Source organism: Amblyomma maculatum, chromosome 11, assembly GCF_055883805.1.
Source record: "Amblyomma maculatum isolate TAMU_Amacu chromosome 11, ASM5588380v1, whole genome shotgun sequence".
Classification (NCBI taxonomy): domain Eukaryota; kingdom Metazoa; phylum Arthropoda; class Arachnida; order Ixodida; family Ixodidae; genus Amblyomma; species Amblyomma maculatum.
Genome location: NC_139354.1, coordinates 1,517,459 through 1,589,547, shown reverse-complemented (window position 1 = coordinate 1,589,547; position 72,089 = coordinate 1,517,459). Strand labels below are relative to the sequence as shown.

Sequence of the window (72,089 nt, the reverse complement as noted above, 5' to 3'; positions counted from 1 at the left end):
TGGGTGGTACAGGAAAAAGCCATTCTAAAGCCATGCTGAACTGGCGTAAAGAGGTCATGAGAGTCAAGGTGTTTCATGACTGCACGGTAAATTATATGTTACAATGTTTTACAACACACGCTAGTCAGAGAAATGGGTCGGTAATTAACAACAGACATTTTCGAACCGCTTTTATGCACTAGGGCAACATTAGCATTTTTCCAGTCATTTGGCAAACATACCGAGTTAAGCGATGTTTGGAACAAGGTGACTAAATAATGAGCAATTTCATTCGCACATGATTTTAAAACAAAGGTATGTACACCATCAGGGCTGCTGGCGGAGGCGGCCCTGATGTTACTAAGCAGTTTTTAAACACCCTGGTAACTAAAAACAATTTTAGGCATGGTTTCGGTAATAGATTCACGAGTGTTCGGAAGTTCTCCGATGTACGCTGGCGCAAAGGCAGACTGAAAATATGCATTAAAGCGGCAAGCTTTATCACCATTAGTAGTAACAAGGTCGCCATCGACGTCTAAGTTTGGGATTCCGACTGGTTCGCGTCCGTTGTGTTTCAGAAACGTCCACAATCCCTTGGCGTTACTACGCAGTTTAGAACCTAGATTATTAAAGAAGTTATTCTTATGAGCTTTAATTTTAGTTTTTAGTGTACTGCCAAGGGCCCGAATTGACTGCAATACAGCAGGGCAACGATTCTTTTTATACGATTCAAGAAGGCGATGTTTTTTCCTGACAAGCCGTCTGATTTGTCGCGTGATCCATGATTTGTCGCGGAGCCGCTTACCAGAAAGAAGTTTTGTTGGGATGTATTTATCACTTAAGCTGCCCAATTTATTTTTGAATACCTCCCAGAGTGAACTGCAGTCTAAACTCTGGCTTAGAGTAATAAAATTGGGAAGGAAGGAAGCAAGTTCGTTATTCATTGATGTATAATCGCCCCTGGTAAAAACAAAGACTTTCCTAGGGAGACCTTTTGGAATTAAAAAAGGAAAATGCCTAACATTAGCAACAACACAACTGTGATCACTTATTTAACAGTGCCGCGCACTACCGATGGCCGGTTACAGAAGAGTAAATCTAACACTGAAGATGAGTGCTGAGTTTCCCGAGTAGGCTCAGTGACGTACTGATATAGATCATTAGTAGTAATTAATTCACAAAAAGCCAAAGACAATGAAGATTGATTCGTACGAAGAGGTTTGTAGTCAACCCATTTGAAATCAGGCATAATGAAATCCCCGCCAAACAGAAAGTCATTTTTTAAGCCAAGCAAGAAATTAGACAGTGACCTGAAAATGTCAGGGTTGGTAGCGGAAGGGGGACGGTAGACGGAACCAATAGTCAGGTCCCTTCCATTGCTTAGGCGTAGGTGACACCACACTGATTCGCAGCCAACTAGGGGCGCTGTTAATGCTGAAGAGCGAAAGCATTCCTCAACAAGTAGAAATACCCCTCCACCATGCAAGTGTCGGTCGTGACGATACACGTTATAACCAGTTGGGAAAACTTCCGGGCTCAGAATGGAATCATCCAACCACGATTCAGTGCCAATTATAACATGAGGCTTAACGGAGGAAACATGGGCAGCAAATGCATCAGCTTTATTTTTTATACTCCGGTAATTCACGATGAGAATTGTCAATTCAAAATTTGATGATGCCGAAGGCGTAGAATGAAGATCACGCCCATGCTGCTGATCGGGCAGTTGCCTCCCTTTTTGCTATTCCCTAAGCTCAACAACTCGTTCATGTTCACAATCATAGACAAAGCACTTTTTATTTACGAAAAGCTCATCGAACCGCAACTTCGAAGAAAAAGCCTGGTCACGAGCGTATTGTGAAAGCTTGAAAAGTGTCTTTCTAACCACAGGCGTGAAGTCTTCGCGCAAGGCAAACTTAGTATCCTTGAGCCTAAAACAACATGATAAGATATTGTCCTTGACCTTATAACTGCAAAATGTAACGACAATAGGTCGGTTTTCGCCTTCAACAAAGCGACCTATTCGGTGAGTCCTTTCGATACTTTCAGATGGAACATCTTCGAGAAGGAAAGAGGAAAAGAAAGCGCGCACATTTTTTTTTTTTTCAGATTCAGACCAACTCTCTGTTGCGGAATCTTTTAGACCTAGAATAAGCAGGTTATTTCTGCGGGACCTATTGGATACATCTTCAAAACAGGCCTTAAGATGGGCAATATCACTGGATAAGGTGTCAACGCAGGGTAATGCATTCGGAGTACGAGCATTTGCAGTCTGCCGTAAGGAATGCAAGTCGGTCTCTAGTGCAGAGATACTGCCCAGGAAGCCTTGCAAAGACGTACTTGTAGCGCTCTGCTGTTGTTTGAGCATGTGGAGTTCCTGCAGAAACTTCGTCTGACGTAGTTCTAGACGTTTCAATACTGCGTAAATCCCAGCAATAGCTTCGCTATCTGAAATAAACTGAGGAGCATCGTAATCGGGACCGGGGTTGCTCTCAACATCACCAGATAATAACAGTATAATTTGACATAGGAGACCATGACCAGACTTCCACATAGCAGCACACTTTTTAATACCACAAAGCAGGCCGTCGGGGCACGACACCGCAATAATACATCGATTGGAACTGCAATAGCCTACAGCGGGATACCGGTAACCAACCTGAGCAAGAAACAGCGGTGAGCGCATGGCGGCTGCGACGTCGTGCCCCAGCTGGCTGGATTGAAACTGGCGAATAAATATCCGCCCCTCGAAGATAGTGCTGCTCGTGCATCCGTGTTGCCAGATCACCAGCGCAGTCGGAGCCAAACTGGGAGGCAGATGCAGAGGCGAGACGCAGCAACCTGCTATCGAAGCATCATCGGCAACAATCGAGCTGAGGTTGAAATGGATAGGCGCATGCTTGAATGCCTCATCCAGTGATGATGGATCCACGGGAGACCAAGAGAAGAGGACGCAGGACAGCACCTGAGCAAGAAACAGCGGTGAGCGCATGGCGGCTGCGACGTCGTGCCCCAGCTGGCTGGCTTGAAACTGGCGAATAAATGAGAAAGTGTATCGGCAAAAAGAAATGTAAACAGCAGCCACTTGTTGTTTGGTGTTCAGTTAGAGTAAAAATTACAGGAAGCGCTGACACCTGTAGATAATTATGTTACGCCGAAAGCCTTTGACCTCTTATGTATCAAGGTCACGTTGTGAGAAACAGAAAAACGGAGCGCGCCAGTAATAGAAACAGCATCACTGGAGAAGGGTTCTAAAAAGGGTGGCAGAGTGCAGTCGTAAAATTGAGCTGAGAAAAATGCCAGTGATGGCGCCGGACCTTTAAGAGAAAGGCCAACAGCTGCCCTGGAGAGGAGGAGGGAAATATCAGAGGTGGCATGGGAACCCCACCACCGCTGTAGTTATACGTCAACGGCGGCGCCCGTGCAACATTTTGCAAAGGAAGGCAGCGCGCTCGCAGCGCGATTTCCGAGTTTGCATACGTCGCAGCGTAGGATCAGAGATCAATTTATAGCCGCTGTGGGTGACGAGAAATCAGGCATTAGTCGCGGGCTCCGAAGACCAAGAAAGCACGCCAAGAAGGAAGACGCTAGAGCAGCTCGAAACACTGCTCGTCGTACCCGCCGTCGCGAGGAAGCGGCTGTGGATGAAGCTGCAGCTGCAGAACGACGAGAAAAAAAGGCGGCCCTTGATGCCACGCAGGTGTTCCAGGAATACAGAACCGGTGCAGAGAGTAATTACCGCAGCACATGCAAAGCAAGCTTCCTTTAGAGGTGAAGGCATCGGCAGGGGCCAACAGCAACAGATCAGCAGAAATTTCAATACAAAGTTCGAATTGAACAAGCGTCGAATTTCCTTCCCCCTCTTATCTTAATTGCGAAGCCAATGTAGAAAACTCTTTCTGTCGGCCTTGCGACAAACCTACGACCATAAGGTTCCGACTATATCAGCTACAACCTACTAGATTTGTCAATGATTTGTCAAAAACAATGCTGGCGCCGCAGTCCAACCGCCGTAATCTCTGAAGAATAGGGCTTTTAATTATATCGATTTAAAGATTAAGGGGAAACTTCAGCTCCGCCTTTAAGAGTATAACGCAACAGCTTTAAACTACTAAGCTACTAGCCTTAACATACCAGTATAGACTTGCCTTCGTTGCTTTGGGGTAGCGTAGCTGAATCGGCATCCAAGAGCACTTTAACGTTTGTTCTTATTCCACCTTCTCACCTCGAATAGAAAACTCGAGGTAGCAGCTTCTCTCAACATTCTGATATCACGTGGTCTCGTTAAGCCGCGCAAACCATCGAAGAATCAGGGATCGGATACATCAGTTGCCACCTACATCTTGCCACCGTCAAGCTCTTGAATTTGGGCGCACGAATCCGACACTGACGCTGGATTATCTGCGTAAGCGGTGCCCCTTTAACGCAATGGGATTAAAATGGAAGTTGGATTACTGAAAAAAGGATGATATCTCACGGTGACGGCAGCCAAGTATCAAGAAGAGATAAAACGGCTTAGATGGAAGAGGGAGGGTCGCAGAAGCTCGACCTTTAAGATGTAACACGACCGCATCATTGGCTCAGGCTCGCATTGCTGATCCTTGTTGGCATGCGGCGATTTTTCATTCCCCTAATTGGAATTTTTTTAATTGGGCCTCTATTACTCAGATTTACACATTAGTATGCAGTCTCAGGAAAGAATTTTGTGTAAGGCCACCCGGCATGTATATGAAACTACATAACCAAGACGTGTGAACGTGTCTGCATGGTCTGTCGTTAGCAAGGGCTGACTCGAAATAGAAGTACATTGGAGAGTTTGAGTCTTTTCTCCCTCCCAACTGATTTACGAAGCTCGAATTGGAGGCTCCTGCAAAATGAGCCACATCGTGTGGTCGACTGGCGTGGCACAACTCTACACGCAATCTGTGTCCATCCATGCCAGCTGTCAGCTACTGCTTACCAAAGCCATGCTCATGATATTTCACTTACAATGCCGAAGCAGCGGACAACACCGACATTTGTTTTCCTGTGAACGAAGCTATAATCCTATACGTATACGTTAAAACTGTTGTGGAACAGAAGCCGCACATGAAAAAGGAGGATAAGGTGAGAATCAAAGCTTCTGACCCTCGTTAGAACCCGAGTTACACACGCTTCCCCTAAACCACGCAGGCACATTAGTCGTCATAATCATCATCATCAGTCGAACTACTCACTGCATTCCTCTTTCATATTACTCCTGTTAACCCGGGTCTGTGCAAATTGCATTCCCTTGACCCCTGAAAACTTCTTAACCTTATCCACCCATCTAACTTTCTGCTGCCCACTGCTACGCTTTCTTTCTCGTGGAATCTACTTTGCTAAACTTAGCAACCAACGATTACCATTTGCTTTCATTACACCTCCCGCCCACATCCATTCCGTTCTGATTTCTTGTAGTATACCATTAGCTGAAGTCAATTTTCTCACCCACTATATGCACGCTTCATATCTCTTAATGTTGCACCTACCATGTTTCGTTCGTATACCGTTCCGAGTTGTCCTCAACTGAAGTAGAAACCTTCTCGCTACCCTCCGCCTTTCAGCCCCATAGATTAATACCGATAAGCCCCTGCCCCGTAAGGATGCTACCATCCACAAGGATTCAGGCGGTGCCAGCCATATGCTGTCAAAAATACATATTTTACCTTTCCATTCCATTCATAGCTATTCACCTTTTGTGGTCCATATCTATGGTTATTAACTCCAAAAGTTGACGTATTGGCCTTCCAATTCGAGAGATTCGCTAACTATTGTAAAGCGGCGCTCCTTATTCCCGACCCTGGTAAATATTACCTCAGTCGTCTGTATATTATTTGTGGGCATACCTTTTGCGTTTACTGTAGAGGTCATTAATTATCCTTTTTCAAATCTTGCAGTGAGATATTTAGCAAAGCAATGTCATCGTAGAATCTATTATTATTGAGCTACGTATCAAATCTTACCCTTAAATTCTCGCATTACATCTACACCTCTAAGCAAGCGGTGAATAGTAATAGGCAGATCATGTTGTCTTGTCTAACACATTTCCGTATGAGAATTTTGTTACTTTCGTAACGGAGAAATATGGTTGCTGTGCAGGACTATAGATATCTTCCAGTATTGTCTCATATAGCCAACCTAGACACTGATTTCGCAATGTCTGTCGTAATGTTGAACCTCAAAGCCGAAAGTTTGTACAGTTTCCTTAAAAAGGTTTATATCGGGCGTCCTTTAAAGAATGTGAATCCACTAGCATGTGCGTGTTAATAGAGACACAGATTATACATTTTGCAATTAAGTGTACATCATAGCGTATCCTTGTAAAGGACAACCTGCGAGTCCATTCGGCAAACGACAACCATTAACGCGTTCGCATCTTTCTGCTTAAGACAGAGATTGCATGCAAAATGAATTTTTTGCTGGTTTTGTATATGACATCAGAGTGTGCTACAAGGATTCAAATTCGGTCCCCTCATTTTTTTCTTATATCATTAAAGTTTATAGCTGTATTATTTTTTGTTACATTTACTTTTCTCTGGTACATATTCGCAGTGTAAAAGTTCATATTACGGAGAATTACGCCAATATAATTTGTCAAAACAAGACAGTCGAAATGTGACACGAAGTTGAATATTTTAAGAGTGTACGATGAGCACTTGTGCCAGCATTCTGCAGAAATTTCATTATGCTTGGTGTTCATATAATATATTCCTTAACACCACATTACCTATTACAACATACTTCTATTTGCATGTAAATAATGTTTTTTTGCCATAAAACAAGAATAGTTAACTTAATAAATTGTTACCCTGCACGTAACAGGCGGCAGGTATCCCAAAGATTATCTTGCGGCGTTTGAATGTGCAAGTATAACTGTATCGAGAACCTTGAAGTGTTCCAAATTAGAAAATAGTCCTGCAATATTCTAATCGAGTTTTCGCAAAGTTAACATTCAGTCTTTCGAGATTGATCAGAGTTAACCAGTTCGCTTAAATCAAGTGGAAAGGATTAAACAGCACCAACGTCTTACAGTAAATTATAGCTTATCATTCTGAATTGCAGAGCTGTGTCGGTAAAGAGCAGTCTGCTGAAAAAAAAAAAAAGTTTGGTTTGGTTTTGTGGGGTTTAACGTCCCAAAGCGACTCAGGCTATGAGAGACGCCGTAGTGGAGGACTTTGAAAAGGTCGACCACCTGGGGTTCTTTAACGTGCCAAAAAAAAGTATCATTGACCGTTGCATCATGCATTCATTTTGCGGCCATCTTATCACTCATTAGGCATTTCTTATCCATACAAAGTGCGCTTCATTACTGGTAGATGCAGATGCTTCTTATTCATCTTTTTCTAGTACTTCGAAAAAGTGGAGCCAACATACCTGTATAGTGGCACTAGATGTAACACGACTTCTTTTTTTTTTTTTGCATTTCGCAAGAAACCAATGCTGACATCTAACAGTTATTCGCCACACGCAGTTTCTCTGGTTGTTAGTCTCCCATGCTTTACATCAGCTAGCGGGCTTCTTAACATGCCTGGTAACGGAGTTTTGATCAGCCTTATTTCTGCCAGCGTCTTCTTGTGGGTTCTTTATGTATTTAGCTTTTGGGTTTGAGTTTGGTTTGAGTAAACGTAATGCCTATCTTTAGTTTAAGCAGAATTTCGTGTTTTTCTACGCGGTATATGCTGCGTACCTTTCTCCCTCAAAGTGTGTTCAGAAAATGTAATAAAAGGTATGCAAAACAGATTCTGTGCTTGCCTGGAAAATACTTGCTCGACTGTTGTGCAATTTTGTACCATTTAGTTCGCGACAAATCCACGACACTGCTGTGTTTAAGAGGGTGGATATGTAAATAGCGAACGTCGCTTGCCCGTTATCAGCGATAGCGCTGGCGAGAGGAAATGAACACAGCTACAATAGTCGCCACGACAATGTCAAGAAGAGAAGACCCATTCTACACTGTGGAAAGAGGCAGCATTGAGGCGAGTTTGCAGCGATCACAAGTTATTGACGATGCCTCCTGGAAGTACACAATACACACTGGTCGGGTTCTCCCCGGAACTCGACTGGAGGCTCCTTACATTCCTGAACCCATTCCGTCGAACCGGATATGCAGCGCCTGTGGCCTGATGAGCAGGAAGACTGCGCTCTTGCCCTGCATGCATGTGCTGTGCGAGTGCTGCTACAGGCAGTGCTTCGAAGAAAGCCTAAACATTTGTCCATTTGACGGCTTCGAGTGCCATGAAGAAGACGTTGAATGGAGGGACTTCCCCCCAGAACAGCTGCTCAAAAAAGAGGTTAGTTGCTAGACTTGCACCATTGCTTCTATTGGAGGGTTATTGTCAACATTTTACATTTTATTGTCAGCATTTTACGTTGTTGGCGAATGATATAAAGAATCTCATAGCTCTGAAGGTACTCTGGGGCTCTTTAAGTTCTCGAAGTTGTGTGAAAAAACATCCCGGGGCAGAAAGTGTGCTGATGTAGAAAGTATCATTCTGGGTATGATTTTACATTTCTTTGCAGTAAAATAACGCTTTTTTCTAACTATCCAGTTGAATGGGAAGAACGTACTGAATAGTTTCGTTCTGTTTCGTTGGCGCTACTTTCCCTTTCATTACCAGTCTGCTTCTCTTAATTTTTGTGCAGCATAATTAGGCAAACCGTAGTTTCGAAAACAAAGCGTCTGTTCCATGCCGGCGACCTGGGAGAAACGCCCCTTCGTTTCTGTCTATCTGCAGTAAAGATTAGCTCCCCTATTAATATTGCACTGCCGCGGCTATTTCATAGTACGATACTGAACAATAGGCTAGATTTCAAATCACCTGCGCATAAAAGTGTGCGAAACTACCAATGGACAAAAGCGTCTTTGAACAGGAAGTGCCGCTGTAGCTGAATAGTTGTGCTATGTTTTTACTTTTGTAGTTGATTCTGTTCCAAGCGACGGCATGTATAGTGAACACAATCGAGCGTAATATACGCTTAATATACGCTCGAGCTGCGTTTTCCATCTCGCACAGAACATTGGTATGCGCCAAATTTCGCAATTCTTACCGCTTTAAAGCTGAGCTGCAAATGTATTTTCGGTTTGTTATGGGCTTTACCCTTACAACAATTCAGGCTAGGGTGGACGCTCGTATCGTAGACGATTCCTGATAATTTCTTTGACTTATGTCTCATATCGCGCAGTGCCATTGCACAGAACACGAGTGTACTGCTTTTCACCTCCTATAAAGCACAGCCACCACGGCTCGGATTATCCGCAGGTCTTTCGGCTCAATCACCCCAAGTCATCGGAAAGGAATGATTGATAAGTTAGTAAATTGCATTCGGAACGCAATAGTTTAAAGGCTGAGCATCCATTATGATCGCAAAGTAGAAAAATTCATCTCATCAAAATTTGCGCGCAAACAGCCGGTCACACAAATGCTCAAATATTGCAGTTAGATCTCTCTGCACGTCGCAGAATATCAGCAAGTCAAATTTTCTTTTTTTTTCTATTCGGAAACTTATTTATTACAGTCACCGTTTACTGCTCATGTTTAAGCTAAATAAATATTAAGCGAACAAGGCATGGTCTAAATTAGCCCGCACCGCATTCAGACATAAGCATTGGTCTACTTATTTTTTCTAAAATCGTGGCAAAATAGAATGCTTTACAGGTCTGTTCCAGGGATTGACACGTAGTCGTTATTACTAAATAAGGTAATCAACATCATGTGAAGTGCATTTCTGCGCTCTTTGCCCCTTACTCATATTATTGCGTTTTATTGTACTCGCATTTTTTATCCTAATTTCTATTGCATGTTGCGGTGGAAAAGTATAAGGATGATATTTGCTTTTCATCTTGTAAAATCCTTTGCAGGCAGAAATAATTGGAAATACCTAATAGAAAATCGAACATTTCTATTTTTCTAAAACATAGCAGAGAATCCCGTGGCCTAAATCGATACCTCTACAGTTTGGCAAGGAATAAGGGTAATAAGGGGATATTGAATGAAATGAAGCCGAGTATTCCTTTGTGCAGTATACGGTGTGTCTTCGTTGCGACTCTTTTAACAAAAGTTTAAAGAGGCTTTTGTACTCTTGATGCTGTCACCGTTACCTACTTTGTGTTCCTTATCATCTTTCCAGCTTACCTCTGTAATTAGGTATTCATGTGTTTTTACAGTGCGACCATATATAGATCATTAGGCCTACAAGGCTACGCAAACAGTGTGACTTTGTACACACTACAGGTGGCCTCTTTTATCTAGAAAACTAGAAAACTAACGAATGAACTGTTTAAAGACAGAGTGTGCTTTCGGAGGTATTCGTGGTTCGTAATCAAGTCTGTTTTCTATGTTGAATGCATGAAACAGATAATATATGCTGACACGCACGAGTCTATTCCCTACATGATTAGTATAGAATGAAGGCACGTAAGGAAAGTCGTGCGAAAACATGGTACGCACCACGCTGCATTGGCGAAGCTTGGGAAAGCTGTATCGAAAAGCCATCTAGCGACAGCGACAGCAACGCATGTATTTCGATAAAATGGGACACCGCCACGACTGTCTCGAGCTCAGACCATAGAGAAAAATATTACGTAAAGAGCGGACACTCCCATAGTGCCCTGCGGCCAAGCTACCACACTATTGTCAGCGCCCCGAGCGGCTGGTCTGATCGATTATTTCGTCCTCCGAGATTTTAAGTGCGTATTTTAGCCCTGTTTCAGTTTCGGTTCCGATAGAAATGCTTTCTATTCTGATTTACCTTTGGCTATTAAACTATTCAACTAAACCGTCTTTAGGGGAGAGCAAGTGCTTTATTACTTCTAAGTATGCAATACATACAGATGTACTAAAGTGGCGGATCGAAGCCATCACTGTAGGGCGAAGGCCTCTCCCATATTTCTCCAATTAACCCGGTTCTGTGCTAGCTGCATCCACTTCACCCCTGAGAACTTCTTAACCTCATCCGCCCACCTAACTTTCTGCCACCCCTTGCTACGCTTTCCTTCCCTTAGAATCCAGTTTGTTACCCTAAGCGACCATCGGTTATCCTCTCTTCGCACTACGTGTCCTGCCCATGTCCATTTCTTCTTCTTAATTTCCACTAGAATATCGGTAACTTTAGTTATTTATCTAACCCACTCTGCACGCTTCCTATCTCCTAATGTTACCCCTACCATTTTTTCTTCCATAGCCCTCAGGGTTGTCCTCAGCTTAAGTAGAACTCTCTTGGTTAGCCTCCACGTTTCAGCCCCATAGGTGAGTGCAGGTAAGATGCAACTGTTGTATACTTTCCTCTTGAGCGATACCGGTAAGCTGCTAGTCATAATCTGCGAGTGCTTGCCAAATGCGCTCCATCCCAATCTTATTCTTCTTGATATTTCCTTTTCATGGTCCGGATCTGCGGTTACTATCTGTCCTAAGTAGACATATTCGCCTACTATTTCCAGTATTTCGCTACCTAATGTAAACTGCTGTTCCTTCCCGAGGCTGTTGAACATTACCTTAGTCTTCTGCATATTGATTTTCAAGCCTACTTTTCTACTTTTTCTGTCTAGGTCATCAATCATTATTTGCAGTTCATCCCCCGAGCTGCTTAGCAAGGCAATGTCATCAGCAAATCGCAGATTACTGAGGTATTCTCCATCTACCCTTATCCCTAACTGCTCCCATTCTGTCTCTGAATATTTCCTCTAAGCAAACTGTGAATAGTACTGGGTAGATTGTGTCTTCTTGCCTAACACCTTTCTTTATGGGAATTTTGTTACTTTCTTTATGCAGAACTATGGTCGCTGTGCAGCCACTATGTATATCTTCCAGCTCTTTCACATACGGCTCGTCTACCCCCTGATTTCGCAATGCCTGCATCACCGCCGATATTTCAACTGAGTCAAATGCTTTTTCGCAATAAATGAATTAATGCTATGTATAAGGGCTGGTTATATTCCGAGCATTTTTCTATCACCTGATTGGTTGTATGGATATGATCGATAGTAGAGTACCGAGGTTGCCCTGATTCTATTAGCGAATACATTAGTAAATACCTTATACATAACAGACAGTAGCTCACTTTTATTCACGAAATGAGACTGGCGATTTAGGTCAGCTTGAAATACGTTCACGCCATGGACAACGTATCATGTCGTTGTGCATGAAGTATGCTTAGTACATAGTCTCCTGTACACTGTAATCATATGAAAGAGGATATGCAGCTGTTGACTGGTCTGCGTTTCGTTGCTATCCAGGTTCCTACGCAGGTGCGTGGAAAAACATAACTTTACAATTAATCTTGTATAGTAAATCGATATCAGTACTTCGTGAAACTCAGCAAGTCGTTACTTCACAAAAAAGAGAGTTCAAGCACACTGATGTATACATTAGAAGCAATGCATGAATTAGTACAAACTCAATATATTTCGAAAACTGCTAATTGAAGATAGCTACTCTTTGACGAAATCATCTTTTTGCAGCGCTTTTCCATCTACACTTTGCAAGCTAAATCGAATATTACCAATATCCTATGATTTTATCCAAGCGACAATTAATGTATTATGACTACGAGCATGCTCACCCATATGCTGCTGACTTCCAATTGTTTTTTGCTTTTACTGTTCCCTACGTCCGTCTGCACAGACGGTCAAAAAAACAAAACAAACTTAAGCAAAGGTTTTACAGAGCTAAATCTAAGTAGACAAAGCGGAAGCTTAAGCTTAAACGCAGTTATGCATGACTAAGAGATCTAGTTCTTCTGGAAGGCTGTGTTACATTGTGGCAGGCAATATAATTTATTTGGGGAGATATGTGCTGGCACGAATAAAGTTTGCGAAGTCTGTGAAGAAGAAGCTGGTATGAGGAAGCAGAAGAAGAAACGAAGCAGCAGAAGAAGAGGAAGCGAGCACCGCCTGCTCGCTACGGAAGGACGAAGTAAAGCTTTTGCTTTGGGCACAAATTGCGAGAGCTAATATCGCGAGATCCAGAATTTGGCATATAAATTCAGCAAGGTCAATAATTCCTGGCGATTTATGTAAGAAATTAGATTGACCGAACTCGTAAAAAGTAATGGTAATTTGCACCTCTTGAATTAGAGCAATAGAAGTTTGAGCTGAGCGCCAAGCAAAAGCTGCTATTGACTAATATACCTCTGCTAACCTAAGCTTCTATGAAATTTCACGCCGAATTTTTTCACGCAATAAAAAAGCATCTCAGCGCTTGGAACATCATCATCATCAGCCTGACTATACCCACTGCAGGGTGAAGGCCTCTCCCATATTTCTCCACTTAACCCGGTTCTGTGCTAGCTGCATCCACTTGACCCCCGCGAACTTCCTAACCTCATCCGCCCACCTAACTTTCTGCCGCCCCCTGCCACGCTTTCCTTCTCTTGGAATCCAGTTTGTTACACTAAGCGACCATCGGTTATCCTCTCTTCGCACTACATGTCCCGCCCATGCCCATTTCTTCTTAATTTCCACTAGAATGTCGGTAACTTGAGTTATTTCTCTGACCTACTCTGCACGCTTCCTATCTCCTAATGTTACCCTACCATTTTGCGTTCCATAGCCCTCTGAGTTGTCCTCAACTTAAGTAGAACGTTCTTGGTTAGCCTCCACGTTTCAGCCCCATAGGTGAGTACAGGTAAGATGCAACTGTTGTGTGCTTTCCTCTTGAGGGATACTGGTAAGCTGCTAGTCATAATCTGCGAGTGCTTGCCAAATTCGCTCCATCCAAATCTTATTCTTCTAGTTATTTCCTTTTCATGATCCGGATCTGCAGTTACTACCTGTCCTAAGTAGACATAATCACCTACTACTTCCAGTACTTCGCTACCTACTGTAAACTGCTGTTCCTTCCCGAGGCTGTTGAACATTACCTTAGTCTTCTGCACATTGATTTTCAAGCCTATCTTTCTACTTTTCCTGTCTAGGTCATCAATCATTATTTGTAGTTCATCCCCCGAGTTGCTTAGCAAGGCAATGTCATCAGCAAATCGCAGATTACTGAGGTATTCGCCATCTACCCTTATCCCTGACTGCTCCGATTCCAAGTCTCTGAATACTTCCTCTAAGCAAGCTGTGAATTGTCATTTTTCTAGATTTATTTTCTCTTTTTCAGGTGAAGTGCTGGAATGCAGGAGGCGGTTGCCAGCATGTGGCGGCTGCTAGCGCGATCATCAAGCATTTCCACCGGGAATCAAGTACCACTCCACTCGCTGCCCAAAGTGTTCAACGCATGTCCTTTACAGCGAATTGTGCGCCCACCTCAAATCTCGATCTTGCGGGTGATTGAGTAGCCCACCTTCGGAATTCCGGGCGCAATCCGAGATGAGGAATGAAAATCTGTCGTTAGCTACTTTCAGGGAAGGTTTTGAAGTGCAGGCGAGAGAATTCAAGGCCTATCTCGAGTGAATCGCAGCGGACATTATACTGGACATGGTGACAGGCTGAATCATATCTATCATGAGATGAACACATTCAGAGAAGATATAAGGCAAGAACTTGCGACTCGACTACAGACTCCCGAGAGCTTGGAAAGAACCTTGCGTGAACTCTCAGCGTTTAACTTGAAAATGATAGAATGTATGAGACACGCAGGGATCAAGTAACCCCCTTTCCGCAGGTATAGACCGATTAGAAACAGTACTGAGAGAGGAGTTAGGTAATGTAAAAACTCTAAATGCAAACAGTATTTTGTAGATCTGTGCAGCTCTGGAAGAATTGAAGACCAAAGGAAGAAAGAATGGTGTGAAGACATTGGATCGCATCACAAAAGAGCTCCAACTCAATCGACTACAAACAATGCTGTGCACGTTTCATCTGCCAGGTGTAAAAAAACACCAAGAGCTCTGAAGGGAAACCCAGCTTCCTTTTACAGCGCCCGGGTGTACCTAGGCGGCTACTGCCTGTCACCTGGGCTAAGCTTTAGGAAAAAGGATGGCTCTATTACATTGCATGTATGCTTATAGCTGGACAGAGGCGAAATTGACGACTTTGTGCAGTGGCCATTCGCCTACAAAATCAAGCTCAGCGTTGTGCACCCCAAAACATGCACTCTCCGCTCGACCGAGAATAGCCCTCTGCGTTCACAGAAGGATTTCCAAAAGCCAGAAAATGCCAGCAATGAAACTCAATACTTTCACGAAAATTCGTTTGAGCTAGCAGATCTTCTGAATGACGGCTTTGTTGAGAATGACCAGCTTCGTGTGCTGTGGGAGCTATTGCCAAGAGTTTGACTCCCTCTACCGCTTGGAACACAATAGAACGCACTGCACGGTACAAATAGTGTTTTTGTAGTGCGTTCATTTGCAAAATTCGTATTATACCAACCTCATTATACCTCATGCGTTCTACAGATGGCGTTACGTGCTTGTGAGCCACATTTTGTTTTATCTCCTCTGCGCTGCATGCATTGTCGTCCTCCGTGGCGTACCCAGGCAGGAAATCCTTATGCTATCGTCGAAGGCGATCACGCCTCGCTTAAAACAGCAACAAACTCACGCTGTGTTGTAGCCACCGTCGTCTCCATCAAGTTCCAAATGCAAAAAGCTATTTCGCTGTGTATTCAACATCATCGTCTCCATGAAGTTCCATCTGCGTTGCACCTCCATTTCACCTACGGGGGATACGTCATACACATATGCCATCTCCATAAAGACAAATAGTAAGATGGAGTTCAAAGTCATATTTCTCACGCACCACTAATGTATCGCGGGTAGAGAGATATCAGTCAATTGACGATATAAATGAACAGGCCTTTTGGACAAATGGGTTGAATTAGAATTTACGAAATAAATGGGGGATTGCTACTGTAGCGACTCACAGCCGACCTTAGTGGGTTTGAGAAGACTCCACGTATATTCCCTGAGAAGTAGCGGAAGGGACAGAATTAGGTATGGGGAAGTAGGCATGAGGATAGGGTTATAGGAATTAGGTGGGGAATGTGGGCAGAATAGGATTTTGATTGATCCATTTTGAGTCGAGCTCCTTTGTAGGCCTTAGCCGAATGTGCGGCCCTCGGCCTCAAGATCATTCCACCACCACAAGGCATTTGCCGGGTTTCCGGCGTCTGAGACAGGTTTCTTTCATGAAGCCGCTTTTGAGGTTCCCCCTCACCCAAGATCGGTTCCCCACCCCGACTCTACTTGAGGTACTAGAGAGGTGGATTTCGCGATCGCGTTCCTCCCTATTCCAAGGCATTAAGCAAGTGGCCAGATTTTGGTCTTTGGCGCATACATTTGGATACTATTCCCCGGGTTTCACCCGACATTGCATGTTGGATGGTATATCATGCAGGGTGAACAATCCTGAAGTCCCCTTCATTGCTACACGCTTATGTCCGCTCATAGTGCTGTAGGGCCTTGCATCCTACAGAGGATGCTTCCCGCGTTAGCACTTGGAAATTGTTCGCCGGGCTACTAGCCGCTTCCGAGGTCAGTGGTTCCACGCCGTTCCCGCCCCCCTACTTGTGCCGGTCGGTTTCAGAACACTACTAAGTGCTTTAACATCATTCTGTGCCCCTACTCCCACCTGGCCCCCTTTCGGAGTGGTACTCAGTCATGAGACCTTTCCGTAATAGGCGTTTCCACACCTCCGTTCCACCAGTCTGTTCCAAAATTTTGGTTTTACTAGCTTTGAGCTACTCTCCACCATCTTTTTCTCTATTTCAAGCCAAAGGCACGTTCCCCAGAACCCAAGGTTGGTTCGCCCCAGCCGCCAGGCTTCCGTCGAGGCACTGTTTTCTTCTGCAACGGAAACCAACGCGTTTGCGGCTGGGTAATGCCTCTCGGCACGAGGGGAATTTTCAATCCAACATACAGAGTCAGCTAGCTGCGTTTCCTAACCGTACGCCACCGTTCCGTAGGCAGCGGCCAGGGCATTCCTTTGTCTACCGAACTATGGTGGTTTTTGTTCAGCATCCGAGGTTAGCTATCTGCATTTTCTAAACGTACTCCGCAGCTATGCCGCTGTTCTCTTGGCAGCGGGCGTTCCCTTTGCATGCCGACAGACTCGAATACTGGACTCAATTTTCAGGATTATAAAGACCCACTCTGGTCCTGCCACCGCAACCGGCAACGGGCTAACGTGTCCATGGCATACTCGCAATGCCAGGGGAGTACGCTGTCAACTCCCCGGGGATTTGCAACCCCGCAGTATGGACCCCGGCTGAACCCGCACCGACCACTGGCTGTCAGTCATTGAGTAAAGCTAGGAAGCCGTATAACCCCACTCAACGAGCAGGTCGCCAGGTCGAATTTACCCCTCCCCGCCTTCTTCCTAAAGACCGAGACCGCACCCGTGCCAGACAGGCTGCCGAGATCACCGAAAATAGAAAAGCCAGACTAGTCTGTTGGTGAAGAGCTTGTCAAGCGCCGCAGCAAGCCCAGATCGAAGCGGCCATAGTGACTGCAGCTGTCGCCGATGGCTAGCTCTCGTGAAACTTGGTACAGGGATACTGGAAACTCTACATTTTCTTGTTGGTTTGTTATTGAAGTTACTTGGGGATTTAAAAGAAAGCTTCCTGTACGTTATAACATATCTGCGTATTTCTCGTAATAGATATATAGCTTTTGCAGCAACTTCCATCCTATGCTTACAATGTCTTTTGAGTTTTGCATTAGAATCATGAATGGTGCTAAGCATTGTATGTTTCCACGACGCCCCAACCTTATTTTAGGGAATATGTGATATTATTTCAAATACATACAATCTGGCGGCACAAGGTGTATAATGTACTATATCCTTCAAATAAACTTCAATGCGCCCACAGTCAAACAACTGAAGTGCTCCTTTCCAGTACCACAAAATCTGATTGTGTTTGATTTCAAAAGTTTTTCAAACGCTGTTAACCATGTAGTTTAGCTCAGACAAATATAGCAGGATGCGTACTTGTAAAGCAAGGCAGAGAACACATTTACTTCACTTTGATAGGATTGGGAGTAACAACACAAATTAAAAATGTAAGGATCAGAAAGCTAGCTATAAAGAACAGAACTTGATGAATTGTTAATAAAAACAGCGCTCATGGATGCGCCGCGATCTGTCAGAATTTTGAACACTATTCGCAATGCAGCGTGACATGGCCAACAGAGCACACAAAAGAAGAATTACAGGGGAACCGTGCCCTATTACGTATATTGCCAAATGAGTGCCTCGAAAGACCTCAGCGTTATTTTCTCAGGATGTTTTCTGGGCAAATAAAGAAATGAAATGAAATGAAAATTCACTATTTTTTCTAAGAGCCAGTTTCAAGAAAGAGCGAAGGCTGCTGTTGAGAAGAATTTTAAATGGTGTCCCATGAAAACGACCATGGTAAAAGAGAGGGCTATGGCTCTACGTAGTGATATTGGTTTTGAAAGGGTGTGTGAACAGGTGAAAAAAAATGTAAGCAATTACATTTGGAAGTATTCTTCTCGGCAAAAACCCATAAACGAGATGTTCCGTTCCGAGTCAGTGTCTGAGAAGAGTACAAAGCAGCACCTGGTCTCCTAGTATTTGCAGAATCACTTTTCCTTATTGACTATATTAGATCCCCTAAGGCTACCCAACCCTGAAGCCCTGTTAGTTTCTTCAAAGGGTACAACCCAAGCAAGTGTGTTGGCTTCAACATGGACGTCGAGGATTTATATTATAGCCTCCTCGATTGCGCATCACTGAGGACAATGATGGACGTAATTTCATTGATGCCTCTGGAGTAAGTGCCGATTGTTTCGCCGAAATTTTGAGGTTCTGCCTGCAGTTCACCTTCATAGGCTGGAAGGACAAGTTGTACACTATTTATGACAACCGATTTATTGAATAGAAAGAGTCAAGGTATATATGTCTGTGTACAGATAGAATGGTAATTGAGGCCCCATGACCATTTTTTGTTTTCAATTATATTTTTATATGTGGTGGGCAAACGTCTCGGCACAAAAAAATGAGCTTTAGGTTTGCAAGTACATTTCCCGCGTAGGAAGGCTTGGTTTGAAAAATAAAAACAACTCTAACGAAAGCAAAGCCCTAGAGACGTTGCTTGGCAGCATCAGAACAGGCACCACTGGAAGTGAGTGAAGGCAAGGATAATAAAAAATGTCGCCATCCGTGACGTCATCACCAAGCTTCGCTGCAGACCTTGAGTGCTGTGAGAAGAAGCTCGAGGTTTAATCGCCGATTTCGCTATCAGTTTGAATGCTAGCGCAAAAACAGTTCACATGCATTACCTACAGCCTCTAAAAATTTGAAACCATGAATATCGCAGAATTCACGAAAAGTGATGCAGCTGCCTTTTAAGGATCCCATATTGCAGGTAGTGTCAGGCAGAAGTGAAATATTCTGATAGGGGAGTAGGTTATGACGCGTCACAGCCATAGCCGCTTAAGGTTGTATGCGAGTTACAACTATACTTCCCCTTTCACGTTAAAAGTGAAGCGCATGGACCGAGAGTGAAAATTTTCCGTGATCACAGCAGAATCTGCACTGGAGAAATGGTAAGCCTGATGTTTTATGAGTTGTCCTCAAGATGTATCAGCAGGATTCCGCGAGTGACAGATAGTGCGCCTTTCCTTTCCTGTAATACAATTACAGAACGCCGAGGAACTTTGATGCGTTTAACGGAAAGATATATTGATTGCGTTCGACAAGGGCCGCGCGATGTACCGTGTGCAGCAGCGACGCTTAGGCTTTCGGATTTCACCCCTGCAGATTCTGCAGGGCTCTCGAAATTTTGCAGACTGCAGTTGGTTGATTACCTCTTTTTACACACTTTCTAACCATTGCCACTCATTTGTGCACGGCTCTTCCCCGCTCGTTCACGTTCAAACACTAAATTTCGCCCCAGAAGTTAGACCTACATCACCAGAAGTCGAGTGCCATGTGACCCCCTTTGGGCGTCGACGATACCCCTCCCGACTATTTCGACGTCTGATTGACTTTACTGGCTCTAATTATTTACCTAATTAACCCATATCAACTATTTTGTCACTTACACACCTTTCATCAATGCTCTATCCGATGGTACCATTATGTTTGCGATATACCGAATTGTTCCTCTTTTTCAGCTCCGACAAGGTCACGCCCACACGAAACTCTCCTATATAGCCATACAATTCATCTGAAATAAATATTTTTCGAGATCACTGCAGATTCTGCGCTGGAGAAACGCGTAAGCTTAAGCGTTGCTGTGTTGTCCGCGAGATGTGTCAGTGGGATTCCGCGAGTGATAGGTACAGGGCCTTTCCTTTCCTGTAAACAAATTAATTACCAATAATTACCTTATCAATCCAGAACAACCATTTTGTCATATACACATCTTTCCTTCATTTATCTGATGGTACCATCCTGTTTTCGTTGTACCAACTAGTTTCTCTTCCGCGTGTGACAGAGGGCCTTTTCTTTCCTGTAAACAACTTAAGTGGCTGTAGGAAGAAGAAAAAGAAAATGCACGGGCCTGCTACTGGCTCTGTAGCTGAGCCACCTCCACTGCCGGACAGAAGAGAGAAAGAAGAGAAGAAAGAAAAAGAAGAGGAAGAGAAAGAGACGCGCAGCAACAGCCGTCGGTGGCGGATGCAATGACGGCCTACAACAGACAAACATTCGGTGGCTGGCTCGCCCCCGCCCCGAGCGGCGTTGACCTACCGTCCCAGCCTCGTAGGGCCAGGAACAGCCACCCTTCACCACCTTCCAGCCTAACCACCCGTGGTTCTAAGTTTTGATGGAGGCGTAACCCGAATTAACTCCGGCGATCACCACTACGGCATCCCTTTCACTCTTTCCGCTTTCCCACCCATCGTCTTCCTTTCCTTTGCGGTGCGGTTAAGGTGTCCACAAAACAGGTGGGACAGACATTGCGCCTTTCCCTTCCTGTGAAACATTTCCCGCATAGGGAAATGTTTGTATGACGTCAAGGTAGGAAAGGTGTGACGTCACATCTGTTTAAACCATTTCGTTCACAGCTTCCGTTCTAAGGTTGTGTCACAGCGCGATTGAGGCAAGAAAGCTTTCGCGTTAAAATACCAAACGCAAACGGAAAGCATTCCAGTCTTGGCGGCACCACGTGATTTTCAAAGCACGAGTCCCCTAGGCAAGAAGTCGGCATTTCTTCTTAGGTATATGTCTCCGATCGTCGAAAATAACAAATATCAGAAAACATTCTCGTTAATTGAATTTGTGCTTGGAAAGAGAATTTTTAACATACCAGCCCTGTGATAAATTCTGCAAAAGTGTTCATTTGGGAAACAGGATTACTGTGGGACACGTACCGATTCTTGAAGGCCCGCTACACGCCAGACATGGAAATAAGCCAACTCGACCACAGCAAGCAATTTATTCGGTATGACCATACAGAATAGGCTGCAGACACAAACAAACAAGTCTGTATGCGGCCACTGCAAACAGTATTCCTGGGGGTGTCCCTTAAAACCCACCAACAGAGAAAAATGGTGTTACACAATGCATGCACATATCTGAAAATCTCCATCCTTTGAACTTCTAGTAAGGCGAAATCCTTTATTGACTCATACTGTCTGCGTTCGTTCGTTCAGTCAACTCTAGCTGCCAATTAAATGACATCATGATAACGTCATCAAAAATAAAAATTTTGTCTCCACCAGGAAGCGAACCTTCATCTCTCTGATCTCCAGCCGAGCGTTTTAACCAACTGCGCCACGCCCGGGATCGTGAAACGCGTCATATTTCTCCTTGTCTACCGTGAGGATGATAGTAGCGATGGCCATGACGCTGCAGTTATGATTCACCGTATGCGTGTAGATTCCACAGTGCTCACGGATTTTTTTTGTGTGTGTGTGTGCAAGAATGAAGCAACAAACAGAAAAGTGTCATGAACTGCTATCAAGCCGTTAGACTGAGCCTCACTACGAACATCGCGCCCAAAAGGTAGGATGCATGTGACAATACATTCGCAGAAATGCGCAGGTGACCAATGGAATGACTAGCACAAGACATTCCTACAGAAATTAACGTATTTCCTATCCTATCCTATCCTCAAGCATCCTGTCAAGATGTCGCCCGATGCGGACGCATGTGCGCGCTGCTCCCAGCCCATTCGTGGTAGGCAGCAATTTTTGCCGTGCGCGTCTTGCAAGCAGCGTTTTCACTGCAAATGCATCAACATACAGGCCGAGGAATACAACATCCTAATGGAATCCGTGGCCAGCAAGTACAAATGTGTTCATTGTGTGAAGCGACGGGATCCTTCGGCGGAGGGGCTTATCTGCGGAACTAGCAACACGGAAACGCCCCCCGAAGCGCAACGCTCTTCCCTGGATTTTCAAGATTCAGATTCCGTCAGTGCTTCCTCGAGTGTTATTTTAATGCTACGGGAAATGGCTAGTCGAATGGATGCGTTGACGGATGAGGTGCGACGGCTTCGTGCTGAAAATGCGCTCCTGCGTGGATCTTTGAGTGCATCTGTTCGTACCGCCAGCCAGTGTGAGTGTTCGAATTCTGACTGCTCGGAATCTCGCAACTACGCTTCAGCTGTGGCGGTAAATCTTCCCGCTGGAATGTCGGCCCCCCCTTCGAAGCCTCCTGCTCAGGACCGGAGTACTCATCTGCCACGCCCGTTGAAAGCGGTGAGCCAACCCTCTCGGCCTCGAGCTACGTTTGGCACATCTAAGCAATCCATGCTTAAAGTAGCGCCCAAACTACCGGCGAAGAAAAGCTTATTTGTTTCTCGCCTGGACCCGACAACAACGGCGTCGGACATACAGGAACTTTTGGCGAATACAATAGGTGACAAAGTTGTTACTTGCACGAAACTCAAAACAAAGTACGATACATATTGCTCATTTCACGTTTCTCTGGATGAGCATTTATTTGAGCTTGTGAACAATCCGGAAGTGTGGCCTGATGGTTGTGTATTTCGCCCTTTCTATGGAAAGCTGTGGTCCTCACGGCGCTTCGATGACCCTAACGGAGCTCTAGCTACATCCGAAAATGGCACAGGAAATTAAGCTGTATTACCAAAACACGAGAGGGCTGCGAACTAAAACGGAAGCTCTCTTCGCGAATGCATACGAATGTGAGTATGACATTATATGCCTGACAGAAACTTGGCTAAACTCATCATGTTCAAGTGCGTCTTATTTCACAGATGAGTATGCTGTCTTCAGGGCCGACAGGGTCTATTCTGACAAGATTAAATACGGGGGCGGAGTTCTGATAGCCTGCCGTTCTTTGCTAAATGCGTTTAGGAGACCAGACCTGGAGACATACGAAGAATGTGTGTGGTTGGAAATTCCAACGTGTGACAAATCGCACTATCTAGTTGGCTGTTACTACTTTCCACCAAATTCTGCTCCTAACGTTTTTACCAATCATTTCTTAGATATTGGGGAAAAAGTTGATTTTTCGAAATACAAGGTTCACATTTACGGAGACTTTAATCTTCCTAAGGTCGATTGGTCCACTGGTTTGGTCACTAGTGACTGCACAGCAACTCGAGAAAAAGCCGAATGTTTAATTGATTTTAGTAATTTCCATGGTTTACATCAATGCAATGCAATGAAGAACTGTGCTGGAAACATTTTAGATCTAATTCTATCTAATGTGCCTCTTTTCGGCGTGCAAGCGGTGCGCGATCCTCTTGTTCTGATACACAAATATCATTACCCGTTTACCTTGTCGTTCTTTTTGTCTTTTCGTCCAGTGCGTGAGATGGTGCCAGAAAAATTTAGATACGCGTATGGCAATTACCTGAAGCTGTACAATGATCTTCAGGCCTACGACTGGTCTGAATTGCTTGAGATTGATGATGTAAACACAGGCGTCGAGCTACTTACATCAGTTGTACAGGGTATAATGAAAACGTGTATACCACGCCGTAAATCGAAGAAGTGTAGATTTCCTTGCTGGTTCTCGCTCGATTTGAGACATTACTTGAAGAAAAAACAGAAGTATCATAAACTCTACGTGAAATCAAAAAGTGAGTATTGGTACCAAAGATATTCATTGTGCAGAAAAATTGTGAAAAAACTGATTGCACGTGATGAAGCCGAGTACCACAAACTTCTTGAACAGAACTTCAAAAAGGAACCAAACAGTTTTTGGGATTTTGTGCGCAAACAACGAAACGATAAGGTTAGTGCTGCTGTGATAAAGACGCGCGATGGTATCTGTTTTAAACCTCAAGATGTGTGCCAAGCTTTTGCTGATCACTTCAGCTCTTGTTTTGTGCGCCATGATAACGCACCAGCTCTTATCACTTCTGAAGACAGCGCTGACTGTTTGGCTTATGATAATGTTACCGAGCATGAGGTTCTTTTGGCGATTCAGAAACTTAAGCCAAAACTTTCAACAGGAGTTGATGAAATTCCCAGCTTCATAATCAAAGGATGCGCTGACATTTTTGGCGCTGTTTTAGCACATTTGTTCAACTTATAATTGCGAACTGGTGTTTTTTCTTGTCATTGGAAATTGTCAGTAGTTGTTCCTGTATTCAAGTCTGGCGATGCTTGTGATGTGAACAACTTTCGACCTGTGTCACTGATTTGTTCTTTTGCGAAAGTTTTTGAAATGGTTATGTACGAACGCATGGGCTCATACTTCAAGCAGAAGATCTCAATTCTGCAGCACGGGTTTTTAAAAGGTCGATCTGTGGAAACGAATTTATGCAGCTTTCTTGATTATACTGGCCCACATGTATTTAATCGCGGTCAGGTAGACGCAGTCTACTTTGACATGACTAAAGCTTTCGATACGGTTTCCCATGAGGTACTTCTGATGAAGATGGAAAGATACGGACTTTGCCCCATGTACTGTAGGTGGCTCAAAAGCTACCTTGGCAGCCGCCGTAACATGGTCCGATTTTCCGGCTGTGTGTCCAACGAATTTCTATCATCTTCGGGGGTGCCTCAAGGTTCCAACTTAGGACCGTTGTTGTTTTTAGTGTTTGTTAATGATTTGCCGTTACATGTCAAGGACTCGAGAATTTTGCTCTTCGCAGATGATTTCAAATTATTCCGTAATATTGGAGATATTGAGGAGTGCCGCCAATTGCAAGCTGACATTAACAACATCGAAAAATGGTGCTTGTTGAATCGCTTAAACTTGAATATTAAGAAGACTTCCGTCTTGTCTTTAACTAGGAAACGCGATGCTGTTGTGTTTGATTATACACTTTTGGCGGGTCAGATTTCTCGTGTGGCCCATGTACGAGACCTTGGTGTTGTTGTTGATTCAAGGCTTGATTTTAGATTGCATGTAAATTCAATTGTGTTAAGCGCATTGAGACATATCGGTCTTATCTCTAGACTAACAAAAAAATTTCAACGGCACGAATGTCTACGCACTCTATACTGTGCCCTTGTGAGACCGCGTCTTGAGTTCGCGTCAGTGGCCTGGAATAACTTATCTGCCACCTATTGCGCAAAAATTGAAAATGCCCAGCGTAAGTTCATACGCATCTATTATGACAGATATATTGGACGCCGCCGTTTCTACGACTACGATTCTCTCTTGGCAGACCTCAAAATGTGTACTCTTGGCGACAGGCGACTCATACGTGACATGCAGTTTTTGCAAAAAATTGTGCGTGGTTTCATTAACTGTGAGACCTTACTGATGTCACTGAATTTTCGTGTGCCGCATGCAAAGGCTGCAAAATGTTCTGACACTTTTTATCCAGATTTGCACGCCAACTGTCCAATGACTCGTATACAAAACTTGTATAACAAAACGTTTATTGACACGGACATATTTGCCTAATTGTTGTTTTCATGCCTGGTTTTAAATGTTATTAAGTGTTCTGATGTATCTGACCTAGTGTGCGCTCCTTTAGGCCACTTGTCTGTTGAGGCACACTCAAATAAACATTATCTATCTATCTATCTATCAATCTATCAATCTATCTATCAATCTATCTATCAATCAATCTATCAATCTATCAATCAATCTATCAATCTATCAATCTATCAATCTATCAATCTATCAATCTATCAATCTATCTATCAATCTATCTATCAATCTATCAATCTATCAATCTATCAATCTATCAATCTATCAATCTATCAATCTATCAATCTATCAATCTATCTATCAATCTATCAATCTATCTATCTATCTATCTATCTATCTATCTATCTATCTATCTATCTATCTATCTATCTATCTATCTATCTATCTATCTATCTATCTATCTATCTATCTATCTATCTATCTATCTATCTATCTATCTATCTATCTATCTATCTATCTATCTATCTATCTATCTATCTATCTATCTATCTATCTATCTATCTATCTATCTATCTATCTATCTATCTATCTATCTATCTATCTATCTATCTATCTATCTATCTATCTATCTATCTATCTATCTATCTATCTATCTATCTATCTATCTATCTATCTATCTATCTATCTATCTATCTATCTATCTATCTATCTATCTATCTATCTATCTATCTATCTATCTATCTATCTATCTATCTATCTATCTATCTATCTATCTATCTATCTATCTATCTATCTATCTATCTATCTATCTATCTATCTATCTATCTATCTATCTATCTATCTATCTATCTATCTATCTATCTATCTATCTATCTATCTATCTATCTATCTATCTATCTATCTATCTATCTATCTATCTATCTATCTATCTATCTATCTATCTATCTATCTATCTATCTATCTATCTATCTATCTATCTATCTATCTATCTATCTATCTATCTATCTATCTTATCCTATCCTATCCTATCCTATCCTATCCTAATGGAATGAATGAGTGAGCGGTACTTTATTTTGGCATTCACGCAAATATGATCAGCACGGCAGACTAGCATCTATGCATCTCTAGCAAAGAGGCAGATCTCTCTAATTTCCGCTTTTTTTCGAAGCTAAATCCCGTCATTTTCCATTACTGTGTTAAATAATTTCAACGTATCAGCGGCCCGCTTAGCCTGGCACATTAAAGCGGAAGCATAACGGAAGTCTGTGCCCTAAGCTTGAAGATAAGCCCATTTAGGAAACATGCCTGAATTCCCAGTATTGTGCAGCGGACCACCGCGATCGCCCACCAGATAATGACAATGCCGCTATGTTTAGAACTGCTAAACATGATTTCACCATCCCTGCTTGAGAAGCGCAGGCAATCAGACTAAACGTATTGAATGTGAGGTTGTCGTAAGCTTCAACGTTTTTGCGCAGTAATAAAGTAAACGCTTTAAGACAGACCTCATAGTTGAGCCTCATATCCTCCTAGAAGGTTCACAACTGCACGCAGTATAAACGATAAAGGGAATGGGAAGAAGAATGTAAAATATAAGTTGTATATAATGTTATGCTGGAATGCATAACCAGACAGTGCTCCGATTTGGCAATTTTCGCATCTGAAGAGACATCAACTATCTGCAAGTTCTCATCCAAAGACATTCTTTTAGCATAACTAAAAGCGTTCAGACAAATCGTTCCCAGGAAACAGAAACTGTATTTACTCAACACACGTTCCAGTTTCCAAAATTTCGCATTCCTTAAAGTGTTGTGTTTTTCTGTCAGTCATACAAATATTTGCGTGTCTACTTGAAGCTGTACACCGGAAATATATACACAAGAAAAGCAAAGAGGTTAGGATAGAAAAATGAACGTGCTTTTTTTTACCATATATTTTCTTCGTGCGGCGAAATATTTAGGGCTAGAAACCAAATAACTATAATTTAGCGTTTCCTTCAATGACGGGAAGCATATTTACCTCACTGGCAACTAAGAAGCTAAAGCACTTCGCTTTGCCGACGACTGTTGAAATATATAGTACCTTTGAGAGTAGTACCACGGAAAGTGCTTATAGATTCCAGTGGCGACCAAATCGAACTTAAGTACAATGGAAGCAATACACTACAGTGTTGTATAAAGAAAATATTCTAGTCTAGTAAAATTCGTGCGTGAATGGCCCCCAACGAACACTGCGACAAGGAAAACGATGCACCCGATAAACGGAGGAGATAAATGTCATCTGAGAGAGATATCCACAGTACACTCTGGCGCGCTTTATCTTCGCATATGCACATCACAGAAAAACCATTTCACTTTAACAGCAATACTGAACAAGGCTTCAATTAGGTCAACGCGGTGCACAATACACCGGTACAGGCGGTCACAAGGTTTTGCATTGCACTACTGCAGAGAAGCCATGGTAGGGGTGACTGCTTTCTGCCAGGTAAAATTGGTCACCAGCCGATGGTGCGGCCGGCATCGGAAGGCATGCCTAAAGTCTTCAACAGACGGCATAGCCAGGTTGCAGATCGCCCTCTGGAAAGAAATGGTCGAAGATCTTTGGAAAGCCCTCGAGTCAGCAGATTATTTGCGCGGATTTAAAAGATAGTTCTAACCCCCCCCATATGCCATAGCCGTTGACCTCAGAAACACGAAGATGATGTGGAGAGTAGGAATTTGCTGAGCAAAGTTAAGCGGCGCCAGCATCTGTCTTCTAAAAGGCTAAAAGGAGTGTAACGTTTTGGAAACTGTAATAGTACTCGTGACCGCAGGTGTGAGCAAGCTTGCCTAGAGCATTTGAGCTTGGATCGGTGAAAAAGTGGAAGAATGTCTAAGCACGTTGCATGGTTTACAGGAAATGTTTTCATTCACGTATACTGCGCAGAGGCACATTTGCTATGCCTGCGAAGTAGCTGCGCTATGGTTTCATATTTTTGCAAGCTGCGGCAGAGGTCTAGAAGTCATGCATGCACTTCCTCGCTCCAGTCCGTAGTGCCGTTCGTGCACGACGCTAACCCTCTTTGAATTTCGCTCTTGCACTATTGCAGTTACTCTAGTGAGGTTTCTTCCTTCAGAATGACAGACTGGGATGACAGCAGCGAGCAAGGAAATAGCCCGGAATAAGGAAAAACAACTGGCGTTAAAACACGGCAAGTATTGTGTAATGTTCATACAACGTCCTGTCATATGTGGTTCTTTCGACATGACCTTAACCCAGATATCTCATATATTCTCTGGTAAGCCTATAGTTTCCGTAGTCAAGTAATTCAGCGTTGCGAGTATTTGTGTGGTTTCCTTTTCCATGCACTCTTCTTTATGTGGTGTGTGTCATCCTTAACTGGTGACACCGGTGCCATCATAATCGACTCCTGGCAAACTAGGAGTGTCATCACCAACCTTCACTTGGAGCTTGCGTCCCCTAGCCCCGCAATGTGTGAGGCAGGCGATAAGGAAATAGAGCTGATCCGGAGGAACGCCGTGGAAAGGACGACTCTCGGGTTCTCGCCCTCTGTCTGTGTCGGGTGTCGTAGGATTGGCTTCAGGCAGACGCGCAATCCCGCTGGCGATCCTCTCTGCCAACCCAGCAAGTAGCACATCTCGCATCTCTCGCCGTGTCTGGTCTGGCAGGAAATTACTCTCGTTGGCCATTGCCTCGTAGCGAGCCAGGTCGATGACGAGCAGTGCCAAATCGCGGTAGATGGATCTCGAGGGATCGTGCTGTTGTCAGAATAATCAATTGGAACCGGTGCATTTTAAGCCGAATTTTAAGTTTCAGAAATTTGAGGGGCGTCCAAGCTATATAGGATGAAAATTTCAGCGTCAGCTACCAAATGAGTGGCGTTTTGTTACGAGCCATCAGATAAACGTAATATATCACTGGTTTGCTTGCACGTGTGAGTACAAAGAGGATTTTGATAAATAACAAATATAGATGATAAGACACCCAGTGGCATATCATGTGTGACCGTATTATATACAACTACGCGGTAAGTGATGTGCCCAAGAATATGTGTAAATACGTGAAGGCCAGTTTGGCCGCCAGCATGACTGACATTGAGCTGTAATCATGGCGCCGCTTCGTTCGAACGACACTAATATTACGACGCATTCTCACACTATAATTGGCACACGAATCTCATTCTTTGATACCTAATTTCTCTCAATGGTTTGTACAGACATTTAGTTAGTGCAGTGTAATTACCAGCAATTTAGATGTAAGGCCGCATGTTATCAAATGGTAGAAACTTTGCCGCATTACGCGCGTGGCTGCTTTGTTTAGAATAATAACGCCAATTCCCTCACATTAAAATAAATGTTGCGCCCACATGGATTCTTGCTCAGCCTGTTTCGTTTTCTGACATCAAGCAACCACTTCGAGATGTCAGATGACCACCAGCATATCTAAGTTCAGAGACGGTCGTGTAATGTGGTGCGCAAATCGTACTTCCTGCAGCCCTATTTCTGCAATAAATTCCAAGTCTTCCTACAGATAGTGTAACCAGTTCATATGCACGCGTCTACCTGTCAAAGCAATTTTTACGTCTGTATTTACTTTTTGAGGCTTGGATTAAGAGATAGATGAAGAGCTATAGAGAGAGTTACCAGGGTAGTTGATTAAAAGACGAAAAAAGAATACTCGCGTGCTTACCATGCAAATCAGCCACAGCTAATCCAAAGATACAAGCCTAAATACCCAATTACCACCACTATAAAATTTCACGGTAGAGTAGTGAGAGTGGGGCAGGAAACCTGAAATATTGAACGACGAATAATTAATACGTAGGGTAACGAATCCACGTTCGAAGTGATCAGATGGTATGTCGACAGTCAGATTAATTAGGCGCCCGCCAATCGAAAGAGAAGAAATACACGATCTCTTCAAATTGATAGACGCTTTTGCAACAACAGAATAGTTTACACAATTCCCTAACTTAAACTACTCATACCGAAATCGGAAGCACCGACGTTATGATCAGACTGATTTAAAAATCAGATATAACACTCTCTAATTCGGCATAAAAAGAAGGCATACTCATAATTGGAGTACACAACACATTTGAGAGCTGAAGGAAGCACAAACGCCATTTAAATCTAGAGGCTATTCATTACCCGCACAGCAAAAGCCTCCTTGCATAAATATGACATCGAAGGTGAATCGATGATAGAGCCCTTGACCAGTACAAGCGAACGCCGGAAAACGGACAAGATCAGACCGCTACATAGCGAATGACGAACATGACCCGCGTAGGTTTGCTGCTTGCGGATTCACGCAATCCAAGACTGAAAGACCAACCAGACTAACTGTGTCTGAGTCCATCACATAATGCAACTCCCTAGCCGCGAATGAAACCACCAACCCGCCCAACGAGCGTCGGCATATGAGCCATATACAACTGCATAAGAGGAAAATATCTAGCGTCGCTAGGCACATACTTTAGAGCAGTGATCTCAAAAACAGTGAAAAGAAATTGTTGTAACATGTGCGTCAGCACATGAGGGGAGGTCAGGGAAATTCGCGGCTCGAACATACGCCCAGTTGTAATCCCGCCATTGTGAACGTTGCATCCTAATTCCTTTCTGACAGCTTTCCACCTCATACCAAGGCTACACCACACACAGTAGAATCTTGATTAGAACGTACCTATCACGATTCAGAGTGTACTGGGTGCAGGGAACATGACACCGACCCCTTTTGAAACCCAATTTTGAGACTCCTTAACAATTACATTAGTCTCACCTGCCCCTTCTGTGGCGAAAGATCCGCATAATAAATCGCATATTCTGTGATGTTTTTTGGAAGGGAGAAGGTAACGTATTAGGATATGTGACGGAACAGGTTGTCGACTTTTGATAGGCCGCTGTGTATAAAACGATATCCTTCATGAATAAACATTCAGTTGTCAGTTCAGCGCAATGTGTGTCTCTTTCTATCTGTTCGTGTTCTAGCGCTGTTTTAAACTAGTGTTCAACCAACTTTCCCAAAAAGCCACACTCCCTATAACAGCTTGGTAAGCTGGCTATGGCTTGGTGTGTCGTTCTTCCCGGTCACGGCTGTGGCCCGAGTTAGCGTGGCTTCTGGCTGTGAGAGCAGAGCAGGAACCAAATGACCACCCCTCTTACCCCCTCCTTAACATTTTACAGAACATTTGTCATTTCCCAATATATGTTCCATGGACCTTGACAGGCCGTTTTGATATGATGCACTAAATGCGGAGGTGTCATTTAACTTGCGGAACACTGCTCAGATCTTTAGTTCCGGTGGAAGTGCCAGTGCACGACGGCGCGACCGAATTAAACATGCAATATATTTTCAAAAACTATCACACTACGAAATAAACGGGGTCGCACTTCAACTATTCCGAAGCTATCTGTCAAACCGTTATCAGTTTGTCGTTAGAAATGATTTTGGCTCGGATCCTGAATTCATAAAATGTGGTGTTCCTCAAGATTTCATCCAAAACTCTTTACTATTTCTTATATATAATAATGATATCGTTGCTATCCCTGGAACTCCAATATCTTGCGCTATGCCTATAACACGAGGGCATTTTTCCTTGCAAAGCTTATTCTCTCTAGTGCCAGTAGCTAACAAATGGCTCCAAGATCTGTCGAGATGGCTTTGTGCTAACCGACTGATGTCAAAAAGTAATAAAACAAAATATATAATTTTTTTCAGCTGTCAATAACCCTATAAATAAAAATATCACACTTTAGTTCGAATCTAGCTCCTTAGAAGGTGTTTCAGTGCATTTCACGAAAATCCTGCAAAACTGACCGATACATAGGTATACTGAATAAATTTGACCCGCTTATCACAGCGCACTTAAGAAAACAACTGTATTTTTATACTGTCTAGTCTCGTGTTCAGTACTGCCCGTCAGTATGGAGAGCGGGTACAAAAACAAGCATGGAATATATTTATATTTTGCAAAAGAAAGGCTTTCGGTTCATTCACTGTCTGTCTAGATATAATTCTGCGTGTGCATATTTCAAAATAAATCATATAATAAGTATTGCAGCCCTTTATAATCAACCACTATCCGAATTAATATACCGACAATACAAAACTGCCAGTATTGCGTTTTAATCACATTTATTAGCACAGATCCACATTACGTCTTTAGAAATGTGAACTTCATAAAACCTTGCATAAAGACCGGGTGTGGAATGCAGTTAGTTCACTGGCACATCCCTAACCTTTTGAACTGTTATCCTGACATATTTGATCTACTTGAACAATCATCCTCCTTGTTAACCTTCAAAAAAAGTTAAGGTGTACTTTTTGGAACATACGTGACTATTTGTTTCCTCTTTTCGTTGTGTAATAGCAATTACCGTTCTTGGAACTGTTCTCTTGATGTATGCTCAAGCTTGAATTTCATATGTTTTGCTCCTGGTTTGTATTTGTATTACATCGCGACACCTGACTGACTATTTTGTGCTGCTCTGTGCCTGCTGCGTTGTGCTGCATGTGTCAACTATGAAGCCGAAGGCCCAGTCAGATGAATTTTACGTCGCCTTTAGCCTCGGTCCCACGGTAAAACTGTTTTGCTACAAATTTAAATACATCAAGATCAAATGTTCGCTCCTGCAGGAATTGAGCCCTTCTTGAAAGCTTCATCTCAAACCTTGGTACGCCGACTGCGTTTTGATGCAACAATGACAGCACGTATACGGGTAATATACAGTTGACTCAGGTAACGGTAAATCTTATTCAGGCTTGTAAAGGAAGCGCTCTTTGTAACAGGAACGCCACGGCACACTATCCCCTCCTCTGAGATCAGGGGCGTCTACTGGGGTCATACCCTTTTTGCATGCCAGATTTGGGCAGTTAGCTGCACCTCACGTTCAACTCATCTTGTGGTATCGTGAAGGCTACGCTCTTCCCATTTTACCAATGATCCTTTATTAGGTATTGTACATAAAACCCTACTTCAGTCTTCCTTCCCTGCTTCCAATGTCGCTGGGTCAAGATTCCTTCGCCACAGCTCTAAAGGGGGGAGGAGCGAAAGTCTCCTGTATTTTTCAAAGAAGGCAGCTGTTTCGCCCCGCACCAAGTCGATCACCTAGCTCTGGCAATAAGCAAGCATGATATACCTAACAAACCGGGGGTCACTCTTCGATAGTGTACCTCACTACTGCTTGTATAGTCTTCGCAGTGTCACTTTTTATACACTTCCCTACCTCTTTGCGTCCTCCTGGTATTTTTATTGTTCAACTTTTTATTTCAGTTAGGGGAAAGCAGCAACGAAGACAAATCAGTCTTTAAAAAGATCCGTTCTCTGGGCTAAAAATCAACTCACCTAATAATACTCTTTTTAACGAAACGTACATTCGGCTCTATACTCTTTTACACCATCAAATATGCCATGTTTTGGCAATTGCACCGATGTCGGGTCTATAACACTGACGACGCGTAGTGTACTCCCAGCACTAAACTCATTGTAAAGAAACACTAATAACTTTCTTCACGAATACCGCATAAAAACTGATGTTGAGGACCGTTAGACTATGCCGCATGTGCTTCCACCAAATGCAGCGCAAGAAAGCTATATATATATATATATATATATATATATATATATATATATATATATATATATACATACATACATACATACATAATCACATCACTCACCATAAAGCGTTCGTTGAGATAAAAAGCATAGCTTCCGAGAATGGCTATCTGGCTGGAGATCATAGTTCCAAGCACTGCAGCGTGCACGGCCGGTGGATGCCTCACATCGAAAAGCGGCGATGAAGCAAGGAAACTCGGTGCGACGACCTCTCTAGCCACCAGTATTCGGTACAGCCGAACGCTGGTAATGCCCGGAGCGTGAAGGGTAGTTGGCCCCGGCCTCCGCATAAACCTCTTCAAGAGTTCGGCACCTCTTCTCAGGGCGCTTAAGAAGACGTCGAAGAATCCTGCGCTGCTGTCGACACGCACGTAGGCATAAGCTCTGTCGAGCGTGCTCCAGGTAATGGTCATGTTGTAAGCGTTTACGGAAACACGACGCACAACGGAAGCAAAGACTTTCGTAAAGGCGGCGCCATAAACCAAATGCAGTCGGTTGAAGGAAATCACCGAGAGGCGCAGCATTCTCCACGTGTTAATTCTGTCACTCTGAGTGTCCTCCTCGATCCTCCACTTGGCCAGTGGCATCACAAACTCCAGCGCTTTCAGGCACTTTTGGTAACGGTGGCTCTGCTCTGTTTTTGCCCAGCCTATATCATCGAGCATTGATGCCGTGAGATAGCGGGAGACGAACGGTGACAGAACCCAAACCACGTACGCTCCGAGAAGAAGTTTGAAGCCCCCTGTAAAATTGCCGTGGCTAAGATGCGTGGTGTCCAGTGCATCGAACAGTGCTGGCTGCATGTTTAATAACTCCTCCTCAGGCCAAAGCTGCGAATCGTCCGGAAGATGAGAATTTATAGCTCTTCTGAGTTCGGGGTCAGTAAGTTTCTGGAAGGCGGGCACTTCGTGTAGGTCCCAAAGAACGTGGACCTGTTGGGCGAATTTAAAGTGGGTAGCCGTTACCTCCTCGATCATATTGGTGTATGACTGCCCAGTGCCCCCCACGATTTCTGCACATCGTCGCAAGTAGTCGTGATGTCTATCACGTGCTATGAGCAGCTCGAAGTCCCGGATCCACTCAACGCAGCGTTTGTCCAAGGATGTGTAAACGATGCTTTCGTACGGGCGTAATGGATGGGGACCGATGTAGAAGGCCCAAAACACGTGTAGGCCAAACTGGAGCGAAGCCTTCACCAAGATGTGGAGGAGTGCTTCACGAGTGGCAGGGGACTTCTCAGGCCAGGGAAGACCCAGTTCGAGCAGCACCTTGCGAAGACTCCAGGTGTTTTTGCGACCCGTCTGTGGTTGGAAAGATAAATGCGATGTATTTGAGGCTCAAGATCTGGCAAGCATCTTCCAAACAATCCAAACAACATATGAAAGGTTTGACGGGCCGAACATGCACACCCCCTCCCGGGGCCACAGCAGTCTTTGCTGTGTCGAACTTATCTTAATATCCCTCGCTAACAAGTAACGTTTATTCAAAGGAACTGTATTTCAGCAGCATGCATAAATTAAAAGCGGGGTAGAAAGTCTACAAACTGTGATCAACAGAGTCTGCAAAAAGGATTTTAGAAAATTGACGATCCGAAATTGAAATCTCGATTGCAACGCTGAAGTTTTCTCCTAGCTGAGAAGGAAGGAATTTTTATAGGGACGTTAAGAAGTTCATGACGCTTCTTTGCGAAATCTGCTCACAGTAAGCGAAGCAATAAAAATAAACTATAAAAGTTCAAGGTAGAAATATAACCTAATATAAAAAAGAGCACTTTTTTAGGCTATACGTCAAATGTCTCCACAGAAACTAATATCCACATGACATTTTTACGTTCTCAAAAACGACCCCTTTGAATGAACGTAGTCTCACTTCTCACATTTATTCTAGGTATGCTCCTCCCTAACATCGATGATGCCATATTGAATTGGTCACAGGCCACCACTTCGTCATTAAAGATATTCAGAAACATTTGAGATGAAATGTTGTAGAGTATGTTTAATTAGACGATGCTTCAATTTCCGTAGCTATGGCAGGCGAATAGTACTAAATCAAGTTGTACCCACACTGCTGAAAAACGAAAAGGTATTTCCGTACATAAACACATACTATGCGATGCACTGGCGGTTAACCTGCCAATCGTGGCATGCATTTGCATACAAGCGAACGCTCCGTACAGCAGCCTATCCATGTTAACCGGAAAGTAAAAAGGCAATAAAATTAGAAGGAGAGAAAAGGAGAACAACAAAGTAGGCACATTTGGGCACGTTTCATGTATTTCAACATGCCTAATATATTTCTGTTACGAAAGTAAATAAATCACAAAAAGGGGACGCATATGTGACGCAATGATTCGGTATTCACATTTCATGCATGCTCATTCAATGAAACTCACGTATCTTAGCGAGCTACCAATTACACTATTTCAGCACGATAAGCGGGAGCTCTCAAGTAAGAAGAATCTAGGTTTATATGCACTCCATTGATTAACGATGTTGGAAAAGAGTGCAGGCACTCCTCAAAAATATCTCTTTCCACAAACGTTGACAAGATGTTACATCTAGCTCCCCTTAAGCGCATTCGACACTACACAGAAAATATTAGTAAAAAAATTACGAGGGTCTTTAACGACTAATGTAGTGAAAGGCGAAAGCCTGAGTGCCGCATTCTGCTACGCAACTGACAATAATTAGTAATTATTATTCAGTCATTATTTAATTAGTCATTAAGTAGATAATTATTAAATTACCTAATTCGCCATTAATTAGTATTTCATTCATTCATCAATTAGTCAATAATTAGTAATTGGTGATTGACATATGGCCATATAAGGCACGCATTCACGCATGCTGTGGTGGTGCTCTGTGATTGGTCGAGACCTCTATGACGTCATCCCGCCTCGGCCAATCAGAGCCGCCGCAAAAGCGGGACACAAAGCGGGAGCATCCATTAAAGGCTTTCGCCTTAAAAGTTGTGATAAAGGTATTTCAGACGGGACGCCAGACCTTTGTAGATATATATGTTTGCGCTAACAACAGCACTTCTCCTTTAACATGCGGCAGCATATGCTCATCTGGTTTTACGAGTTAACCGCCGACATATTCCTTCAGAATTTCTCTACACGTTGTTCGGAGTGTATTTGTCTGCACGTGTTGCATATGTGCGCGTTGCCTGTTGCGTGTGTGCCTGCGTTCGTGCGCGCGTGCGAAGTGTGGTTTGGTTTGGTTTGCGGGGTTTAGCGTCCCAAAGCGATTCAGACTACGAAAGATGCAAACTCTAAGTGTGCGTGTGCGCGTGAAACCTGTGCACGCAGTGTGTTTGAAGTCATAGCAATAGTATGAGACGTCTACATCGTAGAAAGCGTGTAAGCTGCAATAGCGGGTGTTTTAGGGAATGCTTTGAGCAACCCTTAAACACGATTTATTGAAGATATAAAACAATTTCTCGGGAGCATGTTCTGAGTCGCAGTGGACGTAATGTACCGCTAGAACGCCTGATATGCCCATCTAAATAATAAATGATTATCAAAAAGCTTTTAAATTTATTTAGCCGGTCGGGCAACACCTTTGCTGAGTTGCATGCCATAAAAAAGGCTATGAAGTTGATGTTTTTGAAGCGAAGATAGGTTCATTCTCTGCAGCTTTGGAAGCACAATGAAATCTGCACCCCTTTTATTTTTCGGAAAACCGAACATATAGGCGCATAAAGCGTGCTGGAAACTCGGTATAAGTTCTGTAGTCTCCAATGGTGTATTGGAGCGTACGCAGCATCAAGTTTGAAATACATCCGCTATTGTAAACAGTAGCGCTCATTTTTCTGCTTCACCAATAATGCAGAAAAGGATAAAAAGAAAATGTCACTGTCAGCCGAGTGGTCGTTTTTTAGAGCGATGGAGGCAAACAGTGCATGACACATCACGTGAGAGCCGGGGGTCTTAATTTTAGTCAAGAAAGCGAACTATTACGAAAGCCGGGATTACAGCAAGTTCCGTGCCCGTCGCTTATTGGCAATGCGCCGCTGTCTTGAGAAGCAGCAGCCGAGCAAACAAACAGGGTGTCAGCAGGAGAAGCTTACGAATGATGGACATATCACAAGACGAGCCCCAAGGGGAGAAAACCATTGACCCAACCCCCAAGAAACGAGCGCGCACCTCATCACGACATCATAAGGACCTAACCCAATTGGAAACTCAGCTCGAAACCAAAATTGAAGCGCTCACCAACACCTACGCCGACACGGCTGCCGTCACTGACCAACGCCTTGCGCGGCTGGAAGAACTAATCACCACGTCCTACGGAACCATACAGGAGCGCTTCGACTTCATTTAAACAAACCCTCAAGCCTATAGTATGCAGCCCCATCTTTGCTGCGCAATTCGCAAACCACCCATATCTCCAAAAACAGACGCAAGCCTCAACTCCATCACAACCATGTCCCAGCCCCAAGCCACAATAGGATCGCTACCGGGCCTTACAGTCTGGCAGTGGAACTGCCACAGTTACAACAACAAGAGAGCAGTGCTGCAACAACACATCACTACGATAACCAAGAAACCTGACATCATTCTGCTGCAAGAAACGGTGACGGCGAACCCAACCCTCGCTGGGTATCGCGCTCACGTTAGCCCAGCGGAGGGACGAGGCGTCTGCACATTCGTCCGCAAAGGGCTCACGTTCATTGAACATCATCTCAGACACGGCCGCAGCAGGGTGGAATACACCTTCACCAAAATCATTCCAAGCAAACAACGGAAAGACAGCCTGTTCATAGCTAACATATACAGTAACCCCAAACACCAAACACAGAAATTCAAGACCCTGCTACACACAGCCAGCACCCAAGCCAAAGGCAACACTTTGCTGATTTGATGAGACTTCAACGCCTCCCATTGAGCGTGGGGTTACGTGAAAGACACGGCAAAGGGACGGGACCTATTACAGGATACCCTGGACCACGACTGTGCCCTGATCACGGATCCCAATCATCCTACCCGAAACGGCAATTCCGTAGCACGAGACACCACACCATACCATACATTCATCAAGAACGACCACACCGGCAAAGTAACATGGCGCAACACCGGCGTTGACCTGGGCAGTGACCACTACATCCTCGAAATTACGATTCCCAATCAATTCCGGGGCAACACCATTACACACAAATGGACGGACTGGGACGGTTTCCGTAAGGGACGACCAACCACACCGTGAGACATCACATACATTGAAACCTGGTCGGCAGAGCTCCGCGATGCAGTGCACTCGGCCACCAAGAACATTGAAACGGACGAGGACATCATAGCTATGAACAGTCGTCTGGCCCATCTCATCGAGGCCAAACGTTCGATACAGGCGCGCTGGAAGCGGCAACGGCTGAATCGCAAATTGAGAAAGAAGGTGGCCGACCTAAAAAGGGCCATTCAACATCACTGCAAGATCCTGTGCCGTCAGCAGTGGAACGAAGTCTGCAGCCGGGCTGACGGGCAACTACATCGTGGCTGCACATGGAATCTATTTCGGCACCTCCTAAACGAAACTAAGACCAAGCCACACCAGCGCGATCGCCTGGCCTGCCTCATACACACCGCCCCACAACAACAAGGAAAAGACGTCGTTATCAAGGCCCTGGAAGCCAAGTATCTGCCATACACGCCAACGGAAACCTACCCGCCATACGGGGGGCTGCCGAACGCGTGGCTCGACCGAGACATTACCGTGTCAGAGGTACGGGTAGCGCTGCACGAGCTCAACACCCGCTCAGCAGCCAGCCCCGATCTTATTACCAACAAGATGCTACGCAACCTCGACTATGCATCGATCGAGGCCCTAACCCGCTACTACAACGAATGCTGGCGTTCGGGCAAGCTCCCCCGACAGTGGAAAACGGCAAGAAAGATCCTAATCCCGAAACCGGGCAAGCCATCGGACATCGGAAACTTGCGTCCCATCTCGCCAACGTCCTGCGTGGGCAAGGTGCTAGAGCACGTGCTTGCCAACCGGGGGCAGGAGTACCTGGAAAAGGAAGACTTATATCCGGATACGATGATCGGTTTCAGGCGCAGACTCAACACACAAGACGCCATGCTACAACTCAAACAAGAAATAATCGACAAGGCACAAGATAGCAAAGTAATTCTGGGACTTGATTTACAAAGCGCATTCGACAAAGTCAAACACTCAGCCATATTAGCACAAGTATCGAGACTCAACATGGGGGTAGCGAGCTACAATTACATCCAAGACTTCTTGACCAACCGCACGGTGGAACTGCACGCCGGAGACCTTAAGTTCCCCGAACACAAGCTCGGAAGCACGTGTACCCCGCAAGGTTCAGTCATCTCGCCGTTGCTCTTCAACCTTGTCATGATCGGGGTAGCGAGGGCAGTAGAAGAGACCGACGTCTGGCATACGATCTACGCCGACGACATTACCCTGTGGGCGGCAGGCGGCACCGACGCCAGCATTGAGCAGCAGCTCCAAGAGGCTGTTACTGCAATCGAGTAACACTTTAACGGCACAGGCCTAGTGTGCTCGCCCGCCAAATCCGAGCTGTTCGTCCTCACACCATTACAACGGGGACGGAAACGCGCTCCCCCTCGGTAGTGCGATCACATAAAGATCGTAGCTGCATCGGGGCAGCGCATCCCCGAAGTTACCATGATCAGGGTTCTGGGCCTGCTACTAAACAAGAACGGCCGAAACGCGTCGAGACCATCAACAAGATTACCACCAAGGCAATGGACGCTATCCGGCTCATACACCGAGTCTCGACTCGACGGGCAGGCATGCGTGAAGACAGTCTTCTGCGCCTCGTCCAGTCGTTCGTGATCGGTCACATCGCCTACGTATCGGCCTACCTCAACTGGCAGGCCACTGACCGGACAAAGATAAACACGCTGATCAGACGGGTTTACAAGACGGCGCTGGGATTATTGGGGACCACGAGTACGGCTCGGCTCCTGTAGCTCGGCGTCCATAACACCTTAGAAGAAATAGCCGAGGCGCAGCTCACTGCGCAAATGGAGCGCATCTCTACCACCAAGACAGGCCGCAGTATACTGACGTCCCTGGGTTACAATCCCCGAGCTCCCAGTCGGCAATCATGCGAGATCAGCGATGAGGCGTGGGCCCACATCCACGTGGACCCCTTCCCGAAAAACATACCCAGTCGAAAAAAACTACAGAACTGTGCCAAAAATACGACAAAATATCCTGTAGTTCTGTCGTAACCATCAGATTTTTCTGTAGTTCTGTAGTACTTTTCTGTAGTTCTGTAGTTTTTCTGTAGTTCTCTGGCACATTTCTGTTGTAACTACAGAAATTTATGATGTTACTACAGCACGCTCTGTTGTCACAACAGGTTTACCGTCAAAAACCGCACAGAAATTCTGTCGTAACATCAGAAAATTTTCTGTAGTTTTTTCCGTCTGGGTATGCACCCCGAGTACAACCAAGAACGGCGGCAGGCGCGGGCCAAAGCCCTCGTCGAGCAACACGCCCAGGACCCACACGCCCGGTTCGTGGACGCTGCGGAATACAAGCGAGAAGGATTCGTGGCAGTGGCCGTTGCGGCGGCTACCGGCATCAAAACAATGGCAGCGAGCGTGCGCTGCACGGACGCCACAGACGCCGACGAGGTTGCCATCGCTCTGGCGATCTCGGAGGCCGAGTGTCGCACCGTGCTCAGCGACTCGAGGAACGCTGTGCGCAACTTTGCCAAGGGACGAGTGTGCGCGCCGGCGGCCGCAATTATCAGTAAGCTCCAGCTTCAAGACCGTGGCAACACTATCCGCATCAAGTGGTTCCCGGCGCACGCGGGAGATTGTGTATCCTCACCGAATCACAACGAGACGGCCCATTCGGCGGCGCGAGCGCTTACCTTCCGCGCCCCCGAGAGGGACCGTTCTGAATGGTGGTTTGAAACAAAAGACCGAATGACCAGTTACGAGGAAGTGACAAAATTTTACCGCCTAGCTCGACGGACAATGCCGCCACCTCACCCGGCACTTAGTCGGGAGGAGGCGGTCATCCTAAGGCAAATGCAAACCTGGTCACTCCTAGCCCCGGCAGTGCTACACGTCCTCCACCCAGACATCTACACGAGCGATATGTGCAGTGTATGTCAAGTGGGTCCGGCGGACCAATGGCGCATCATGTGGGACTGTGCCAGATTCCCGACCGAAGCTGCATCCAGGACATACCCGCCGGAACTTCAAAGTGCTGTGCAGAATACAGACAAGGATATGCAACTATGGGCCGTCCAGCAGGCCCGGGATGCGCTCGCAAAACGCAAGCCTCACAATCCACCACAAACGGGCCAAATGAGGTTGTGCAGAGTAGGGCTTAACCCCGGGTAGACGCTTGGCCAGCGTCACGACGCTTTAACCCGTCGTTTGCCGGCTTCCTAATAAAGTTATACATACATACACCAAGATTCGTGCTCTCGTAATGCGCTCCGTTCCAGTTTTGAGCAGGAAAATGCGCATAGGCGAAACGAAGAGGTGTCCGTGTGCTGTGCGATGTCAGCGCACGTTAAAGATTCCCAGGTAGTCGAAATTACTCCGCAGCCCTCAACCAATTATTATTATTATTATTATTATTATTATTATTATTATTATTATTATTATTATTATTATTATTATTATTATTATTATTATTATTATTATTATTATTATTATTATATTTCACACTGCATACGTTTATACACGTTTAAATCGTAGTTGCACCGCATGCTATTGTATTATTTTGTCAATGAGGCTCAGATGTTGTTGGTTGTTGGTTTGTGGGGTTTAACGCCCCAAACCACCTCAGGCTATGAGAGACGCCGTAGTGAAGGAGTCCGGAAATTTCGGCCAACTGGCGTTCTCTTACGTGCACTGACATCGCACAGTACACGAGTGTCTTGCTTTTCGCCTCCATCGAAAAGCGGTTTCTACATTAAGCATTCTGATTGATAGGAAGAGAAAGGCGCGGTAACCGTCCCACTTGTTTTCTGTGGACACCTCAACCGCGCCGTAAGGGAAGGGAGGAAGGTGGGTGTGAAAGTGGAAAGAAAGAGGACCCGCAGTGGAGGGCTACGGAGTAATGTGGACCACCTGGGGATCTTTAACGTGCGCGGACATCGCACAGTACATGGACGCCTCTTCGTTTCGCCTCCATCGAAACGCAGCCGCCGCGCTCGGGTGCATTAAGCATTCAATATCAAAATATGATTGAGTTCCACTTAATCATGCTCTGTATAAAAAAAAAGAGAACATTCACAGGCACATCTACTGCCGCGACTAAGAATATGGAAACTGAAAGTTTTAAAAAGCCTATTCTTATCACTGCTCCAAGTTTTTCGATGATATATTTGATATATAATGTCATGTTTGTGAGAAACGTACTGATTTTGACAGGTTTAACACTTGCGCTACGAAGGCTGTTCAATAATATCAGCATATGTTCCAATGCGTGAGTCTACAGAGCTCGGCGTCCTATAACTACGTTTTCTATAAACGACGCCGTAACAGAGGTTTCCGGACTACGTTTTCTATAAACGACGCCGTAACAGAGGTTTCCGGATAGTTGTGACCACTTGGAGATCTGTACGTGCACTGCCATCGCACAGTACACGTATGACTTGCGGGTTCGAACTCGTCTCCCGGCTTAATAGCCGGCGCTGTAACGCCTAGACCATTGCGGCGGGTAGTCCTAATGGATTGGGTTCACATTAAAAGGCAGCTGCGTCACTTTTCGAGAACTCCGCGATATTCACGGGATCAAATCTATATTGTGCGTAGATATAATGCACGAAAAGTGTTTTTACGCTAGCAATCAGACCAACGACATAGTCGACGATTAAAACTTGAACTTCTCCTCACAGCACTAAAGGACTGCGGAGAAGCTCAATAAAGAGGCCACGGACGGTAATACTTCTTATTTTCGTTGCCTTCACTCACATCTTGCGGTGCTTTTTCTGATGCCGCCAAACAAAGTTTCTAAGTATTTACTTATTGTATACCTTTATTGTTAGTCCTGAGAAGCGAACGTGTCTATGCGGGAAATATGCTGTACCCCCAAAGACCTCATTATGCACCGTCGGCCGTCGATGGGCAGTGCGGAGAAGCCTGATAGCCGTCGCGCATTTAATAGGTGATCGCGCCAATCTTTCAAATGCTAGCACTACAATATTTCACATGCTTTAACCGCAAGGTATAATCATTGGACCTCTTGTAACTCAACGAAATCTAAAACTAGTGCAGTTTTCCTTGAAAATTATTTCATTTTGCGTCAAGAAAACGTGTGCATATGCATTACATGGTGACCACTGATTTGCCGGCTGTTTCTGCGACGTCACGAAACCACATGTCATGGTCGATTTGGCAGGCGGTGCCAACTCGAGATTCGCCATTCAGATTTGAGGGTGATAATGACAGTTAGCGATCGTTACTGATATTGACAGCGGTAATAATGATTGGTGATCGTGATGATGATGATAGCTTGTAATGTCGGTGTTAGAGATTGCGGTAGTGGTAATGATGATGATAGTGATTGGTGGGGATAGCAATGAAGACAATAGTGGTAATAGTGATGTTGATGATGGTGATAGCTCGAGATAAGAACGTCATATGAGTTTTCTTAGTTATCCGGTGCTTTCGCATCTGCACTCTCAGACTTAAGCGCAAGCCAATAATTGATTGCATCTTTTTCTCTCGCCAAAATTGTACAGTTAATTCGCGTTGAAAAAGTGGCAGGGGAGCCAGAAACAGGGGTGGGAGTGTGGCAGAGGGGCCCACCTTCCTCTCCAAACATTCTTGTGTGAGGGCTTAGCTAATCACCCCGAATGCGGGACGGAACAAGCCGCTCTCCTGCCCTGTGTCATCGATGGGGTTAAGTCAAACATTACAATAAAACTAGCCTCAAACGATTTAGCTTTATCGCTCTTCATTATCTCTTCATTTATCGCTATTTAGGGTCTTCATTTCAATTATATTTTGTAGCTATAACCACCGGTTTCCCACCCAACTGGCTACTATTGCAAAAGCCAATCTGATGTTGATGACATCCATGAAACACTGATCAAGACATCGATTAGAGATGTTTGCCATAATTCTGGTTTCACAAAACAGCAATTCTAACAATAAAAGTCAGGCCAGCACAGGTGCCATTCAGAGCTCTACTTGCTCGCTTGTTTAGTCCCGTGCACAAATGCGAGAGAGGGCGTATAGTGAGCGCCCTCCCCCCGCCGCTTAAGAGGCACGCCTGGAGCTGCAAAGTGCCATGTCGAAACAAAACAAATTGTATTGTTTAATGGCAGAGCATATAGCCGCTTGGTCCAAAAATCATCACTATCACCATAGCTCAGAATTGCAGAAATGCTTTCGAAAAGCTTGTACGTGGTTTCATGTCAAATTTTGACGTAATCGTTTTTCGGGCAGCGTTCAAGGTGGTGTCGAACCATTTCGTTTCCAATTTAAAAACAAATACTAGCATGGCTCGAGGCTAACTTCCGATAGTGATTCAAACTACTACAGCATCTACTGCAGCACTTCTACACCCCACTACAGCACATCTTTCTCTCTCTTTTCGCTTCCCCCTTCTTCCCTTCTGTTATGACGCGATTCGTCAGCGAAGGTGGGTTTCTTTTCCTATAAACGAATTTATAATTTAGACCCACCGCGGTGGTTCATTGGTTACAGGAGTCGACTACTGTGCCCAAGGATGCGGGACCAAATCCCGGCTGCGGCGGCAGCTTTTCTATGGATGCGAAAAGCAAGGTCGCTGTGTGTCTGCGATGTCAGTGTGCGGTAAAGAACCCCAGGTCGTCGAAATTTGTGGAGCCCTCCGCTACTATGTCTCTCATAGGCTCAGTCGCTTTCGGACGTCAAGCCTCATAAGCGAAACGAAGGAAACGAGTTTATAACTTACAAAGACCCCAACTCTCTACGATTTTAAACACTGTGCCAGTCTCTCAATGCCTAAAGCTCACAGGATAAAAAGGACTTTGCTAAATGCGCTATCGTGTCTACACTTCAAAAGAAGCTTAAGCATCCCCCTAATTTTAATGCACAGTTGCAAAAGCAAAGGTTACTAAGGCAAACTCTGAAGCACAGAAAAAGAAGCAATCTTCTCACTCGACTGAGGCATTTTAGCAGCATCGCCGAGGCCTTGTCTCGAGCCTTGTCAGAGCTCTTGGGGACTGGGCGCAGCACGAGCTGCTTGAAGACACGACTAGAGAAGGCAGTCTTGTACTTGTCCAGCGGAGATCTGTAGGGCCGGTTCCGGTTTGCATCCCATCGCCCGCACACATGCCTGAGTAATAACGGTAGAAAATAAGAACATTTACTTGCTGAATTCCTTTCAGACGCGCGTCGAAGGAATTGCGGAGCGCAGATGTTCAGTGCCGTTTATGTAAGAACGGGGGCTACGCATTTACAGAAAGTATTTCAAACCTGCATTGCGACGCATATATGCACAGTGGTGTAGCAAAAAGTACGAGGACATTCAATCTTCGCCTGCACAGCAAACGTGATAACGCCTTTAACCACACCTTTTTAATCCTCAAATCTTTCACTTTATATTTTGTTGGTGTTTGGAAAAGGGAAGGTGCTCTATTGGTCTAACGTTTCGCTAGACACCTAAACTTATAACAGTTTTTTATTGCGAAAGCAATACTACGACTGTCAAAGCGAGACCTCGGGTGGCCACAGCTATGCTGTGAAGAGGCGTAGCTACGCCATGAAGAGGCGTAGCTACGGTCTGCTAATAAAAAAAATCAGCCTGCCATAACTTTTGAATTCACGTTACCCCTATGCCACGGGCAGGAGCTGCCAACTCGGATCGCTCCATTCATATAGGAGGGTGCTATCAGAATCAGCCTGCCAGAACCCTTTGCATTCTTGTTACACCTACGACACGCAGGCACGTCTATACGGCTTGGTTGAAGCGTGACTTCATATATGTGGGCTGGTAGCTTACACTCTCGCGTCATATCCTTAAAAGATGAGCTTCAGTGTTCCCAATAATGTTACACCTTACACTGATAAATCGTGGTACGGGAATAATGCAGCAGGCAAAAGAAGATTCCACCGTTACTTTTCCAATTCGACTAGGGTTAACCAGAGCTAAACCACAACTAATGTTTTTTTAAGGAAAAGCACCTTATCTTTCACAGTTCTCAGTGGGCATCTAAACAGCGCTGTAGAGAAGAGACATCTCAATTAAAAGCCTCGATGACGACAGCCACCGATGAGAAATAAGGACCATCCATCGCCATAGCCAAAATGTCAGTTTCTATCCTGGCAGGAAATTAATACTGGTTATAGACGTGAGGAGTATCAAGTTCGTTGTCCTGTGCAGTCAATCGTTTTTGGCCCTGGCCCTCAAAGCGGGTAAGGCGTTAAGCAATTGGCATTAGAGACGTGCCCTTACCACCCCCGTGCGGCACCACTTCGAAAGCCTTCTCCGCAGAACCTAGTTATGCTCTTTACCCGCAGCCCCCGCTTTACCGCGAAGCCTTGTGAGGATATTTCCAAATAATTATTTGCCTAGTTTTCTTAGTCTATCGTTTCAGGGCGAAACATCAGTACGTGTCTCACTGGTAAAAGTCGTCGCACGGGTGCACGCTGGGGTCTCGGGAAAACTCCAAGTCTTGATCAATAGAGAAGTGACGCCTTCTTACGTCATCCGCTCGCTTAAGCAGCAGGGCCGGTGCCCCCAGGAGGGTTGCTGATGTGATGAGGGCTCCGGCCAGCACGAAGGAACAATAGCGTACACCCGAGGCAGGAACGGAACTGTCGACGGGAGGCGCCGGTAGTCTGGTCCTGAGAGCCAACTTGTGGCAGACGGGATTTGTGTCCCGAACCTGGGGTCGCCAAGGCATTTTGACGGGACTGTCGCCTCGCAGCATATCAGGTCCGCGATATAATCTCTGGAAAATTATATCACGGTGCATTCGTGCCACCGATTCAAGTTGCACTTCTGCTTCGCTAGGCTTAGGCTAACGGGAAGATGCGTGAACAACCATTCATGCCGCCGGCTACTTCTTCGTCTGCTCTCGTGCCCTCGCGATGGCTTTGATAGCAGATCACGAGCTTATTCATACAAAACATGGAATTTTCAAGAGAGCAGCGTGTAAGAAAAAGGCGAGCGAAGAATTTGGTAGATAATAAAATGATTTATCCACCAAAACGACATTTACTCTTTAACTCATGGAATATTCAAATTATCGCCAAATAGTATCACTTTTTAACACCAGGCCATGTGTACAGGTGGACGCAACTATTACCGGTTCTCGCCCATGCATGATTGTGGCGAGTGCTCACCCGAATGAGCCTTCCGATGGATTCGGTCGCGTCCCAGAGGTAAATCTGGAAATGGACACTATTTCACCTATATCTAGTTGACTGCCTCAGTGGCCTTCTTTACTTGTCCATTTTGGGAATCTCAACACAGCATCGGCTCTGCATGTAAGCTAAATGAGCTAGAGATTATGGAGTCTGGTCATAGATATTACTGGGATTTGTTTCTAACTGAACAGAGAGAGAGAGGGAGAGCACGCATCCGGTCCGATTTTGTTTTACAAAAAGCCTTGAGATTTAATCGGTTCACCTGCATGATTATCATAAGCCAAAGTAGAAATTCTCCTCTAACATTTTAATTCATTATTAATTTACGAGAAAAATATATTTTGCGGCGATCCATCGGGACAAGCGTGAAAATATTTGTTCGCCGTTATTAAGATCTCTTCCTCATGCTAGAAACATGTGCAGCCGTCTTTTGGTAACCAATTGACACTGGAACTGAGTGAGGAAATATATTATATACAGAATATCGCGAAAAGCTAGAATTGCGAGGATACGAAACAGTAGGAAATAGACATTCCGCGTTTTATTTTATTTTAGACCTTCCTATTGTTTGGCCCAGACCAGTGGGAAAACATGAAATATTAGGAAGTCACAGTGGCATTTCAAGAATCCAAAACTAGATCATTTGATAATATCTGAGCCACAGGTGATTGGACAGCCACGCCTGTTCGATGGGGAAAAGAAACGCACGTTCAGAATTGACCAGTGGGACACTTCGATCACCTTGTCTAATTTACTTTTTTTTTTTTTTTTGCTGGAACGAAGTCAGAAAGGTCCAAATCAGTGACACAGGGTGCCTGCAATCAAAGAACACTATTTTTGACATCAGTATACCGAGGAGAAGCCCATGTTAAGTAATTTCAACAATTTCTTTCTTCATGAATGCAGCTGAAACCAGTGAATTGTTGTCCGAACAAAAACGCTTCAGCAAGCGAGAAGAAAAAATGAGACAGGCATAGGATTTGCAGAATCGTAAACTTTATTATACGTAGTTTTTTTCTTAATCATGTGTTCGAGAAGAGGCGCCTGACGAGGGTGCGGAGCATATCGATTGGAATCAATTACTAGCTGCACCCACAGTGCCCTGTTGATCAGTCTTCCTGTTCTGCAATCTGGGCTTCCCCTGCGCTTTGGCCAATGAAAGGGATATCTGTTCTAACGTATCCTCCCCCACAAAGGCGTTCTCGAGATCGAAGGCCTTTTGCAGCTGGACAAACTTGGAGAACAATTCGCTCTTCTTAATACGCTCCTTAGTTGGCAACATGGCACGTTCAGAAAAAAACAAGGATATTGGAAAGGAAATGCATGTTTATATTCTTGCAGCGAGTATCAGGGAAACCGTAGTTAAGTGTGAAGTGCAATGGCTCATCCTCTTGCATCTTTTAGCGCTATATTGGTTATGTAAGGAACGCTAGTACCTTTATCCCATGCTGCAATGATTCGGCGTTGCAATTGTTCGGGGCCACCTGTGAATCGGTTAGAAGGAACAAGCAGCACAAGACTAAAGAGCGGTTATTCTGGAGAATATAAGTATATAAATTTACAGGACTGGAATATAGAATGATGGCGTACAATTGAAAGGGAGGACCTCGATAAAATGCTCAGACGGTATTGTGCCGGTATTCCTGGTTTGCTCATGTTTTCCCTTTTTTTTATCTGTCAGTATCACGTTCTCTAACAATTTCGCTGCTGCATTTTCTGTTAAGTTTCCGTGTAATGTACAGCGGGATCCTTCATCGAATGTAAGGCAGAAGCCATGATGTTCGCGCCTGGAAACGGGCATGCATGCACTCGACAAACAGTTCTGCTCCGTGCCGTCTGTGCAAAGACAATTTACTTCGCTTTTTAGTTTGCTTGCTGACAAAAGCGCCGCGGGTCACAATGAGTTATATGCTTTGCGCGCTCCTGGGTGTTTGAGCCGGCGGCAAGCATCGGCACAAACAAGTCAGAGGAAGCGGGGGTGGCACGCAAGGGGCACGAGGAGTTCGTGTAAAAAAAAAAGAAAAAACTTCTTGCAAGAAAACCAGAGGGAAGCGTCTTCGGGCTGCGGACATTACGGTGAATACCGAAATCTGGGCAGGGGCTGCAGCATCCGGACCTCCGAAAGGGGGATAACCGAACACCAAGAGTCGGCGGGCATACCGCAGCAGTACGCTCCAACTCCGCGTCAAAAGGGGCGCTCTTCGAACTAAGCCGCGGCACAGCAAAAAGCCTGGACCTCACAATTTCGACCTCACACAATGACGACCTCACTCAACCTCAAACTCACGCGTAAGGTTGAGGTTCAATTTCGCGACCTCACTCAAAACATTTCGAGCTGCCGCCGACCCCACCTCACTCCTTGAGGTTGAGGTCATTTTGAGGTTGAGGTCGACCTCATGAGGTTGCCGACCTCTGATAATCACGCCAATTTTTCAGGCACTGATTCTGGACGAACTTCTTTCCGTGTCATTTCTTGTTTAAAGGGACCCTGAAATTGTATCTACTTCAGTATTCTAGTGGAATAAATTCATAGACGTGCTCGTTGTGAGTATTGGAGTCAAATTTTAAGTATTTACTTGGAGCTTACAAGTAATTTTTAAAATGTGGCCCTAGCGACTACTCGTAACCGATTATGGCGACACGTTCTCCCTAGGCAAACCTCACATATGATATGACGCTAACCTCCCATGTGACGTCATCGAGGCTTGCTGGGTGCGCCCACTTATTGGATGCTAGTAAGTGACGCGGGTGGAACGAAGCGCGGTAGGGCGCCGTCGCGCCTTGTTTTCTTAATTTCTTCATTATTGTTCTTTCAGAGCCGGCATTGTATTTAAATGAGGGGGCGGAGGGGGGGGGGGGGACATCATTTTTCTCCGATATTTTTGTTTTTAATGATGCTAGATTAAAATTTTGCGTTGTGGACAGGTCTGGTGGGATACTTATTACTCTTTTTTTTTATTAGGTATCCCATCCTATTACCTATTACTCATGTGCGTTTTCTAGTTTTAAAGCATTTTATGGGCCATTTAGGAACATTTTTTTCTTTCTCGCATGCGCAAACGAAAACGAAAAAGTGGTGTGCCACACGCACCGCGCGCAGCTTGTGCCTGTCATCCCCATTCACCTTGCCAACAGACGAGCGGTCTCGGCTGTGCTTCTCTTCGAACACCTAGAACCTTCTGTTGGCATCCTCCAAAATCGATGGCTGAACGTGAGTGCATTCAGTGCGGAGGACATTTCGTTTCAGCAGGCTGCGATTTACTTATGACGCTTCAAGAAGGCTATGTGACTCCGCAGCTGAAGGTTGTGGCCACTTTCGGCAGCATGGCAATTTTAACGCGCGCAACGGTTATTTCGGCACTTTGCTTCCTCCATAAGTGGCCATGGCCGCTATCATTCGAAGCCTCGCCTCTTGGCTGCCGCACCTGATTGCTTCAGCCGGTAAACCATTTCGCCGGCTTGATGCTTCTCTCGCTTGGTAGTGAGAAGTGCAGCGTTAAATATCTCCTGCTTTATGCTCGAAATAAGTCATTGTCTGCGCTCCACGTTTTAAGCTTATTCAACAATGATGCACTGCCTTAGCATCATTGTCATGCTGCAAGATATCATGCATTTGACAGATTACATTGTGATGAGCATAGTTTGCTTGTTTGTTACATCCCGTTCAATCAGCGCCTGTAGTGCACTAAAAAGCATTCCCATGCGTCTGTATTTAGCAAAACATAACTACGTTCCTAAATAAATGCATCAATGTTATCATTTTGTTGGCTATAATATTTATTGACGTCCTTTTCAGGTGGCATGGTTACTGACAACGTATTTCATGATTCGACTTATCAACAGAGTTTTTAAGAGTCGCAATATTTTGCCCGGGACGCGCTAATGAGCCGTAGCCCGTTTAATTTGCTTGACGTTTATTTGCTTTTCGATGTCGTTTGGAGAGTAGGGTAAGTATTCACAATTTTATCAGCTGCTCTTTTGGCGATGGGCTAATTTTGAACTAATTCAAAATGAAATTGATGCCGCGCTGGCCGATTCTCGACGGCTATAAGCAATGTCTTTACATTTGAAATAAAGCCAACTATTCGCATCCCCGATCCCATTTATGCTGTGTAAATTTTACTTAAGCCACCAATTGCATAAATTGGAACGATAAGCAATAATATTGTCTCGTGTTCTTTTTTTTTTCAGAGTCTCAATTCTCTACTTATGGTAAGAATGAATCGTTGCATTTTTTTTCCTTACTACCGCGAGCACATCATTGTAAAGGGTAGCTGCATGCAGCAATAGTTAGCCAAGTCATTTGATCGTGGAGGGAATACGGCCCTGATGCTATTAACCCATGAAACGAGTCACGTGTTCATGTCACACTTGTGAACCGCCGCCGAATTTCATGCATTACGGTGCATGGATCGAGGGACGTTCACTGTCACTAAAGCATTGTCCTTCAGACTAGTTCATAATCAACAAGTTTTCAAGGCGAAAAAAAAAATCTAACGCAATACATTCGAAATATATTTCTGCGTATTGTTATGACCATGCATGGTCAGCACTTGCGCGCTCTATTGTTCGCCTGTGGGCATGGATATGTGCTGTGGATATGTGCTGTTGGTGCAAGGGCTCTAAGTGAGCCTGTTTCCATGAATCTTTTTGTGTGAGCCTGCTTTGCTTTGTCGAGACCCTGCAAATGCCAAATTGGCCCTGTCAAGGGAATGTCAAGAAAAATACAAAGAAACGTCACCCTGTGAGAAATAGCCGGATGTGCTTTTGTTCAATTGTTCACCCTTCCCGTCGAGAAGCGCTATTGTCAAGTGAGGAATGCCTTTTGTCCAAAGGAGACGACAGAGTGACACGTCCGCTGACGTACAGGACAAGAAAGGAGCATGACCAATACGGCCATTAGAGGAATTCCCGGGAATGCAGGAAAGATTTGCAATTGTCGGAAAGGGACAATGCTGGGAGCAGTATGTGGCGCGCACGTGCACTTGGGTTTCTGAGAAGGAAATCCACTTGCCGGAACCACCATATCGGATCTTTGCTGAAGAATAGAAATGTACCTCCTCACCGTTTCCAAGCTCTACCTCCTCACTGTTTCCAAGCTCTACCCGCCAACAAGTGACCACGCCCAACGAAACAAAACCGGACCAGTCAGTGCATCAGACCATCAGTGCAGTGATGTGTTCGATTGGATGCCGATATCTGAGGGGCGTTCCCTGGAACTGGTTGGTCAGCATCTTCAGAGAGGGGCTGGACATAGGGGGTTTTAAGGACGTTGCAGAGCACGAAATGAGGCTCTGAGCCCTGGGTAAACGGCTCATCCAGACGCTTCTCGCTATGAACTCTTAACGCTTGCCATTTTGCTGATATACCCTTCTTTTTCATGTAAAAAGTTTTTCTCAAAGTGCCATTAAACCTGCTTGTATATATTTTACCAACTTCGAAGATTCAATCCTTCATCAACCCGGAGTCTCTGCACGCTACCAAGTGGAGGCCGGGTCGACTTAGCCCCAGCGTCACGACAGTATGCAGATAAATGAAGCCAGTTTGTCATTTTCTCCTTAAGCAGAAGGCATTCTTTATATTTGCCACTAAAGTACATTTCTAACTCTACTCGCAAGGTAAGCACTGAAAAGCAAGGGAAATGTTTTCTTTATTGTGGCGAGTTTACTAGTCCTATTTAGTTAACAAATGCTTTCACAGTTTCACCAAGTGTCTCGGCGAAAGTAGTGCAGATACCAGGCGAAGTGCAAGCGCCCAGACGGCCCGCCACTACGTCGTACAGCCAAAATATTCTACATAGTGGCATGGTACCGGACGCTCCGCTGCACTAGCATTCTTCTGTAGGCGAGAGCTCTCGTATTATCGGCTGCAGCAAGGTACAGCTAACGGCGGCTTCACAGCCAGATATGGCGTGCCTGTAATTGGTTTCTTTCATGGTCACCACATGTTACTTTCGTCACGATGAAACTGTGACCGCATGCCATGGGAAGAAACTGAATCACTGCAATATGCACTGGCTTCGTTTACGGGGTTTAATGATCCAATCTAACACCGGCTGTAAGACACCACAGTGGATGGCTTCGGGTAAGTTCGAACATCTGGGGAACCCTCACGTACACTAATATCGTACAGTACAAAACGTCTCAAGTATTGACCACATAGAAAAGTGGCCGCTGCAGCAGGGTTCGAGTACATGTCCATCGAATTAGCCGTCGGGTGCCCTTAACCAATGCACTGATCCACTGCAGCAGGTGGTACAAGATACTCTTGCAGCTAGGTTTACTTCTGCAAATATTCCCAACGTCGAGCGACCAAGGATTTAAATTGAATCAAAGGCACCAATCGGATCCGCCCGCTCATAGATGCGACTTTCCTCTATTACTATTATGCAATGCTATTTGCTGCTTGTGTCCATTGTATAGTGTGTGTCGCCGTTTACTAAAGGGCTATACATGACTTGATAGGTGTGTGAGTCAGAAGGCAATGAAACTGCGGGGGCCAGAAACGTTCAGAAGAGGGACCCGAATAAAGCGAGCTGTGTGAGAAACTGGAATCGATCTTTTCCACTTAAATTAAGAAGCTTCTATCCTCTCTTCGAATTCTCACAGTGAGTCAGCTGAAATTTATTAAGACAAAAATGTAATCATCGACGCTTGTCATATCTTCTCAGGGTCATAAAAATAAGCTTATGTGGCAGTTTTGCAGTGCTCAGCTAGATAGATGTACGACCAGACTGATGTGAACGTATTAGCTCCTTCAACTTTTAGCTCTTACGATGCAAAAAAGAAGGTTCTAAAACTGTTTGATCTTGTCATAAATCCTGCTTTCTTTAGAAGTTTAGTTACATACAGTATTTGCGGCTGGAAACATATTTTGGCATTCGTAGAATATGATGAGTGACTGAAAGCGGCCACGGCTACTGTGAGTTTAGCTGTTCTAACTGAGCTCAGAATTTTCAGTCATTCAATGGCCGCTCTTAGAACGAGGTTATTAAAGGGATACCATGGATGATTGCGTTCAGTTTGGTGTTTAAAGGGACACACAAGAGAAAAATGAACTGGGCTTGCATCGATAGAATGCCAGTTCCTGGTTACAAAAAAGCCACTCTTACTGAAAACAGAGCTATTATAAGGTAGTAAATAGGAAGAACAGGAATACAGGTATCGCCGCCACAACCAAAACGGCCGCGACTCGCAACTACAAATCACGTGACACGCAAGGGATCCCGGAGGCTGACAAATGCGAATTATGTTGCCCGTTTGAATCCGGTAGTAAGTATAGTCTCGAATATGATAACCTGCTTTTATCACATGTGCAAGGCAAATATAAAAATATACTTGGCCGCGCCACAGGCGTCCACTTCAGTTTCGATTATGTTCCGGCTCGGCACTTCGTGCGTGCTCGGATAATTTCGTTTTGGACCGGCAGCGCCTGAAATACGAGCTCGGAGCAGCCGATGCACCTACCCCAAGTGCGCATCGAATGAAGATCATGACTCGGCACGCGCCTGCGAAGTATTTTCCGCTCTTCGCGCGCCAGCAATCACAGAGTCTTCCCTTGCGTCATAGTATGCGTCATCCTACCCTACTACGTACTAGGAGAAAACAGTTTGAATTATACCAGTGGCGGGAAAAAAAAACATCACCTTCTTATCGCAATATCTCAGCAATAATTCTATTTTTTGCTGCCGGATATGCGGCGACAGTGTCACCAAGTGCCGCTTATTATATTTTGATAGTATATTTGGGTGTCTTCAGTGTCCCTTTAAATAACAATCAACACTTAATCACTTTCGAGACTCTTTTCTCCTGTTTGGCGTAAGGCTCAAGGATTTGTTAAATAATTGTGACTGATCAAAGCGGCTCTTCTCTTACTGGACACGCGTCCCTCTAATTGTCGCGTGGACGTCGGTTATGTAGTCTTGCTTCCGCTATCTGCGAAAAAAAATGTGACGTAGCCACACTATTCCCACTTTCAATAATAAGTAAGTCCGCATTCAATAGCTGCATTGTATTTGTCATGAAAACGCTGTGGTATACCGATGCTAGCCATGCCAGGGTGGTTGTGAACAACTTTATCGAGGCTTTGAACGTGACTTCTTCATGGATGGAAATTATACAATTGCACTCTGTGGTCGGGAGCCATTTTTTTGTTTCATTTGTTATCTACGCTTAACGTTGATAAATAATACGCCCTCATGATTTTTTCTTTCCAGGAGCATCTGGGATCTCCGAATTTTATCCATCTAGCGGTGAGAGTTTGTTTACCTTCTCGGTGCGCAAGTAGCACGCAAGCATAACTCAAATCACTAAAAAATTGGATGACCTGGAACCTAGAAGCCGTAGAAATAATATTGTGACCTATGGATTGAAAGAGGAAAATAACGAGAGTGCCTTTGAGCTTCAAGAAAAAGTAGAAAACGATCTCTTGGGAAGCAAATTGGAAGTCCAGGTCAGATCCATAGAACGCATCCATCGTGTTGGCAGGAAAGATGCTGGCAAAGAACGCCCTGTCATCTTGCGCTTTTATGATTTCACTGAAAAGATTAAGGTTTTTCAAAGTTGTCATAAGCTAAAGAACAGTGGAATATCAATATCTGATGATTTCTCGGTTCCTGTTCGCGAAATACGCAAAACATTATGGCAGTCCTCCAAATTAAATCGTGACAATGGGGATATAGTAAGTTTAGTTTTTGACAAGCTCAAAATAAACTATAATATGTACGCATGTGATCCCACAGATAATAAAAGGGTACCAGTGAGGTAAACGAAAAACACATTTTTGAAATCTCAAGGTGATCCCGCTGAATGACGTTTTCACAATAATTCATTAATCATTCTGAGTTTCAATGCTAGGAGCATTGTTAATAAGGTTGATAACTTAGAATAATTAATCCTGCTTTACAGTCCAGACGTACTAATAATTACAGAAACGTGGTTGCACTCTTCCGTATATGACTCGGAAATCGTCCCTGCATCTTACACACTTCTTAGATCTGATAGGGACAGCCGTGGTGGTGGTGTTGCTATTGCCATTAAGCAGAACCTCTACTTCAAGGAAGAGGAAGGCATAGACGGCCATGAAAGTGTTTGGTGCACGATAACAACGGGTAATGCTAAAGTACTAATCGGTGGTATTTATAGGTGCCCGAACGCCACAGATGACTATCTTTTGAAATTGCATGACTATTTGAATTCTAAAATGAAAGAACGAACTAAAATCATATCTGGAGATTTCAATTTACCCGGAATTGATTGGACTACCTTAACTCTTGGAAGAAAGGAAGTGACCAATTGCGAACTGCTTTCAAACATAATGTTCAGTTTTTCTTTACAACAGCTGGTTACAATTCCGACACGCATTCAGGGCGAGACTAACTCAGTGCTCGATCTTGGTTTTGTATCGAGCATGTTAACCCGGGAACTTGTCATTGCGGAAGGTTTATCAGACCATAAGTTACTCGCATTAACATTTCCACAGATGGGACAGCAGCACACCGCAGTCAACCGTGAGCAGACACGTATTGTAACGAAAGATTATAGTCGAGCTGATGACGTGAGCATCATCGACTTTATAGATTTAAAGTGGGATAGTTATTTTTTTTGGAAAACCGGCCAACTGTTATTGACTTATGGCTAAAGTTCAAGGAAATGATAAAATACTGTGAAGAAAACTTCATTCCATCCAAGACGAAAAGAATACAACATAAAACGCCATATATTACCCGCAATATTATTCACCAGAAGCGAAAACTCCAGAGAATGCGTAGAAGAAATCACCTGCGGAAATATGTGAACTTTCCTATGTTCTTAAAAAGGAAATTAAAGATGCGAGAGTAAGGTTTTTTTCAAGCACTTTATCAAACTTTATGTCTACACAACCACAGAAATTTTGGCGCTATTTATCAAAATCTGATGATGTGGTCTCAAAAACAGAAGTTGACGGATGTATTGTTGAAGATCAGCGAGCGATTGCAAACTATTTAAATTCATACTTCCAATCTGCCTTCACACCTGCAACACCGGTGAATGCAACCCCTGCGCAGCAAAATAGCCACATGCCCGAAGTGTTGACAACACAAACAGGCGTCCTTAACTTGCTCTTGGAAATAGATACGAAAAAGAGTCCTGGTCCTGGTGGCATCTCAAACGTATTCATTAGACGCTATGCTGAGCAGATAGCTCCTTTTCTGTGCGCAATATTTACCGAGTCGCTTAAAACAGGTACTGTTCCACAAGATTGGCTCCATTCGAAGGTGAAACTTATTCACAAGGGCGGCAGCAAATTGCTGGTGAACACTTACCGACCTATATCATTAATCAGTTCTTGTTGTATGGTAATGGAGCATATAATTCATAAGGCTATCATAACATTCTTAGAAGAAAACAACCTTCTATTCCCCAGACAACATGGCTTTCGAAAAAAAATGTCAACAGTTACTCAACTGGTTGAAATCACACATGACCTGGCATCAATAATTAACTCTCGACTACAGGCTGATACAATCCTCATAGATTTCGCTAAAGCTTTTGATCGTGTTCACCATAAAAATTTGATTTTAAAACTAAAAACGATAGGTATTGATCGGAAAACAGTAGCATGGATAGAAGCCTACCTTTCCAACCGTAAACAGTTCGTGTCAATAAATGATTTCGACTCAGATTAACTTAAACTCCTCTCGGGGGTCCCGCAGAGCTCCGTTCTTGGGCCCCTGCTGTTTCTCATATATGTAAATGATATCTATTTGTGTGCCGAATATGGAGTGACTATGAGACTTTTTGCAGATGACTGCGTGATTTATACAGCTGTGAACAGCTCTGGTGACCAAATGAAACTTCAATCTTCTTTAAAAAGCATTTCTGACTGGTGTGCAGCATGGGACATGCAAATTAACATCTCGAAAACGGCGTATTTAAACATAACAAGAAGAAACATTCCTTTGTCTTACAACTACACATTATCTGGCTCCCCGATACCACACGTAGCCAAAGCAAAATACCTGGGGATCACACTAACCCACGACCTCAAATGGACGCACACATCGAGAACATATGTAGCAGCACCTTCAAACAGCTTGGTTTTCTTCGCCGCATACTAGCAATGGCTCCACCTCACGGGAAGTTAACAGCCTATAAAACATTAGTACGACCTATCCTTGAGTATGCAAACATAATCTGGGATCCCCATCAAGCGTACCTGATCGAAAAGTTAAAAAAAAAATACTCACGTCATGAAAGCGTAACAGCCATGCGCATCACTGCACAAATACAGACCTTGTTTTGTCACCGGAAAACGACTGTAATGAAGTTCCTTTTCAACATTTATCATCATATATTAAACATAGATAAGGAAGACTACCTGAAAACACCCCAGCGTCACTCCACCCAAGGTAACCATAATAATTGCATTACACCATTCTGGGCGCGTTGTAACACGTTTAAATACTCGTTTTCTCCTAAGGCTATCGAAATGTGGAATGCGTTACCAAGTGAAATTGTTAACATTACTAACCCTGATGTCTTTTTTCAAAACGTTGAACGATTTTTTGCCAACGAAAATAATGTTATTTGACTGTAGGGGATTGCCATTTCCATTGTGTTCCTTTTTGTTTGTACTGTTTCTATGTACGATTGACTTGACCTACTCCTGTATAAGCCTGAAGAAGGCTTACAGTATTTATTAAAAAAAATTACGTTTCAAATTCGTTTATTTCTACCTTGTAAAACTATACATAGAGGGAAGCATGCAGTAAAGGCCGTGAGACACCGCCTAACGAAGCTGCTGCCCCATTTCTCTTGGCGGCGGCTATGAGGCTGCATAGTAGGCACAGATTGTTACACGGTGTAATAGAAATATAACGTTGAACAAAATATTATAGAATAAACGGCAGTTTGAAGACATTATTGAAGTATCAATTGCAGCTGCTTACGTGAGGGCCAGAATATGCGTCAGACCTACCTCAAGATGAAAATGTTCACTTTAATCCATAGATGTGTCTCGAGTTTGCTATTGACGACTGCGCTGTATGAGACGTGCAGGAGCCTATGGCGAGGCCATTTTCAACACAAAGCCTCAAAATGACTCATATAACTTTCTGAACTACCTGCACAGCGAAATTACTCCTTGAGCGTAGTCATAAGAGTTTGTTAACTTGACAAAAGAGAACAAAAGGGATCACAAGTTACACCAAAGTTTGCCTCTCTATTTACATGCCCTAGACATATCTCACATGACAGCAGTACAATGTTTAACACTGACGCTGAAAACGGTACGTTTATAGAAAGTGTAATGAACACTATGCTGTGTCTGCTCGCACAGAACATCTCAGCGTTAACAGTGCTAACGCGAATGAGAAACTTAAGGCGCTTATTCTGAAGGTATGAGATAACCAGCGTCACTTTGCTTCTGAAACTATGGACACTATTATAACGGGCCACATGAAGGTTTCTTCCACCGAATAGCTATCAAACAGACGTGAATAGCCGTAACAGACACCTAAATAATTATTAAGCATAACAGTAGCGAGTCTAGCACGTCTTGGTTTAGAGTGTGTACTTCTAAATCTGTAATTCACGTTGGAACAATGTGGAGTACCTTTTCCAAAATGCCGCAGACATCTTTTTCCCGGTTTTCCCCCAGCTGGTGCATAACAGGTCTTGGGGAAATTCAGCACGCATACGGCGTCATGAGTTCAACTGCATGGAATAAAATACGATGCTAAAAGAACTAACTTAAAGAGCTATCGTTATAAACGCATGCAAACATATAAAGTAGCTGTGCAGGGTAGTGTTCCGTATTATGCAGTTCGTCGTCCTAAACTATCCTCGCGCGATAAACATTTAGTGCAAATAAAAGCAGTTCGGTGCTCATTACGCACCATAGCTGTGCAGGAAAGGGACCCTCTCTCAAGCATTGTTTAAAACGACTATAGCTCAATGAGGTCACAGTCTTCAGTGCTAATTAAGCAGACTCACCATCAAACACAAGGGGTGGCGGGAGGATAAGGCCCGGTTATCTGTACCGGGCATCACTGACGAGCCCAAACGAAGGTCAGACGTTCGAGGTGACAGTTTACGGCTGATTGGTGTGCGTTAAAGCACCGTGAAGAACTGCTCAAGAGCGGCAGTAGTCTCGAGGAAGGATTTTTGCTTTTCTACGGCTTGATGCGGTCTGTTTGTTCCCAGCTGGCCGCACTCCATCCTAGGAAGAAGTCAAAAGTGCAATGTTCCCTTCAGCAGGTCATTCCTCTTGGGAACGAAAATCACTGAGGGATAAACGAATCATCTAACCGCTAGTGGCGGTTTAAATTTACCTGTTGTCTAATTTAGTGCAAAGCTTAATTGATTTAAATGGGAACAAAAATGTTGTGATAGAAAGCCGTGTATTTCAGTCAACATCTCGAAGTGCAAAGCTTCGGGAGATATATAAGACTACCACACTAATCAGTTGATCAAGATTTAGCACATAGTCACCGCTCTTCACATGAAGCAACAAGTCTCATAAAAGGGCCCTAAGAACTTATTCGGGTCCACACCCAGAGAGAAATCGGTTACCTTACCAGCTGTACAGAACGCTCGACCAGCCGTACACAACGTTCCGTACACAAAGCCGACCAGCTGTACACAAAGTTCGACCAACCGTACACAATGCATAGGTATGGTTCATTGAAGCTAGCCATGAAGAGATGTAACTGCCATTACCTAAAATTGCACGCGGCGGGTTAAAATGTTGTCCATAATGCTGAAGAGCGTAAGCAAAATATCAGTGTATGTGCTGTACGTGATATGTGTCCACAACGATGATGTTACATGTCTGTCAGAGATAATGCTCCTTCATTCGTACAAGTACCTGCGGGCAAGAGAAACGAATTTTTCACTTCATTTGCAAAGCGCTTTCGTGGGCAGTTTAATATTGTACTTTTGTTTAAGAGCTTGCAATACCTGATAGAACTTGATATATGTGATGTATTTACACCAATGAATGTAATCAGAGATAGAACTCTAAGATATAGCTTTTAAAATCCAGCTTGAAATCATATTCTTTGATTTTATTACTTGTTTTTATTACTCCGCAGATAGCCAATTATCCAGCATTTCTACCGAAGCAGGTACGTATAGCAGTTTTTTTGGTTGAAAGTGCAGAAACATCTCACACAGAGTCCGCAGTAGTCAGAGATGAACCTTCTAAGACGTTTTGCCAAATAAGTGCTTTTAAAAAAAATGAAGATGTTTAATTTCCTATAAAATATAATGCCAGCAATTTATCAAGGTAAGACAGCATAATTGAGCATATATATTTATGAGCGGAAGTGAACAAATCGGCTTGTTTTAGAAGGCAGCTTCAACCCGAGCAGTATTTTACTCTTATATTTGGAACAAAATCTGCTGTTCCTAGTGTTCGTTGGCAGAACACGTAAATTCGTCAGTTTACAAAATCGAAATTGCAATCTTTTCTTTCTTTGAAATCGCACGTAATCTGTTCTGAAGACCAAAATACCTGTTTGTAATCATGATAGATGGCAACGTGGTTAAGTACTGCCAACTGAAATCGAGCAGAGATCGCACAAAGTTTTACTGTTGTTTTTAATTTATTGGTCAAGAATTACTCCAAGTTGTTATTTCATGCTGTAATAAAAGGATAGCACAAAATTGTAAAAACCTTAACACTTCTTTGCTGCTTAGGTATGTATACATTAAGGCAGACTATCCCGCTTCGCGGGGCACTTAAGGTATTTGCTTTTCAGTGACTCAAGGAAAATAGAGAATATTTGTTAACATTACGAGATTCGCAAATATTATAATGTTGCATTGTGAACCAAACATGGTCGACATGCTGCCTGCTGTAACCCAGCGTGAGCAACGATACGAGGAAGCATGTCTGGGTGGCATACACAACCGCTTCGCATATGTTGATCTGAATTTTACTGTGAAATTGGACACAGTTATCGCTTATTTCTGTCACCTGACAATAATTTCATTGAATTCCCTTTCATAACCTGGCATCAATAAGACCGGTAAGCATTTCATTGAAACGTGTCTTTCATTTGCAGCTCAAATGCATAATTGCTTACCTTGTGCCCAGAGTAACAGACAGTCGGTTTTAAGCGCTTGCTCCCCTTTGCCTTTCTAAAACTTTGTGTTAGTATGGGTTTCATGCACTCGCTATGACAAAATCGACATTAGTGCAATGTCCTAGATTTGGCACTGAATATTTTTCCTCTTCCATTCAATTACTAGCGTTTTATTAGACCAATTATTTAAGTTCCACACCGCTGCATTCATAATTTGACATGTACTTGCTCCATATGCGGGAAGGGCTCAAGGAGAATGATTAATGCAACAAGTTCAATCGGAACGTGTGAAAACAGAAACAAAAATCTATTTGACGCTGGAGGCACCAGGCGGTAGCGCCTTTACCAATCAGAACCGATATTCATTTCGACTGAATAGAAAAAAATACAACTTTTCACTATATCGTCATGTCGCTTCTAGTCGCTAATAATCGGTATAAGGAAAGTCGATGACATCAAAACAAAACAGTTTAAATATTCTACGTCATATTATAGGCTTTGCATCTAGCCATCAACGTCTGCCTTTCGCTAGCAGAGAGGACGTGTATATTTATAAAAAAAAGTGACAACCTGATGGTAGAAACCATGACTCGTCCTCTAAGTATTGAGGATTTACAACGATTTCAGATTGTAGATAAACCGATGTCTAAGTACAAAATCAAGGGCCATAGAGAACCTGCTACGGTAATTAAATCATTAAATGAGAAAGCATTAGAAATGTTGGGCCGTCCTCAAAAACTACCCTCACGAAAACCAACTGCTAACAGCCACCTGCCAAAATAAATTGAATCAATTCATGACATAACATTGAAAGTGCAATTATGAGAGAGGATGGGTATCCTTAAGTAAAGTAGCCTAATAAAACCCCTTAAGGTGGGTTCAGACGAAAGGAACGGAGCGCGGATGGTCCGCGCGCGTCAGCACGGATCTGGTGCCACGTGACTACGCGTCCGCGCGTCGCTCCGGCCGACGAGCATTCACACGAAGCCAGCGTACCATCCGTGTGTACCCTCCTCCCATCGGTGGCGGCGCGCTGCCGAAAACCTTTCTACCGAGAGTTTCAACATGGACGCCGAGCGAAACCGTCGTCTCGCTGCTCTGGCTGTTCTACGTGAAGTGTGCGAGGACGACGAGGAAGCGAAAAAGCGTCAATTTATTTCAAGCGTTCTTTATTGCAAGCATCATCAATATTCTATATCGGTGGGCAGCTCTCAACGAGCGCTAAAAACGTGACTGTCGCTTCATCACTGAGCGCTTTTTTCGCTACTTCACCCATAATAAGCACTAGAAACCGAGTAAAGCTACAACTCTGGCGCACCCACAAGCACAAACACAAAAAACGATGCACTGCAGCGAACACAGAGCGAACGACGCAGCGCATGCACAACAAACAATACGCCGCTCGGACTGAATACGAGACGAAAAGCGCGGGCGTAGCAACGCGGAGGCAGCAGCGATAAAGCAAAAAGTCCAAAAACAATCTCGGTCCGCGGCGGAGCCCGGTCCGCGCGGACTGAAAAAGGCGTTTGGCATATTCAGTCCGCGCCGCCCGGACGGCCACGCCGCTCGCCCGCCGTCCCTCAGAGCAGTGACGTCAGCGTCACCTGGGGCGCGGGTAGCGATGACGCGCGCGGACCATCCGCGCTCCGGTCCTCCCGTCTGAACCCACCTTCACGCTGCTCGCCCGCCGTCGCTCAAAGCAGTGACGTCGGCATCACGTGGGGCGCGGGTAGCGATGACGCGCGCGGACCATCCGCGCTCCGGTCCTCCCGTCTGAACCCACCTTTACCAACATCAACCAGCCACAAGCAGGGAAGCTAAGTAATTCAACTGAACTGAAATTGAAGGAAACGTATTCCAGCATCTACATGACACGGCTAGCATTAGGTAAAGGGAAGGAAAGGGCATTCTCCATTATCTGGACTCTGGCACTTAGTAAGTGACAATCACAAGCACTGACTAGTCACCGAGGTGCCTTTCGTCATGAGGCGAGGTGGATGATGAAGTGGTGGCCGGTGGGGTTCACAGTCAAAACCAGAAATGCTATAAAAATAGAAACAATGAAAAAGCGAAAGCGTTGGGCTGCAACGAAAGAAACCTATAGCAGGAACATTACAACTGATGTTGTTGCATTCAATTTTTGAGGTCACATAAACATCCCAAAAGTTCCTTTAAGCTTATATTTGCAGTACGCATTACACTCATAATGTGGATTTGGCGTTGGTTACAATGTTTCATTTACACAGGGATAGCTCTGCCTGGCAAACCGGGCTCCTGGCATGCTGCTGTATCCTCTTCCTGGTGGTCGTCTTCGGAGTCATCATTGCCATAACCACAGGTACGTCTACATTCACAGCTTCAGTCTGCACTGGCGTCAACACAGAATCTTAAGACTGTTTGGCTCCTTGGCACCCCAGTGCTACCTTGCGTGACAGCATGTGATCGCCTGTGTAGCATGCGACCAAAGCCTTTAGGACTTCCCTTTATTTCGTACCAACACGTAAGTTTAACAAAACTCGATTTTTCTGGAGTGTTATTACATAAACCACATCCTGGGAGTGTCAATTTGTCCAAAGAAGGAATGAAAAATGCGCATCGTTCGATAAATACGTTGCAATGTCTTGGCAAGACTAGCTGTTATAATTGTTGCCCCTTTGTCTTACTTAGAACCAAACTTGAGGCCAGAAGAATACCTACGCTTCACGAGTGGGTACGAAATTTTTTAGTCTGCGAAGCGCGAACAACCTCTGCCTCATATGCTGTGTTCACGGCAGTTTTCTTGAATATACGATCGTACGCGAGTAGACTGCGTTACTTGGTAAGGCACACATGAGGGTTGTATCTGATAGTATCTCATGTATATCTGATAGTCGAGACAGATCCACCACTGTGCAGATAACATAGACGCTTAGGGTTTTGAAACAGAAAATTGTTGCAAGGAGAGTGGTAAACTCCTCGTTTCTCAGAACATGCTATTTCAGGTAAAATGTTATTTGCAGGCCTGTTTTCACGCTGGTGAGCAGTTGTCTGACAGGCAAAGTGCACTGCGTTTTATTGCGATAGCAATACTGCAGACGTGAATAAAACTGGGCGTGTTGGTTAGACATTGTAAATCAAAGAGCGTAGCGCTTGTCCTGTCTTGTCATCGTTCCCGTTTTTTTTCCCGCGCTATGCTCTTTGATTTAGTAATACTGCGCCTGGTTTCGGCCAGTCGCGTCGTCCCGGGAAGGGCCGCGAAGAAGGCGAAGGCGAAGACGAAGACGGTGAAGAAGAAGAACGCTCGGTCACTGGTGGCGAATGCTTTCGCTCCATATTCGGTTCAGCAGCGTTGAACCATTCTCATTGATATGTGGGCTGGTAGCTTACGCACTCGTGTCTTACTCTTAAGGATGATGGTGGTTTGTGGGGTTTAACGTCCCAAAGCGACTCAAGGCTATTTGAGAGACGCCGTATTGGAGGACTCCGGAAATTTCGACCACCTGGGGTTCTTTAACGTGCACTGACATCGCACAGCACACGGCATTAAAGGATGAGCTTAAGCGTCCCCAATAATTTAGCACCTTACACTGATAGGGCGTGATAGGGGAATAACGTAATAGGCAGAAGCTTCCGTCATTGCTATCACAATTCAACTAAAGTTAACCAGAGTTAAACCACAACTAATTATTTACGCACCTTTGTTCTTTTTTTTTTAAGGCAGGGAGTTAAGATCCACAGCTGCCATTTGTTCGCGACATTCAAATGTGCTGTATATTCGCGCCTACGCAAACGCCATATGCCAGCACCCTTCCGTGCTCCGTGTACCTGCGCATCTTTATTTTTTGTTGTTAACGCTTGCGCCGGGCATAATGAGTGCTTCAGTAACGTTGAATTTATATTGCTTTAAACTAAGCCAAATTTCACAGGAAGAATTCTCACCCTTCTGGTCAGTAATCACGGAGTTTGATTAAATTAAAAAAATCGCAGTTATACTCGTTTTTATAGACTTATCTCGGCTTTCTATGCAGACTCATTGTTACGGACACCACACTGTTGGGCAGAGAGACGCGGGTGCGAATCTGGCTGCATTCACACTTTCCGATACGGAGCTCAAATGTTAAGCTCTACACTTAATCTCAATGCACGTGAAACAAGCTTACGTGGCCTAAATTACCAGCAGCCTTCTATTACAGCTTCCCACATACCACCGGTTGATTTTTAACTTAAAAATATCAAAACTAAATGGACTTATTTTGAAGGTATTCGTCAAATAAACTACTCGGAGATTTTAGTCTGCATTAGAGCTAATTTGGTAATAGTCAAAATTGTTTGAAATAATTGCCCGGAACATCATATTAAGCTTTTATTAAACCGGCTGCGCGAAAAAAAAAAAAATATGTAGGCTCATATTTTCAGAAATAAAATGTATCTAATACAGGAAAAGGGCGTCCTTTTCTCGTTATTCTCACTCGTATAGCGCGTGGATCGGCTACATTCGAGTAATTTGAAAGTTGGACCTTACGAGAGATTATGAAAGGGGGCTTCGTTTGTCACCAATCTCGGCAAAACGCACGTGTTTCGGGATGCAAGGGAAAGTTTGTTTCACACGCGATAGCATACAACTCACACCCTCTCTGAAAACGCCTTCGTGCCAACCCTGATTAAGGACGGTTACTCAAGAGCACCATTGGAGCAAAAGCGCATATCGGCGGTGTTACACACCCGGCAACTGTCTGATGGCTACTGGCATTTAGCAGGTGACAGGCGGCCGGAGATGTGCCAATAAGACTGATGTTTCCGAGGAAGTGCCATGGTTTTTTGACAAGGAAAGTTTACCTAGCGATGACAGCATTATTTGCCAAAGGGGGAATTCTGCACCGTTGCTCGTTCACGAATCCGGCTCGCTGCTTTGGCCGAGCATGTTCCATGTAGTCGCAATCAATATGAAGGTGATCGCTCGAGCCGCAACCGAGACAAGGAGCAGCGCCACGTTACGTCATAACTTTCAGTGGCAAGGGAAGTATCTTGATATCCCCTCTCTCTTTTCTCGCTGTTCCTGTAACAGCTGAAACAATGTTGTTGCTTTTTTTCACACGTCATCAAGCAGGGTGCTGTGACAGGCTCTGATAAATCTGGAATCTTCGCCGAAAGCTCCACCCTAGCGGTTCTCAGCGAAGTTTTTCTTTTATTTTGTTTTATTTGGTATTATTTTAAGAAGTTGAAATGCGTTCTGTTCACCTTATCAGCTTGCGCACAGAGGCGCCATTGTTAGCGAATAGATGAGGCAACGACAGACAAACAAGATTGTTATGATAAGGAAGAAAACACAGGAAAAAAATCCGGCGAGTTAGTCAGGGGGGTGATGCTTGTAGACCGGAAGAGCGTAGGAGGCCAAGAAGGCAGCGCAATCATTATCTTTGCAGTTTTAAAATTGGCTGCTATACAGCTTGAAAGGCCCACCGATCGAAGCTCCCGCGATCACCTTCATATTGATTGCGACTGTAGAGATGGTGCCCCCTCTGCCCGATGCACGTAGCGTGCGCCAACAAATGTTATCGATGAGCAGCTTTAGCGATGATTGGAATGAAGCAGCTGATGTAACATTTGCCTAAAAGTGGTTGACGATCTTGTGTCGCGGGAATCCTTCAGTTGACGGATTTATTTGTCGGACTGTGCGGGTTAAGCAGTAGTTCTACGCCAATGGTTGAAAACATCTAATACTGATGAGGTATTGATGCTTGAAGATAGGGAGCTTCCGTAGATAGTGATTAGAAAAAATAGGGATAGTCCACCTGCGACGACCTGAGAGAGCCTGGCGGTTCCTCGTAATGCATGTCCACTTCCTAAGTCGGCGCTACGTGCCATCGAAGCGCATGTAACCATGAACACGAATTTGCAGCAGCTATAACTGGCTATAACACACAAAAACTAGACTGGCATCGTGAACACGTGTTAGCTTTCCTGCTTTGCAGGTTGCAAGAAATGAACTTTACAGATAACATGTTCCCATTTGGAGCGCAGCAATTCTAAGGCGCGGTCGTGATTTGTGTTGTTTCCCACCCAAGGCACATAGTAGATTGCCCTACTGAAAAACCAAAAGTTCTACGGGGCAATAATCTAATAAATTCTCATCTAATCGCATAGATTCTCATACGGTGCCCATCATCATAAAATATCGTACATAATTATGATCATGTACAAGAAATTATGAGACCTTATGCAATTATATGTGACTTGTATGTGATTTCTTATGTGAATTGAGTGAGATTTTGTGAGAAAATGTGAAGTTATTGCCTCATACATGGTGATCAAACGAAGGGAGCGTTTTCAGATGAGCACCAGAATGAAACTGGCATTCCTTCTCGGTCTTTAATTTCAAAGTATCTAAGTTTCCCTCCCCACAAGTGATATGATAATATATGCATTTCCGTTTGTCATTCACCTTCCGTGATCATGTTACGATCCACATACTGTTATGCCCTCAAGTCGGACGATACACACTTCGCTATGCGTCATGTTCTTGTCGTTCGCAGTGAAGGCACAGTTTCATATTCTGTTAATTTTCATTGACCAGATCATGCACTCCCTTCTTTAAAAAAAAAAAGCAGACACGCATTTATTTGCTGAAAGAAGGTTCGACCAGATGGCTGCCCGCAATACTCATGCGCGAAACGCTCCCGATGTAGCGCGAAATTGGTTACTTGTAAATTGGTATGGATGCAGCTAATACGAGAAATATGAAACAATTTTGTCATCTCCTACAAGCGCCTAGCATGAGACGCGTTTCAGAGTATAGGAGGTAAATGTATTCCCGCTAAAAAGTGGAAAAACGCAAGAAAAGGAAACATGCTTGGGAATGGTCTTGTTGGACCACATTGTTGTGGAAAATGTGCGCTGCTTGGATTGACGAAGAAAGGGTGAAGAAGGCGACACAATTGCGCTTAAACGTTCTTGTCTTCTTAGCCTAGCACTCTTTTCGTAAATGCAAACAGCGCACGTCTTACACAAAAGCAGAGAGAGAACGCTGTAGGTGTCGAACCATTGCAACCCGCAGCTATAGTCAGCTACTCCGTCAGCTCAATGCATTGCATTTATGGCGTTGGGCAGTTATAATTTTTTAAAGGAGCAACAAAGCAAGCTGGCTCTTAACTAAGCTCAAATTTTTGTGCTTTATTTTACAGGTGGCAGTGATATCGTTGATGAAGGTAAGTTAATCCCAAAATGCAAAGAGTTTCTTCCGGCTGCAGCTATATACAAGAATAAGCAAAACCAAATCAGTAAAGTGCGAAAAAGTTTTTATGGTATCAGGTGGTCTGGGAGGTTACACAATTATTGCCTCTTGCTTTGATGCCAATATATATTTGTTTACTGGCATAAACCCCTCGAGAACATCTTTCCACGAAATATTTATCTGAACTGCCGCTGCAGTGTGTCGGCAAGGAGTTTTACTCAATCACGTTTAGCAATCGGCTATGAGAGGAGCAATAACGGCATTAGTCAGGAGCAATTAGGTCTTTCTTGACCGATGGGTGGTGACTAACAGCATTAGTCAGGAGCAATTAGGTCTTTCTTGACCGATGGGTGCTGTCGGCAGAAATTTTCTCAAGAAATGTCCGCGGGAAATGTTCACAGAAAATGTTTGCACGAGATGACATCAAACTATGTCAAAATATGTGTCCCCGGGAACCGAACCACTATCCTTCCGATCCTTAGTCGTACGCGCCAACCACTACTCCACGCCCGCCTTGTGAGAAACAGATCGTGATTCTCCTTGTCTAACGTGATGATGATAGCAGCGGCTACAATGATGATACATTTAGTGATAGTGATAACGGGGATAATAGCGATGGTAATTACGCTGCACTTCTTGATATTGATAATGATGGTAGTGGCAATGACAATGTCTGTGCATTTAGTTTTTTAAGTAGCGATGACTATTATGATGATGATGACAATGACAGTGCAGTTAAGTGAACACAGTCCTGTAAAATGGTTTTCGCCATTTCGGCTTAATCTGACTTAGCGCAGTCCTACCATGATTTTTTTTTCTCCCTCCTCAAAATACAACTCTTACAGACATCATAAAATGCAAGCCCCTCAAGGTGGATTTTCTTGAACTTTCTCGGGCAGGAAGAGTTGATTTTAAGATTTTTTGGTATCTCCTCTCTCACCTCTCTCTTAGACTTGGAGCAAAGTTTCTCGCTCAGGGGTAGTCAATAGCCTGCGGTGAGATTTGCAAATATTTGCGTCTCATGTTACTAAGAACATTCGGATAGCAATCGGACCTCTCACGTCCGCATAGGAAAATATCTCTAGACGTACGAACGCGTGATTTTCCAGTTACCTAAGAGAGCACGGAAGAAAAGAATAAACGGACAAGGATGGCGATGGCTAATGCTTTATGGAATACAGGTTCACGAAAGAGTACTCAGGAGATGTAATT

The 72,089-nt window shown here is 44.3% G+C and overlaps 1 protein-coding gene across 1 annotated transcript; it reads right to left on the bottom strand.

Moving 5' to 3' along the window:
* Positions 1 to 29,028: 29,028 nt before the first annotated feature.
* On the bottom strand, positions 29,029 to 48,131 carry LOC146172638 (endothelin-converting enzyme 2-like). Its single transcript, XM_084584318.1, has 4 exons — positions 47,848 to 48,131; positions 46,384 to 46,561; positions 34,334 to 35,572; positions 29,029 to 29,412 (listed from the first exon to the last, which is right to left on the bottom strand). Exons 1-4 carry the CDS (start codon positions 48,129 to 48,131, stop codon positions 29,029 to 29,031), a joined length of 2,085 nt encoding a protein of 694 aa, XP_084440444.1.
* Positions 48,132 to 72,089: the final 23,958 nt, after the last annotated feature.

Coding starts and splice junctions, on each gene's coding strand:
- LOC146172638 (XM_084584318.1), bottom strand. CDS start 48,131: ATGCCTTGGCGACCCCAGGTTCGGGACACAAATCCCGTCTGCCACAAG. Junction 46,562..47,847: donor CCGTGCGACGACTTTTACCA/GTGAGACACGTA, acceptor GTTATTACTCAG/GCATGTGTGCGGGCGATGGG. Junction 35,573..46,383: donor TGCTAAAATGCCTCAGTCGA/GTGAGAAGATTG, acceptor TTCCAACCACAG/ACGGGTCGCAAAAACACCTG.